Source organism: Stegostoma tigrinum, chromosome 2 (assembly GCF_030684315.1).
Source record: "Stegostoma tigrinum isolate sSteTig4 chromosome 2, sSteTig4.hap1, whole genome shotgun sequence".
NCBI classification, from domain to species: Eukaryota; Metazoa; Chordata; class Chondrichthyes; order Orectolobiformes; family Stegostomatidae; genus Stegostoma; species Stegostoma tigrinum.
In genome coordinates, this window is record NC_081355.1 from 36,469,254 (window position 1) to 36,541,342 (window position 72,089).

The following is a 72,089-nucleotide window of genomic DNA, read 5'->3' on the forward strand; positions in this document are numbered from 1 at the left end:
AACAAACAGGAACCACCATGTCATCACTGTTGCACCACTGCCTGGAGGTTTGGACCAGACCCACCAACGATGAAGTCTTGATAAAGCCATGGCCACTTTGGCCACGAGGAACGGACATCCAGATCCAAAACATTGCTACTGCTGCAGCAAACCCTCACAACTGCTTTCCTCCACCACAGCCACACAAAAGATGCAAAGGTGAACTTTGGTACAAAAGAGAAGTGAATCTGAACTGGAGGAATGGAGCACAGAAGGTAGATTCTTAATTCATAATCACCACTTTTACAGAGAACACAACGCCCTCAACATAATCAGACATTATGAAACTTAGCTGAATAGTTTCTGCCTCTTCAGCAGACAATGCAATACTGGTTTATGGCCTCTTACAGCATATAATAGAGTGTAATAAATACAGAAATTCCCACTGTGAATGTGCTAATGTTTACCATTTCCTCACACTCATACTGTCAGGATGTTGCAGGATTTCATGCATTTGGGTTCTTTGAAGTGATGAAGTCACTTGTCTCCACTCTAAACACCAATTTAAAGGACAGGTGCTGAATCCCGTAGTGCTATAAAGACAAGTTGTACTGATGGCTTTGAACCTTAACGATCTTTGAGCTACATGTGGTACATCAACCATGGCAGGCAGATGCTGTGAGAGAGAAAAACAGGACGCACCTGATTAGGCCTGAAAGCAGTCAGAACTCAACAGCTGTCACTCAGGGTCATTTCCTGTTCAGTTTTCACTTTCATGGTCAGCTTGCCATTAGAATTGAAGGGCTATCAGCTATCTGGAAGTATAGTTGTTTTGTTTCCTTCCTTTGAACTGCATTTGATACCTTTTCCTTTCATTAAGCACTCGAATGGGGCCTGCTCCTGTGGATTTGCTCCAAGGATCCTAATAAGAAAAGAAATCAATATTGCCATTGGAGGAAGCCTATTGCTTTAACAAAGGCAATAAGCACATACTCAATTACCATGCTATTTTGAAACAATCAACAACAACAACAAAAACCACCTGGATTTCAGACATTGCCTGCTGTGAGCAATTAAAGCTAGTCTGGTCTTCTGGGAATCATTCTAAGAATGACCTTCCCACGAAAGACTGAAAGTATGGCTGATGGCACTAGGAAAGCTACTTTACTACTCCATTACTTTTATTGACAAGAATGTCAGTGTTTGTACTATTTCCCCTGAAAGGAAATTGTGTAGGATGAAACAGCTGATTTAAGGTACTTCTCCACCAAGTTTTGGATTGGATTTGGCTGTATGCAAAATTTTGCACTTATCAAAAGTCTTGCCAAAAGTCACCACCACATTATCCAAATCATAAATTCTCGCAGTTCATTTCAAACTTGACTTTCCTGTGGTTAGATTAACTTTAAGGGGAGGTGGTGGTGTAGTTAGTGGTAATGTCACTTCGTCTGTGAATGAGAACTCCTGGCTCATGTTCTGGCTATGTGGATTCATCTCCCATGGTGCAGATAGTGAAATTTGAATTCAATGAAATCAGGAATTGAAAGCATGTAACTATTGCCATTTGTTGTAAAAACTTGCTTTTTGGGGGGGTAATCTGTCACTCTTGCATGTGGTTCCTGACCCACAATAATGTGACTGACTTTTAACCACCCTCAAGAATCTCTCAGCAAGCCAATCAGTTACAGAATAATTAAGAAAGAACAATAAATGAAGGCTTAGCCAGTGGCATCTATATTCCACAAACATTTTTTTTGACAAATTGTGACCCATTGCAATACTACTTTTTAAATAAAAGAACTACATCCTGATCTTAAAAGAACTTACACTGGGAGAAACCTTTCAGGCAGACAAAGTGCATTATGTCTGTTTTCTGTAGTTTGTCTTTCCTGAAAAAATAATTGCTGGCATAAGGACACATGTCTCTCACACAGAGTTGACCAAGATTCTTTCCACTCTTACCAACTTCCAAAAGCATATTGAAAAGATTTGCAGATTGACTATCAACCTGTTTGGCTGAGTCATGAACACACCCTTGTGCCCATCAAGTTGTGGAGTGGGACTAGCTGAGAATCCGAGACATAGAGTAACCAGAGCCAGACAGCACGGAAACAGACCCTTCGATCCAATTAGTTCACGCTGATCATGTTCCCAAACTAAACTACTCCCACTAGCCTGCATTTAGCCATATCCCTCCAATCCCTTCCTCTTCTTAGGGGAAAAGAAAACAAAAGTTGCTGGGAAAGCTCAGCAGGCCTGGAAGCATTGGTGAAGAAAAATTGGAGTTAACAGCTCGGGTCCGGTGACCCTTCAGAAGACCCTTCCTCCTCTTGTACTTATCCAAATGTCTTTAAACATGATCCACTGCATACAAGACCATGTTGATATGCAATATTTGAATTTTAACAAATTTTGCAAGGCACCAATTTGTTCTTGGTAAAATGGAGTATCCTCGCATCTGGGATGTCTAGTCTACTTGGATACATTCTTTCCTGGATGCTTCACCTCTATGGGGCAGACTTTGTTACACAACTACTAAGAATAGTAATGGTAACAGCACTCCTATATTGAGTAAATTAGATTAAAACACCTGCCTTCTGTGAACACATCAGCGAGATGCTCAAAGCTGATTGGATTTTATGCTCCCCTTCGTGACACTCCCTCACCTCCAACATTCTCCTGCCAGGTGTGTGTATTTTTTTTTGTGGGATGAGGGGGTGCATGTATAATTTGGTGACAGGATGAGAGGTTTTGAACAGATTGGTGGGAAGATGGGAATCACTTGAGGGCGTGTGGTAAATCAAAAGGAAACAATGAGGTAGAACAGTATATCAATGTGAATAATGACAACCAGAGAGTGGCAGAAAGGGAGAAAGAGTACAGACTTAAGAATGTGCCAACAGTTAAAGACAGGAAGGCAAATGGAATGTTGGTGTCTGTTGCAAAATGATTGGAATATTGAAGGAGGGAAGGTTCAAGACGTTTGTGCACACTTTTAGTAAGGCAACAACTGGAGTACCGTGAACAATTTTAGTCTTATTTGAAGAAGGATACAATTGTGTTAAAACCATTCAAAGAAGGTTCCCTCAAATTCTTCTTGGGATGAAGGGCTTAAGAAGAAAGGGTGAACAGGTTAGGTCCCTGTATATTGATTGGCTTTTAGAAGAATGAGAAGTGATCTTTTTGAAACATAAATTCCTGAATGGTCATCATAGAGTGGATGCCAGGGGGATGTATCTTTTTATTTGGAAAATAGAACTAGAAGCTACTTTTAAGAGGTCTCGCTTTGAAGAGGGTCATAAATATGTGGAATTATCTTCACCAGAGAGCGGGGGAGGTGTGCTTATTTGCATTTATTCAAGGCTGAGTTCGTTAGACTTTTTTCAATCGTCAAGGGTTATGGAAGTCAGGCAGACAGGAAAGTGAAGTTAAGACCACAATAGATCAGTTATGATCTTATCGAATGGTGGAGGAGGTTCAAAAGGATGAATGGCCTATTCCTGCTTTTAAGTCATATGTTCAGATATTCTGAATGTTCCAATGTTCCCATAGGTTTGCCGCCTGCCGCTGACCTGGTCGTCATGACTCAATCGATAGGTACCAAAAGCAGCACTCAGCTACTATTTCTTTAAAAAAAATTGAACGGGAAATGGAGCTTGTTGACGGCGAACTGACCCAAATATTACACCATAGTGCTGTTGGCATTGCAAGTGGGCAGCCCTCTTTCAGTGTCATGTCTTCTTCAATCCAGGTGGCAGTTGCAGTACCCAAATAATCCTAAAAACTCAGTTCTGACACTGTTGAAACTGCTAATTTGGCAGTTCTTGGGTGTGGGGCTTCCTGTCACTGATCAGAATCTGAACTGGACTAGTCCTACAAATATTATGCCTACAAAAGCAGCTCAGAGGATAGGACTTCCATGATGAGTAACTCCTCTCTGGTCTCCCCAATACCTGTCCAGCATCTACAAGGCATAAGTCAGATATGTGAGGGAATACTCTTCACTTGCTTGGATGAGTGCAGCTCCTATAATACTCAAGCTTGATATCATCCCAGGTAAAGCAGCCCAATTGATTGGCACCCTATCCACCACCTTCAACACAGTACATTGATTCTCCTCACCATCAATGTGTACCATCTATAAGATGCACTACAATATCTCACCAAGGCTCCACCAACAGCACTTCCAAATGCCAAACCTCTACCATTTCAATGGACAAAGCCTAAACAATATAACATCCTAACTATATCACTGTTCCTTCCCGGTCATTGGTCAAGTTCCTGGAACTCTCTTCCAAGCATCACTGTGCTGTACCTACATGCCAAGGACTACAGCACTTCAAAAAGGCCTGCGTAAGACTACCATCTCAGCAATGCTGATAGTAATGGGATTGATGATCAAAGGTCAGTGGTTACATTCTTTTATTGGACATGATACTTGCCTGATACTTGTAATTGTGACTTACCAGCCCAAGTGTATAAGTTATCAAGATTTTTCTGCTTTTGGATGCAGTCTGCACATCTGTAGCATCTTGGATAGTACTAAACATTGTACAATAATAAGTGTACATCCCCACTGCTGACCTTATTATAGTGAGCAGGTCATTCATGAAGCAGCTGAAGGTAGTTGGGCCTTGGATACTACTCTGAGGAACCTCAGAAACATCCTGAAGCTGGGATGATTGACCTACAATAACCGCAACTAACTTCTTTTGTGCAAGGTATAAATCCAACTAATCGAGAATTGCCCCTCATTTCCATTAACTCCAGTTTTGCTAGAATGCATTGATGCTGTAATTGGTAGAAAGCTGCTTTGATGTCCAGTACAGTCCTTCTCACCTCCCCTCTGGAATTCAACTCTTTTGCCAATGTTTGAGCAAAAGATATAATGAGTTCAGGAACTGAGTATCCCTGATAGAATGCAAACTGAGCATCAATAAGCAAGTTATTCCTTTGCAAGTGATTAAAGTGATGGAAGGGATCATGAATTAAGTAGACTGGCTAGGGAGACAATTAGTAGGTTGGATTTGTTCTGTACTCTGTGCAGAGGACATACTTAGACAATCTTTCCCACACTGTAGGGTTGATGCCAGTGCTGTAACTGTACCAAAAATAGTTTGGCTAGGGGAGCAGATAGTTCAGAAGCGTACGTTTTTGTACTACTGCCATAATGATGTTAGGTCACTTGGCCCTTGTAATATCCAGTATCTTCGACCTTTTCCTGATATCACTTGCACTAAGTTTCATTCATTAAAAACTCTCAGTTTATATACAGATTACACAATACTGTCTATGTTAGGTTGTCTCCAGACATAGGTTGTGCCTAGAATCATATAATGCAGAGACCTTATGGTTGTGTGAGAATATCCAGACCTCCAAATTTTTCTTTATGGCATGTTGTGCTCTAAGGAGACAAAAAACCAAAAGTAAAAACAGCATCCATTTCTTTCTAAAGATGGTTCTTGTCTGCATCCAATTAAAACAGATTTGGTAATAACAAAAATTAGTTATCCAGAGATGGGATCTGTAGAATTTACAACTACAGAATCCTCAGGATTCGTACCTCATTTTGACAGTTTGTCAATTCTTCCAGATCTTGTTATGGTGTAAGCTTCTGGAAATGTGGACATCTTCCCTTGGCTGACCTTGGTGTGCAGATGTGTCATCAGTGTGTTTGTTGTTGTTCTTGTGTGCCATCACATTGACGTCACCTGGGTGTGTTCTTTCATGTTTGCTGAGTACAATTGGTATATTGTAGACTTTCCATAGCTGGCTTCTGTTCCTCATCAGCATTGCTCTCAGATATCATGACCTGGACTCACCGAACATTTGAAATCTCCTTCAGATAACCACATTCATATTCTGGAGAGGTATGACACTGACCTTTTTTGGCCTATATGTGGCACCACAACTACATGACAGCCATGCACCATCTTCATCCTCCCTGTCCTATCAAGAAGTGTGTCCTATGTTCGGGAAATTGGACAGGCAATAGTTTGGCAAGCTCATTTTCACTTGTTTTATGAACACAGCATTTCCAGGAGAAACTAAATTCATGTCCAGAACTGGTGGCACAGTAGTAATGTTCCTGGACTGGTAATCCAGAGCCCCCAGACTAATCTTCTGGGGATGTAGATTTGAATCTCACCACTGCAGATGGTGAAATTTTAATTCTATAAAAGTCTGCAATTTAAAACTGGCCTAATGGTAACCATGTAATAATTTCACATTGTCATTTAAACCTATCTATTTCACTAATGTCCTTTCTCAGGAAGGAAATTGGCTATCTTTACCTCGTCTGGCGTACATAAAACTCCAGACCCATGGCAATATGGTTGGCTCTTAACTGCCCTCTGAAAAGGCCCAGCAAGCCACTCAGTTCAAAATCAATTAGTGATGAGCAATAAATCCTGACTGCACCAAATCCTTTGAGCAAATTTTTAAAAGTTTGAACACACGTACCAACTGCTTCAAGTACAGCTCCTTCCCTCCTGTTATCAGATTTTTGAATGGACTTCTCAAAATTAAAGTTGATCTCTGTCTCTGTACATTCTCTGTAGCAGCGCTATAATCAGCATTCTGTTCTATTATCCTGATGTGCCTAATGTATGGTGTAATCTGCTTGGATATCATGCAAAACGATATTTTTCACTGTATCTCAGTACGTGTCAATAATAAATTAGATCAAAAATAGCTCTCCAGTGTAACATGGTGACAGAAAAATCTTCTTTCATTGTCGTGCATTTCAGGATGTGTCATTTTGATGTGGGGTAATGTGATGTGGCCCATTTTGCACACACATCCCTGGAAGGCCTGTTCCTGTCCTGGAGCCCATTGTCAGAAATCATTTCTTCTGACGCACCAAGCAGACTGAATATGGGACACAATGTGTTCAAAGTATTGTTCACCTATTTGTGGGCAGCACGATGACTCAACGGTTAGCACTGCTGCCTCACAGCACCAGGAACCCAGGTTCAATTCCAGCCTTGGGTGACTGTCTGTGTGGAGTTTGAATGTTCTCCCCAAGTCTGCGTGGGTTTCCTCAGGGTGGTCTAGTTTCTTCCCACAGTCCAAAGATGTGCAGGTTAGGTCAATAGCCCATAGTGTGCAGGAGCTGTCATGGGAAATGCAGGTTTACAAGGATAGGGTAAGGGGTGGTGGATGTGGGTGGGATGCTTTTTGGAGAGTCAGTATGGCCTCAATGGGTGAGTGACCTGCATGGTGCACTTTTTCATTAGTTTGCAGCAAGTCATTTCCAATGGCTTGTGATCAGTTTCTACAGTGAACTACTTACTGTACTGACACATAAGGAATCTTGTGATACCAAATACTAGAACAAGCGTTTCACTCTTTTGATTAATTGGATTATGCTAATTTGCTCCAAAGGTAACTTATTTGCTCTCTTGAGTTTTTTACCCTTTTTCTGTAATTCTGTTCATATTTTGACTGACAGTTAAAGGAAAAAAGCATTAGAAGTATTATCTTCTAAATGATGTTCTGAAGGAGTTGACCCTAAGATTTCCTGGCTCTGTGTACCAACTAACATCCATATTTTGCATCCAGCTTGAAGATGGATCTAGCTCAAGCGCTTGGGATTTAACTCCTCTTGTTGGGTATCTCTTTAGAGAGATGTTTTGGAACCTCCAATCTAGAAAATCCTACTAGTGCCATGTTCCTTTAGCATATACATAATTGTACTGCACCAGTTTTGATCCACACAATGGATGATGGTATTTGTGGTCCATGTCATTTAGCTCAGAATTAAGTTTGTCTTTTATGTGAATGCTGCACTTTCAGGGAAGATTGATTTGACTTGCATCGTGAGAAGTAAAATACTCAGTAACTTCCCACGGCATTGAAACTGCCATGGAATAATCATTGTAAATCTTAGATGTATACAGTGCCTGTATTCTTGTCTCTTATGCAGCCACAGGTAACATTTTTGTGATTTCTTGGATAATCAGCATGTTGACAGCTGTACATTTTGGTAATCTTGCCACTAATTATCCACTCATGCTTACCAGGTAAAATATTTGTGGTTCCCATGCAGAATGTCCACAGCTGCACTGCATTGTTAGTTTACTAATGCAAGGAAGTGGCAGCCCATTGAATGCAGATAATTTGCCAGTCATGAGTCCTACCATCTGAGTCCCAACCATCCTGATACATGTCCTTCAGAGTTCAGACTGATTAGGATACTTTCAAGAGCCAATTTTAGCAATGAATATGCATTTCTATGGGCAAAAAAAAGGTTCTGGTTGACTGTGAATGTATTATGTTGTGCATAAAAAACATGTAAAAAGCCTGCTCATCTTCTGGTTGTGAGTTTTTCCACTCTTGGTGTTAACTCTGATCTGTCTTGCTGTGAACTTTGTGTATCAGCTTGTGTTCACACATAGCTGTGGCCATGCTGCTGGTCTGTTTCCTATTTTGTAATGACTGTATCTTTGGAGACAGATTTCTTACCCAATGCCCTTTTCTGACATGCCTTTCATGGACCTTGAAATGCATTACAGACTGCACTTCTTGTCACATGCCCTGCGATGTGTTTTTGCTGTGGCAGTGTCTTCCATTGACGAAATGCTATTCACTGGCACACACCAATCAGTGTGCACCGGATTTCCTATGGCTGTACAGCCATGGAGCTTAAAATCAATGTTCCCTGCACTATTGTTTGCTTACTTTATGTCATGACTACAGTATTAGTACTATTTGCTGCACCCAACACTTACAAGAGCTGTTCTCTAGCTACAATGATTTTGTATGTTCTGTCATCTGCCAGCAGTGATTAAGTGTGGTGACTCCTCTTATTCCAAGAGGTCTTCTTAGAACACTTCAGTTGGTGTTAAATCAACCATCATTTCCACTATCCTCTCTGATGATTGCATCTGTTACCTTTGTTACTACATCTATTGACAAATTTTGATTGCTGATTCCTATGCATTTTGCCTGTATAAAACATCAATTCTAAGCAATGAATTCTAAAGTTGACTCTTATTGGCAGCTGATCTTCTAGCACTTTCCCTTGCATTTTCCTTCCTGCCAACTGAACTTACATGTTAACCTTAAGAGAATCCTGAACTCTCTTCTTCCTGCCAAAGTGCCTAACCTCACATTTTACCACATTTGTATTCCAAATACCACTTCCTCACCCACTGTCCTAGCCTGTCCAAGCCGTTCCACAGACTCACCTCTTCCTCAACATTACCTGTCCTTCCACACATCATTGACACCTGCAAACCTAGCAACAATGCCCATAGTTCCTTCATCCAGTCTATTAAAATATAACGTGAATAGCTGTGTTCCCAACACCGATGCCTGCAAAACTCAACCAGTGACCAGCTGACAAACTGAAATAGAACCTTTATCCCTACTCTCTGCTTTCTGCTAATCAACTATCCTCGATCCATGCCAGTAACTTGCTCTGTCATCATGGGCTGTAATCTTATTTAGCAGCCATCTGTGCAGCACCTGGTCAAAGAACTTCTGGAATTCCAACTAGCACACATTCATTGGCTCTCCTTTGTTTAACCTGCTCATTACCTCCTCAAAGAGTTCTAACAGATTTAACAGGCGTGACCTCCCCTTGCTGAGTCAGCGTGGCTTCGTCCCTATTTTATGATGAACTAGCGAGTTTTGAGAAGATTTGTAGCTCAGGTTGAGCTTCTGAGGTTCTTACGATGAACTTCCAAGTACTCAGGAAACCCATCCTTAATAATGGAGTCCAAAATCTTAACAACAACTGACTTCTGGCACCTAGTTTCCTGTCTTCTGCCTCCCTCCCTTCTTAAGCATAGGCATTACATTAGCCATTTTCCAGTCCTCCAGAAATCACCCTGACTCCAGCGATTCCTGAAGGATCACCACCACTGCCTCCACAATATACTCAGCTATTTTGTTCAGAAATCTAGGGTGTAGTCCATTTGGTCAGGCCTTTTCAGCTTCCCCAGTACCTTCTACTTTAGTGATGGCCACTGCAGCCAGCTCTCCCTTTGATGATCTTGAAATTCTAACATGCTCTGATGTTTTCCGCTATGGAAATTGATGCAAAGTGCCTATTCAGTTCCTCCGCCATTTCTTTGTTCCCTAAATTACTTCTCCAACCATATTTTCTAGAGATTCAATGTCCATTCTAGCCTCTCTCTCTTATCTTTTATATATCTAACAGAAACTCCTGCAATCTTCTTTTATATTACTAATCAGCTTACTCTCAAATTTCATCTTCTACCCCCTCATCCCCACCAGCTCCACGGTTTTTTTATCATTTATCCTCTGTTAGTTTTTAAAGGCTTTACAATCCTCTGGCTTCCCATTAATCTTCACCACATTGTATGCTTTTACTTTGGCTTTTATGCATTCCCTGACTTCCCTTCTCAGCCATGGTTGCCTCATCCACTCCTTACTGTGTTCCTTCTTGCTTTGAATTTCTGCTGTGCCTCCCAAATTGTCCTCTAGAAACCCCTGCCATTGCTGCTCCACCATCTTCCCTACCAAGCTCCACTTGCAGTCAATTCTGGCCAGCTCCTCCATGCCCTTGTAGCTACCTTTTACTCAATTGCCCTATTACTGGTTCTGGAAACTTTAATAACATTTGAACCTTCCCAAAACCCCTACCCTTTTTAAAGATTTTCCCCTACTTTTCCGTGCAACTGAACCCGTGCACCCACTACTTAGTTCAAAACACTATCCACAATTCTAGTTCTACAATTTGGCAGGACTTTAGCCCCAGAATGATTCAGATGACGCCCATCTCATTGTAACAGCTTCTTCCTTCCCAGTACTGATGCCAATGTCCCAGGAATTCGAACACATTTCTCCCACATTGATCTTTGAGCCAGCTTTTTACCTCTTTAATCTTGCTGACCATGCGCCAATTTACTAGTGGCTCAGGTAGTAATCTGGAGATTTTTCTTCAGTCATTGCTGGGCTTACTCTTGAAAGTCATTCATCTGGCTTATCTAAAAGCAATGTTCATATTTGAATCAGCACTCAGTCTGCACAGTCTGGGAAACCCTAAGATCCTCAGTTCGCAAAGAAATCATATTATTTTTTGTTTTCTGTAGTGTGGGAATTTCTGGATTGTTGTTTTATTTTGCAGGTCAAGAGAAGCAAGTTTGTAAGGCCGGTTTCTGTTTTTGACTTCGGAGAAAAGACCCCAGTTGTGCACAGTGTAATAATGCTTGTGTTATCTAAATATACCACAAATGTGATACGTGGATTCTGTTCACTTGAATGTATCTGTTGAGTTCCTTTATGACTAAATGAAGATACACAATATAGAACTTATGGCCATGATATAACAACCAGGCACTTTGCTTATCTGTGTTTGACACTCGTAAAGGGTTATCCCTCCAAAGGTGATTGCATGACAGCCTTTTCCTAAGGATGCCATCCACATTTCACCACCATTTGAATGTTTTAAGTAGAGTGATATTGAGGTATTTATCTCATGGCTATGAAACTAAATACACTAAAATATGTTGGCTTGTTAATTCTATTCTAAATACTTTATATCAGCAAAGTAAACTTTTAATGTCTCTCAGAAAAACCCATCAGTATTAAAAATCTTTGACTAATTATTGTTGGAGATTAGTTTAAAAGAAGTATTGCCAAAAATATTGCATTTTTAACCCAATCCAAAGGTTGCCCTATAAGCCCTTTAAACAAAATGGTATTTCTGTTGTTCTTGTCTATGTCAGAATTGGCAATGTAATCTTCCTCAAGTCTATTTATCACTTGAAAGAACTTTCATTTATATAGCACTTGCATGACCTTGGCCCAACCAATTGCTTCACAATTTTGTAATCAATGTTGTTCAAGTGCAGCTAAAAGACTTTGTTGCTGTTCATGGATGCTTATTGTCAAAAAGTGGTTTGACAAATACTATAAAATATATAAAGCGTGCCTTGAAAGTGAAATACATTATAGCATTTTTATTGCAAAACTAAGATGCAAGTTTCCTTCCTCCATTGGCTGCATGGTTCCTTATTTGTTCCTACTTCCATATTTTCACGTGAATGGAAAATTTCATGGGCAGACAGACCCAAAGTGAACACCGTCTCTTACAGGTATGCGCATGAGCATCCTTTTTGGTACATCAGAAATGTTTATGGCTTTCATGTCCCCCTCAATAAACGTGATGAGGAATGAGGGACATTCAAACCCAGCAGACCTGAACCTCCGGCTGGATAGCAATAAGAATTGAGAGCCAGAGCTCTGGCCTATGTCACCATGATTATTGTGGAATAGGGTTTGGAACTTGCAGTTTCTAACTTAGAGGCAGGAGTTCTAACACTGTACTTGGCCTTACATAAATCTGAAAATAATTCAGCCAGAATATACACGTTACAAAAACTAAAAGGCAGCATAATTAGCAACAGGGAGTTGAAAATTTATATCCACTTTTTTTCGTAGGTAAACTTCAACCCCAGTAGATTTTTCAGCTGAAGAACAAAATAACTTTGAAATCTGATTGTAATTTGATAGAGAGATTATGGTGCATTGAATATGGTGATGGAAGCAGGATCTATAATCTGTTTTGAAAATGAGGAAATAAATATTTGAAAAGACAGATTCAAAAGAATATGGGAAGGGAAAATAAATGTGAATAAATCTTTCTGAAAGCTTACAAAGGGTAATGGGATGGATAACCTGCTTCTTACTGTAAAACATGATAAAATGATGTAATTTATATGTATTTCAGTGCCTGTACTGCAGGAATGATGCATTGGTTTGTAATTTTAATATAATTTTAATTTAATAATACCTTTCTTTAATATCCTGTCAACCACTTCCTTGTTATCTGCTGAATTTGTTTCCCGTTTGTTACTATGTGAATGTTACAATGTGTTTCTGTGTTTTTTAATCTGGTTATTTAGTCTATATATAAATTCCTCAGTATAAGTTAAACCAAAATTGTGTTTGTAATGTGAACATTTTTTTTCAATAAAGTACCTTTATTAATATTATTATTCAAACAGGATGAAATTGAGCATGTTTGCAGTGAAGTAACAAAGAGACAACTGCACTAACAGAGGGATTGAATTTCTGATGAAACATTAATGCTAGGATCCACCTGCAACCTTAGACAAATGTTAAATCCATATCATGTAGCGAAGTCCCCCTTAGTAATGTGATCTATATTGGTCCTTCGCTAAAACAGATTAACTGATCATTATCACAATGTTGACTGCGGCACCTTCAAAGAGTGTAAACTAGTTTCCAATCGTTGCCCTACAATTCTAGATATCTTTGATCAACCTGTTCAGAGATGTTATTACACACCCTTGGAGCAAGTGGGACTGCAAATGTCAGTGCAGGATATTACTGGGACTGGAGGGTTTGAGTTATAGTTGAGTTATAGGGAGAGGCTGAATAGGCTGAGGCTATTTTTTCTGCTGCATCTGAGGTTGAGGGATAACCCTGTAGACGCTTATAAAATCATGAGGGGCATGGATAGGGTGAAGAGCCAAGATGTTTGCCTAGGCTGGGATAGTCCAAAACTAGAGGGAATAGGTTTAAGGTAAAAGGAGAAAGATTTAAAAAGGACCTGAGGGGTAACATTTTCACACAGAGGCTGATGCATGTATGGCACGTGCTGCAGAGGAAATGGTAGAATTGGGTACAATTACAACATTTAAGAGACATCTGGAGATGGGTGTATGAATAGAAGGGCTTTACAGGCATAATGCCCAAATACTGGCAAATGGGACCACATCAGACTGGGCTGTCTAGTCAGTGCAGATGAGTTTGACCAAAGAGTATGTTTCCGTGCTGTACATCTCTATGACTCTGTTAAAGTATTGTGACTATGATTTAGGAGATTTCTACAGCCTCTGCCATGAGGGTGTTCACTTCCTACGTTGGCTAGGCTTTGCTGTTTTGGGGTACCAACTATCTAGAGAATTCCACTTGCACTAACATTGACCTTAATCCGCCAAAAGGCTCAACTTAATTGACTCAATAGGCTATCCACCACTTCTGAGGGATTTTTGTGCTGCAGGCGTAGTGTCCCTGCCTTGTGGACCAGGAGACCCAGATTCAAGTGCCACTTGCCTCAGAAATGTGTGATAACATGTCTGAACAGATTGATAGATTAGAAAATAAAATTTGTGGATGGCCGTCAGCTCCCCCCAAACTGCTCTCAGTTAACACTCAGAGCACAGCATGCTGACTCCTGCGAAAGGATGTGTGGTTTGATTTTTCCCCTGCTTCTCATGGTCTATGGAGAGACGTGTGTTTAATTTAGGTACACTTTGCATTTCTAAAGGAGACAGAATCGGAATTCCTAGCTAGAAATGCAGAGCTTAGCCCCAGCATAAAATACTCTCAGCAGAACCTCAGGCCATTGAATTACAACGATAAAGAAATCTGCCTTAATATTGTACCTTATATTGTCTGAAAACACTTCATGACCATTGAACTGTTTTTGAAGTTCAACTGTAATATTAAGAAACAAAACCAGAAGGAGAAAATTAATACACACTGGGTGGGTGGGTGGAGGGGTGCTTCTTAAACTAGCAAAAATGCTCAAAAAATAAATAAAACTCAATGAGGATGATTAACTATCATGGTGTAAATTGTAGTATAGATGAAAAATGTTTAGGTGTTTTAAGCCTAGACCCTTCATCAGAGGGTCTAGGCCCGAAATGTCAGCTTTTGTGTTCCTGAGATGCTGCTCGGCCTGCTGTGTTCATCCAGCCTCACATTTTATTATCTTGTTATTCTCCAGCATCTGCAGTTCCCATTATCTCTAGGTGTTTTAAGCCTCAGTTAATAATTTCCAGCATAGGTTTAGAGACATTTAATGAAGAAATTTAGTTGACTAATGTCAGTGGCTACAGCTACAACAGTGTCGATTGGGACTCCTGGTGCAGTGCCTGAAGCCTGGACTCCTGGCAGTGGTGGTAGGCCTGCAGCCTGGATTTTTGGTGGTGGTGATGACTGGAACGGAGATTCCTAGCAGTAGTAAGCCCGGAGACTGAACTCTTGCCATCCTTAAGACCGCAATTTGAACAGAAAATGAGCTCTTATTTATTCTTTTTATTTTAACTCAAAACGGTGCTAGATTGTGGCAACATAATACCTTACACAGTATCTCCAAGATATATGTGACAATAAATCCTTCATTCATTCATTCATTCATTTCTTTGGTACTTCTTCTCTTCCACTTTGCTGCCATCAGAGACAACTCTTCTGTATACATTTCCACTCCAGAAAAATAAATGCAATATCTATGCTGGCATTGTGGTGCAGTGCTGAAGGCATTCTGCACTATGGAGATTGTATCTTTCCACATCTCTTGTATTTTCCAAACCTCTGCCCTCACATTCCCTCCCCGCAAAAAAACAAAGGCAGAAACCCCCTTGTTCTTATGTATCACACCACTAACCTCCAGGTTCAAAGCATCATACTCCGCCACTTCCACCACCTACAATCCAAACCTGCAACCAAAGATATATTTCCCTCTCTACCTCTATCTGCATTCCGTAGGGATCGCTCTCTCCGCGAATCCCTCGTCCACTCCACACTCCCCACTAAGCCCACTAACCCCACTGCCCCAGCACCTTTCCCTGCAACTACAGGAAGTGCTACACCTGCCCTTACGCCTCCATCCACACCCCCATCCAAGGAACCAAAAGAAACCTTCCACATCAGATCAGTTATCCATGATGCTTGAATGGTTTGTTGAGGCATATATTCAAAGATTGACTGTGGATGTTGGATCTTCTTGCATAATTGCAACATGGATTTTCTTTCTTTTCAGGTACCTCCTGAACCCATTAGTTACAGGCAATCCCTAGGCTGTGTATGATTCCTGGGTCCATTCACAAGTCAATATGTGCACGAGTCAGAATACAATGCAGGCCAATATAAAATAGCTATTTATAAGTACAGGAACATCGGGTCTTTAAAATTACACATTGTATGGATTGCTGTTGTGAGTACGAACATTCATAAGGCAATCTTTTGGAAACTGGAGGCCCCCATATATTAGGATCTGAACATACCCCATGCTAATAAATTGCATTCTTTGCATGGTCTGCCATGAGTTGCATTTCATAAGTGAACAAAAATGGAGTGAACCTGTGGATCATTCATTCAATCATCACCATGGGGATATACAAAATCCACTGCAGCAAATGTTATTCTCAGCATGGTTTTCTGCTTGAAAATTATCATAGGCTTTAATTTAGATGTTTTATCCATGTTTGCCAAAATGCGGTATACCAGTAGTCATGTCTTTGCTACTGTCTGATGATAAATTGTTGCGAAGTGGTCATTTTAGCATTGCAGTCTTTTGCTAATCTCTGAGAAATCATGGTACTCTACTGCAAACCTGGGCATTTTTTGTTCCATTAGGCAGCTACACCAATTAACTCGAGCTCACACCATGTCTCAATTACCTATTACCACTGTGCTTGCTAACTTACAATGGCCTCCAGTTAAGCAAACCTCCAGTTTGGGGCAGCACAGTGGCTCAGTGGTTAGCACTGCTGCCTCAGAGCACCAGGGACCCGGATTTGATCCCACCCTCAGATGACTGTCTGCGTGGAATTTGCACATTCTCCCTGTGTCTGCGTGGGTTTCCTCCCACAGTCCGAAGATGTGCAGGTTAGGTGAATTGGCCATGCTAAATTGCCCACAGGGATGTGTAGATTATGGGGCATGGGTCTGGATGGGATGCTCTGAGGTTTGGTGCGGACGTGTTGGGCCAAAGGGGCCTGTTTCCACACTGTAGGGATTCTATGATTCTCAATAGCTTAAAATTCCAATCCTTGTTTTTAAATCTCTCAATAGCATCCCCTTCCCCCATCTTTACAACATCCTCTAGCCTTATAACTCCCTAAAATACCTGTGCTCCTGTAATTCTGGCTCTTGAGCATCCCTGATTTTAAGTGCTTCAATAATGGAGATATTCCTTCAGCTGCCAGGGCCCTAAGCTCTAGAATTTCCTTCCTACAACTTCAAGAGACAATACAGGCCTGTGTTGATTCCCCAGAATCAGGTGACACTGCAATCCATTACTTGTATGGCCTGCAGGAGTTTACTTGTTGATACAAGAAACTCAAGTGGATGTTATAGGTAGTGGCCTGTAGCTCTGGCTACCCTTGAGATTCAATCTATTCTGCAAAATGCCACATCAACTCTGCCGCGACAAACTAATTTTATACCCATCATACCCATTAAAGCCGCTCATGCCAGGCTGTTCAAGTATATGCTAAAAAGCCCCAAAGCACAATTTTAGAGGAAAGGGGACCAATACTCCTTCTTCAATTAAAACCAGTAAAAATAGATAGCCTAATGAGTGCGCACATATGGATAGTGATGATACCTCAAAAGTACTGCACTGGTCGTAAAATCCTGAAGCATTTCTTGAGGTTTCAGTGGAATGACAGCTGGTACTGTAACAGGCCTCAATTCCCTTGAATTTAGCATTCCCCTATACTAAATAATTTCTCTGCGTTACCCAGAGATATAACAATAGCAACTAACCAGGATGCCATGTCCTTCACTTGCACCCTTATGAGAAAACAAGTTCCATCTCTACCAAATGCTGTGTTTCACCTCATTTTGTACAAAGGGGAAAACTGAAGGTTAGAGTGAAGATTCTGATTACGGCCATGAAACCAATCAATGTGACTGAGGGACCCTCTAAAGCAATGATCTGATAAGAGACTTCATTGGAAGTAAACAACATAAGCAATGTGTATACTTCACAACCTTTGACCTTAATTAACTTTATTGACAGAAGCCATGGGGGCGGGGAGGCAGATAATTTCTCCTTACAGTCCCTTTGCTCTCAGACAGATCTGCTTTGAAGCAAATGTAAACTCTGTGATATTGTTTTACTCGTCTGTTTAAGATTAGTCTTATTCATTAAAATGATGCATTATTTCATCCCATTCTTTTCATCTTTTGAAAGGTTTATTTTGATGTGGTGAGGCTAATGAGCTCTCTTCTTAAAGTCAGGACAACTTACCCATTCGCTGAAAACTCCACTGCAAAACTGGCAGTTTGGCAGCTGTGTGGATCTTGTGCAGATGCACTTTTCCAATCAGGTCCTTTCAACTGTAATATCACAAAAAAAGACAAAGTTTCTATTATAAGAAATATGAAGTTAACATTAAATCAACACACTCAACCCCATTCATATTGTTCTGTTGAAGGAAGAAGAGGGTCGATGCTGCCAAGGCATTGTTATTGACCCATTGTATTCCCTCTTTATAAACAGGTAACTAATCTTATAGAATACATTACATCAATGTTTCGAGTTAGATGTAGATCAGTCCATAATCAGGAAAATTAATAGTATAATGGAAATAAAAATAAATAGTCGACTCTGCTATACTAATAATTTATTCATCTAATTAGGTAATTAATTTAGATAATAATTGGGTTTATAAAAAAATCACTGTGCAATCACTATGATGTATTAGTCCATAACCGAGTTTCTTTGTAATGAAAGCACTACTGAAATCTGAGACGTAACGCTACTTTGACCCATGTCTGTCTGCAGCACTGTGACATGACTCTATCAGACCCGCTGAGCAGCCTTACGTTCACAATTACTACTACAACCAATCACCAATTAAATATACAGTCGATTTGTTACCTATGAAGTAACTGAACGTGACCCCATTAATATGCAGATTCGTCACTGCTCCCAACTCAGTGCACAATGGAAATCTGAGCAGATTCAACTCAATTTTGCTTGAATGCAGAATCCTGAGGCAGTGCTTCATTATTTTTTGACAAAATTTAATCAGTTATGGAAGTCCAAAAGCATCATTTCCCATTATGGGTGGCAGATGAAAAAGGGGACAGTCTCCATGACTTAGGACATTCAAACTATCGCAAACAGCAACATATGGTGGGCAAATATTGCTAACTATCTTATGACAAGTAAAATGTGCCAATTAGCTCAGGCAGTTCACTTCAATGAGTTCTTTGTACATTGTTATGTTTCTGCCTAAACTCCTCCATAGATCATTCTGTGCCTATCTTGGTCCCACAATATCTCAGATTAATAACCATCATTTGTTCCAACAAGATGCCCATGCCTCTTTGTTACAAGATGTAAAAAATCCTACTCCTCCTTATCAACCTATTTCATATCTGTGCTCAACTTTTTCACTTAGACTTAGAAGACTTCCTTCATGAAGAGACAGATGAAGGAGATAAAACATATGTTTATATCTCTTTTCAGTAGTTTCTCTGCCTGCAACAGGTCACTGAAACTAGAGCTTAAAGCTTGAGGGACAATGTAGTGTTCAAAGTTATATTTGCAATCATTTCAGATCAAAAGATTTCCACTCTTATTGCTTGCCATGAGTGTGTTAGAAGGATTTGCATGACCAAATTTTGAATGAGCATTCCATGGGCCTCTTGTTCAGGAATGGGTTTCAACAGAGAATAAGTGTCTCAAATATTGGCTGCATCACAAGACCTCCTCTCAGTTTTGAAACATCAGAAAACCTTTTGTTGGAATTGCAGACACATCATGAATGGATTCCTTCGCAAGTTAGATATTTGTTAACAAGACTTGGTGACAGATTTGGAATCCAGTCAACTTTTTCTTTCTTTCTGTTTAGAATCATGGAGTCACACAGGTCTGCAGCAAAGAAAAAGGCCCTTCAGCTCATCAAGTCTGCACCGGTGACAAACAGTTGCTTCACTATTCTAACCCCATTTTCCAGCACTTGGTCCATTGTTTTGTATGCCTTGGCATTGCAAGTGCACATTTAAATACGTCTTGAATGTTACGAGGATTTATTTTTCTACCACCCTTACAAACAGTGAATTCCAGATTCCCATTAGCCTTTGGAATGAAAAAGTTTTTCTTCACACCTTCTCTAAATCCTCCCCCCCAACCCCCATCTTAAATCTATGCCCCTGGTCATTGTTATCAAAGGGACAAGTTTCTTCCTGTCTATGCCTATCATAGTTTATAGGTGTCAATCATAGGCCCTCTCAATCTCCTTTTTATGCTCTTTCTTGGTATATTTGATGGATGATACATCTTGCCGTGTTAATTAATTGGTAAGTGTCTTGATATCAACCAATCTGCTGTAAGCAGTGGAATCAAAAGGACCAGAAACCCTTCTAAAGTCACCTAATAAATAGCTGAGTCTCACAGTACAGTTCTAGCGTTCAGAGCTGTAGGGTCCTAAATTTCATTTTACGTTGTTAAATCTCAGTCAGGTTGCATTAAGGTAATGTTTCTTAAAGAGTTAATGTTGCAGTTGAGTTCAGCTTCATCCAATCTGACAATGTCACATTGCCACTTTCCCTTACAAAGACAGTCTAGTATGTGTCCCAGTGGAGATAAATACATCATCTCAGTCTCCTGATTGACTAGTTAAGATAAATTACAAAGTCTATGGAACTTGTACCTATTTCTACAATGCGATAAACTGCAATTGTTGTGTAAGAACGTGCTTCTTCTCATAAAGACTCAGAAGTGCTTTATCCTCTAACAGGGTCAATGTTATGGGCCTTTAGAACCAGTTTAGAAAGAAGAATCAGTAGTGGCATTCTACCGAGATCACAAACCACCAGTGGTTGGTACCACAACACACAGCATGGTAAGCAACAGTGGGATTTTTGCACAAATGACAACTCAACAATAGTGGGGGGAAAATCATTTAATTCACAGGAGGGAAAAAAGAAAAGTGAGTTTATTGCATTTAGAACATTACTCTTTAAGATGGCATAGTCAGGCAGAAGTTTAAGCAGATAAATGGACAGTCAGTCAACAAAGCTTGTCAAAGAGGCTGCAGGAAAAAAAACGCAGTATCCAGAAGAATATCTTCAGCTCAGAGTTGATAACAGGCACAGAAAAAACACTGGCTTATGTAGAGTGTAAAAACCAATCTGTGAAGTTACAGAGAGATCTTACTTTTTTTTTGGCGAAGTTTGAGTTGCATTGGGTATCTTGAAGGGATTTTTGCTGTGAGGCCTTGGGGTGTCTCACTGTGTCTTACCAAATTCACCTCATAAAATACAACCCTGGCCCTATGGCATTAGTCTTGTCCAATTCTAGCCTCATTGTACAATGAACTATTACTGAAACAACCTGCCTCTCTGGTAATATCTCAGAATTGACTGGTATTCCTGGTGCTTGCACCATCTTTAAAAGTCTGTTGTGCATCTGGACAAGCGTTGTTGGTCTGGAGCTACCCCACACAGGTTCGTGATACTTTCTCCAGACATGGTAGGCAAGGGTATTCGCACTCTGTTTGGTGGGCAGGGACCTGGATGTCATGCTGATTGTGGTGGTTTGATGACGAGCCAAAGGGCAGGCAGCCCACTACATGTGTCAGCTCATTGTGTCCTATTGTGGGTTATTTTTCTCTTTGAGTGAGAAAGCCAGGTTAATAAGAGAGATGAAAGCGGATGGCCCTGCTGTTATTTTTAGTATAGATGGAGTGAAATCCCAAGTGAGTGAGTTGACAGTGCAGATGACATGGCATGTTAGGGGGCGGCACGGTGGCTCAGTGGTTAGCACTGCTGCCTCACAGCACCAGGGATCCGGATTCAGTTCGACCCTCTGTGTGGAGTTTGCACATTTTCCCCGTGTCTGTGTGGGTTTCCTCCGGGTGCTCTGGTTTCCTCCCACAGTCCAACGATGTGCAGTTTAGGTGGATTGTCCATGGTAAATTGCCCATGGTGTCCAGGGGTGTGTAAGTTAGGTGGATTAGATGTGGGAAATGCCAGGTTACAGGGGAATGGGTCTGGGTGGGATGCTGTATTGACAGCATCCTGCCTCTGACTTTCCAAGCGGTTCACTGATCTTGGCCAAACCCCTGAACTGATATTGGAGGCTGGCCTTGACTTCCCAGGCCTGGACCTACTAAGAGAAGGCTATTTCCTTTGACTTGACCGAAGCCTGCTGTCAATGACAAGCTTCCTCACCCTGTGTCTGCACTAAATGATAGCGCAATGTAATAGTGCTATGAGCATGGTATCCTGGTTGAGGGAGCAAAGCACATGAAGAATGGGTAAGGTAATACAAAGCATGGATGCTGTAAGTGTTTCGTTGGCTAAGAATGAGTGCACGTTCTGAGATCAAATGAACAGTTGATGAGAAGATCTGTTTAGCACCTATACAGACCAACTGTCAACGACACATGAAAGATAACATCAGAAACATACAAGTCTTTTTTCCTTTTGTCTCCTAAGTCCCTCAATATGTTTTCTTCCTTCACCCCCAGAATGGCAAGCCTTGTGGAATTCTCTGCAATGAAAGTTGTTGAGGACAAAACATTGAATGTTTTCAAGAGAGAGTTAGATATAGTTCAACAAGAAAAGGAAATCTCTCCACACCTGGTGAAATGATATCACCTGTGAGTCAAAGAGGAGATGTCATCAAACAGAAAAGGGGGAGTTACAAAAGAAGAACCAGAAGAAGTCAAGAACCAATTGTGAACAGAAAAAGCTGCAACGCCCTGGTGACACCATCAGAACACCTTAGGTTTCTTCAGAGCCACCAAGGCAATATACAGTTCCAATATATACCATTGGCCTCAAACCAGTGCAGAGAAAGGAAGGAACCCTTTTGACAGACAGCGAAGACATCAGCCTCCGATGAGCACTTCAAAGAATTCCTAAAGCATGATGCAATCATAGATGAGGATGTGTTTGAGGAAATCCTTCAACTCCCCAGGAGAGACAATCTTGGACACTTACCTAGAAGCTAAAACCACCATTACACACATTACGAATGGAAAAGGCATGGGAATAGACTGAATTCCAGCAGACAGTTTCAAACTTGGAGGAGCAGAGCTTACCAATATGACTATCAACTGTTCCTGAAAATCTGGGACATGGAAGAAATCCCTGCCAATCTCCAGGACACTGCCACCACCACCGTCTTCAAGAATAGAGACAAAGTTAGCTATGGGAATTACTAAGGAAACTCGCCATTTTCCATCACTGGGATGATCATCACACAAATCCTCGCTAGAGTTCCACTCTCTGAGGAAATCCTTCCTGAAACCCGTTATGACTTCCGACTAAACCGCGTACATGACTTTCACTGTTTGGAAACTTCAAGAGAAATGCCAGGAACAACATCAGCTACTCTACATGGCTTTCATTGGCCTGACCAAGGCTTTTAAATCAGTCAATCAGGATGTTCAATGGAAGATCCTGTAAAAGGCTGGCTGCACAGTGAAATTCATCAACCTCCTCCATCTCTTCCATAACAAGATGTTGGTGATGGCTCCTCCCTGACAATGATATGTCTGAATCCTTTGTGTCAAGATGGGTAAGGAAGGAATGTGACATTGTTTCCACTCATTCTCATCTTCATTGCCACCATACTATATCTTGCCAAGAACAAACATCCAGGTGGTGTGGATAGAGATAATGGGAACTGCAAATGCTGGAGAATCCGAGGTACAAAGTGTGGAGCTGGATGAACACAGCAGGCCAAGCAGCATCTTAGGAGCACAAAAGATGACATTTCCGGCTTATACCCTTCATCAGAAGGGCTTAGGCCCAATACGTCAGCTTTTATGCTCCTAAGATGCTGCTTGGCCTGCTGTGTTCATCCAGCTCCACACTTTGTTATCCAGGTGGTGTGGACATTGTTTACAGGGTGGATGGAAAACTATTCACCTTCAACCAGTTGAAATCCCAGAAGAAAATAACACCGATCTCACTAATTGAACTGCAACACACAGATAATTTCATCTCCACTCACTTGGAAGAGAATCTTCAAACCTTGTTTAACACCTTTGCAAAAGGATACCGAAGAATTGGTCTCAGCTCCAAGTTCAACATAACTCAAATCCTTTCCAAACCTCTCCCAGGTCCCGTTCCGGTCCATCCCTCCATTAGGATTAATGAAGAAACCCTCACAAATGTGGGACGTTTCCCTTTCCTAGGAAGCTTCCTCTCATCTAAGGCTGACATTGGTGTGGACAATCAACATTGCATTTGATCTGCAAGCACCACCCTCACACGCCTAAAATTGACAATCTTTGATGACTATGAAAGCTGTGCTGATACTAAGATCCTTGAGTATAAGGCAGTCATCCTTCTGACTCTTCTAAATGGCTCTGAAATTTGGTCTACATGGATGAGTTGGACCAAAGGGTCTGTTTCCATGCTGTACATCTCTATGACCATCCATACTTTGCCTTGTTTTGCCACATTGGGCCATGTCTGTTTACATGTTGGCACTCCTGCCAGAGCCAAGGACTCAACTTACTGTCAGTTTAAGAGACTCTTGAGCACAGAGAGAGAGAATTTCCCATCATGCTTGTCAGTGATGAGCAGTGCTGGGCAACAGGGATATCTTTCTGAATGGCACATCCTGACAGTAATGTAACACCTACAAGAAGTGCCATCTACCTGAATATTCAGTTAATTAAAAGGCCATGTTGGAAACCTGATGAGTGCCAGTTCTCGTTACAGCCAAGAGGGATGGTGGCCTCGGTGCCATTAGTAACAGGCACAGTCTGCACACAGTTCAGGGGGCCAAGATCAGTTGTCCTTTTGTGAGGCTTACAGTCAGGGGTTCTTTCCCCACACAGTCCAGGAAGTGTTTTGTCGTCAATCCTGTAGGGACAACACAAGCAGACAGGGGATTTGTTTCTTATTAGCCAGTGAGTTATGGCATTTCTAGACTATTAATTCACAAGCTCAGCTAATGCTCTGGGGACTTGTGTTCAAAGCCTGCCACAAGAAGTGGTGGAATCTGCATTCAATTTTCAAGGGGCCATCTTGTGGCACAGTGGTAGTATCCCTATCCTGTGACTGGGAGGCTGAGATTCAAGTCCTATCTGCTCAAGAGGTGTGTAATAACATCTCTGAACAGGCTGATTAGAAAAATAATTAAGGAGTTGCCAGGGCGGTGGTCAGAGACTTGGTCAGTCATGTCTAGGGGCTGTTCATTGAAATCGATCAGAGTTCTGGGGCGAATAGTGCCCTGGGCTCACACTTCTAAAAATGTATTAAAAGATTCTGACTACCCATTCTTGCACACCTCTCCATAGCAAATATATTATGGCACAGGCAGGAGAATATCGAGGTCAATAGAGCCATAATTATTTATCCAACCCCTCCCTCCATGTTATGGGAGTCAGTTTTGGTATGCGCCCCTGATCTATTTCATCTGCCGCAAATCCCACTGAAAATATGCCCAGATGGAGCATGTAAAATCTAGCTTGTTTATTATGGGTTACTGCCTTTTAATATTACATCAACAGTTACATTACAACAGCATTTACAAATCCAAAAACTACACATTGGCCATACTGTTTTTTGGGATGCTCTGCAGTAACAGCATCTTATAAATAAATACAAAAGTTATTTATTCAATATGACTTGTCAACCTATAAATTAATAGTTTCACTAAAGCACAAATGTACTCCGTGCTTTTAGAAAATAAGAGGAGCAGCTCAGATCATTTGCAAACAGGTAGATGAAAAACTATTGCACTTCCAGAAACCTCCAAGGTGTTTTCACTGGTGGAGGTTTGCTGTATCAGCCACATAAAGAAGTTGAAAGAAATATTTAAACCTGTTGTAAGTAGCACTCAAAATGTAACCCGGTCAAAGAAAATGAGCTTCATTGGCAATTATGGTCCAACGTTCACAAAATGACTCGTATAATGTGACAAAGGTTACCATGTTTTCTGTGTTAACCTCTGTCTGAATGGCTGATTCATCTTTTATATAACTAATTCTGCTGCAAATGACAGGGAATGTAAGTGATGTTTGATGGAGCCTCCTGGAGACTTTGTGGATCAATTGAGTTATTTTTACTCATTATTATTGCTAGAGGTACTAACTATTATTGACAGTGCTGAGACAAAGCTGACTGCATTTGATATTTTCTCCTTCAATTCATTGCTCAATTCTTACTCAGGCTCATCAGACTGTCCATACAACCCATCACTCCCAGAAAAAGGCAAAATAAAGGGACTTGTGATTCCCAGCCAGTAGTCAGCAAAGAGGTACTTAAAATGGCAGTCAGACAAATTCTGTGATGTTGCTGGCATGGTTTGGTCTGCTGCCATTTTATCTCAACATTTTCTGGCAGCATTAGACAAGCATGGGCCTCATTGAAATCTGCACATCTGAAAAGTCAGCATCTCAAAATATGTCAATCAGACCCCAACGTGACCTTAAACATACAAAAACAGAAACTTCTGGAGAACCTCAGCTGATCTGGCAGCACCTGTGAAGAGAAAACAGAGTTAACATGTAGAGTCATAGAATCATAGAATCCCTCCAGAGGCCATTCGACCCTCTGAGTGTGCACAGACCCTCCAAAGGACATCCCAACCAGGCCAACACCCCCAACCTATCTCCATACACCATATTTTCCATGGCTAATCCACCTAGCCTCCACATCCCTGGACACAATGGAACAATTTAGCATGGCCAACCCACCTAACCTGCACACCCTTGGAATGCAGAAGGAACCCACACAGACACAGATAGAACATGTAAACTCCACACAGACAGCCACCCAAGGCTGGAATCGAACCAGGGTACCTGGCACTGAGCACTAAGCCACCCTATGTCCTGTGACCCTTCTTCAGAACATTTAATGCTCAATATGACATTGACACACAGTGTTTATACTATATTATACTATACTAGGATTAAATTGTTATGTGATGTACATTGAGGATGTCAGATTTAATGCTACACTGCAGACAGGTACTGACAAACCGTGCATCTGGCTGCCAACCGCTGGACGAGCTCCAAGAAATATTCCTGATGAAGTTCCACCACTTTTGAGTGCATAAATGTGTTATTTTGAGTTCTGGAAATGAGCCTACACAATGGGGTGCTTATGAGCAAGAACTCAACTTGGAGAAATGTAATTGGATTCTTACTGAACTGACTTGCAGACCACAGTCCTTCAATCTCTATCTCTACTGCAAATGACATTATGGGCAATTTGTATCGGGCATTACAACACACTAACTAAAGGCTGGAAAGCAGTCCACTCCAAAGATTAATGTCATGCTGTATTTATACTACTCTTACAATTGGGGAAAAATTACTACTGAACCCAGAATAATGTTTTGGCCTCAACCTTTTTCTGTGATAATGAATTCCACAGGCTCACCATTCTGGGTGAAGACATGTTTACTCATCTCCATCCTAAAAAGTTTATTTCTTCTCCTTAAACTATAGCTCTTGGTTCTGGACTGCCCCAAATCCTTCCTGTATCAAACCTATCTAGTCCTGTTCGAATTTTATAGATTTCTAATGACATCCTCCCTCATTCTACTAAACTCCAGTGTACATAATCTTAACTGACTCAATCTTTTGAAATGGCAAGCAACTAGGATGGGGTCATTCCAAAGATGGAATAAAGGTGTTCTGACAAAAGGTTACCTTATCTGTTTCAGAGATAGTAGGAACTGCAGATGCTGGAGAGTCTGAGATAACACAGCGTAGAGCTAGATGAACACAGCAGGCCAAGCAGCATCAGAGGAGCAGGAAGGCTGACATTTTGGGCCTAAGCCCTTCTTCAGAAATGAAAAATTTCTGAAGAAGGGTCTACACCGTGTTATGTCAGGTCACCCTATTGGAGTTTGGTCTTGCCAATGTAAAAGAGGTTGCAATGTAAGCAGTGAATGCTATAGACTATATTGAAAGAAGCACAAAATGAATAGCTGCTTCACCTGGAAGGTGTGTTGGAGCTTTGGACAGTCAGGAGGGAGGAAGTAAATGGGCAAGTGTTACACCCTCTGGGATTGAATAGCAGGGTGTTACAGAGGAGTGATGGAAGTGTTAGGAGTAATGGAAGACTGGATAAGGGTGCCTCAGAAGGAATGGTCCCTGCAGAATGCCGACAGTAGAGGGAAGGGTGTGTTTGGTGGTGGCATCCTGCTGGAGATGGCAGAAATGGTTGGGTATGGTCCTCTCAAAGTGTTCACCAGTGGGGTGGAAATTAAAGGCAATTGTAATCCAATCACTGTTCTAGGAAGGAGGGGAAAGGGGCAAGAGAGAGAAGTGTGGGAGATGGATCAGACAAACCCAGGTAGGGGGAATACCTGGTTGAGGAAATTAACCCTCATGTCAGACGTCATCCAATGGTAGGTGGCATCATCTGAACATGTGTGATGCAGACCGAGAACCTGGGTGAATGGAATAGAATACTTTCCGGAAGCAGGGTGTGAGGAGGTGCAGTCAAGGAGTTGGAAGTGTTGTAATGAATATTGGGGTCACTAATCTATTGTAACACATAAAGGAATAACAGCAACTCTAGCAGCAGGCAAGTTTTTGAATGAGCTTGATGCCTGAAAAGATTACTAAAATGTAAAGTCTGACAAGGAATCTTTGCTGTTAACAGCATTCAACATGCTTTTTAGTTAGAACAAATTGTTGCAATTATCTTCTGCCTTATAGTAAGCCAGAAATTATTCCAATGGAAAGTAGACAAGACATACCTAGAATGTAAAAAATCAGTCAACATAGCTGATGATAACCTGATCTATGGTGTAGACGAAGAAAAGCATTACCCACATCCACACGAAACCATGGGCAGAGTGAAGAAAGCCAGAATCATTTTAAAGGTGTGTCATTCACAAATCATTGTGAAGATGACAGAATACCACTTCAGAATTGTATGCACACTTAGTGAAGCCAAGCCAAGTTCTGAAAAAGTCACAACTTTCTCTGAGATGGATGTTTCTCGAGACAAAGGAGTTGGCATGTTTTCTTGGTTTGACCGAGTATATATACTTCACATGTCACAACACACTGCAAACCTATAAGGACTGATCATGTAAGAAGTGGAGTGTCTGTACTCAGACTCACACATGAAGAATTTCAACAAATACAAAAAGGTAGCATGCAAGGAGGAAAGTCTATCACACTAAACAGAAAGAAATTTATCACAGTAGAAGTGAGTACTTCTCCAAAGGGACTGGAAGCATAATGGTACAATGGGAGAAAATGAATACTGTTCACATCCAAAGTTCTGATATTAGCTGAGATAAGATATGCCAACTTAGAAAGAGAGCTTACATGAATAAAAGAAATCCAAACCTGAATGGGAGATATTTCATACTGGCAAGTCATCATCATCCATTGGAGAAGATCTATAAGAAAAGTTAGTGCAGAGCTCCAGCGAGACGACAGACTTCATTCTTGAGGCTTCAAAGTTACAATTTCAATCTAAGAATCAACTAGGAAGAGAAGTGGTGCGAGCAGATGGAAGCCACGCACTTTACACAAAGCCAATCTCTCAGCCACAGTGTGAAGAACCTCAGTAGTTGACCCTGCTGTCTACACAGCTGATCTATATTGAGCAATTCCCACTTGATAATAATAATAAAATAGAGGTTAACCTCCTTTTTGGAAAATTATAAAGCAAGTTTACTGTTCAGGGTGACTAAAGAAAGTATCAAGCTTGAAAATTCCCCTCTAAATACATTGTGGCCTCTTTAACAAGCAGACATCTCTCCCTGTGATCATCTTTCACATGTCAGCATAACTAGTCCTAAAATCCAATATTCTTGGCTACTGGTCATAAAAGTACAATGCTGCATTGGAGGGCCACATCAATGAAATTGTCTGTGCCAAATTTAATGTTATTTATGTGGTCACAAGAAATTGAAATCCTTATTGGAAATTGGAAATTAAAGTTAATTGCTGGTTACAATGACAGCTGTTTAGGCTGGGCACATGAAAGCTTACAATTCTTTTCCAATATATTTCAGTATTTAAATTAAATTTCAGAATGTGACCCTTGCCTTTTTCTCAAATATGTTTTCTTAATCAAGACATGGGCCGATGGAGACGGCAGTCAGAATTCATAACATACAAAATAGACAACAATGGATTTTCATAAAGCCTTCAATACGGGGGTGTTGTTTTTATTAGTTTGTCAATGGGATTTGAATGTCACTGGCAAGACCATCAAGATACCAAATAGTAGGTTCACATTTTAAGATCAAAGCCAATGGAGTCCAGAAAATTGAAGGAGAACGGACAGCAAGCTGGTTGGAAAACTGAAAGCAGAATGCAGGGGTTAAATGTAACAGATTGGCAGAAGGTTAAAGTGGTATTCCAGGGAGATCAGTATAACATTCACTGCTGTTGAGCATTCAAATAAACAATTTTGACATAGGAATCAGAGGTGCAATCTCAAAATGGGTGACAGGCATTAAGATTTGATTTGATTCCATTCCCTACAGTGTGGAAACAGGCCCTTTGGCCCAACAAGTCCACATTGTCCCTTGCAGCATTCCACCCAGACCCATTCCCCTACAACACACACACACCTGAACACTACGGGCCATTTAGCATGGCTAATCCACCTAGCCTGCACATCTTTGGACTGTGGGAGGAAACTGGAGCACCTGGAGAAAACCCACGCAGGCACGGGGAGAATGTGCAAACTCCACACAGACAGTTGCCCAAGGCTGGAATTGAGCCCAGGTCCCCGGTGCTGTGAGGCTGCAGTGCTAACCACTGAGCCACTGTGCCACCCATCAGTAAATCAGTTAAAACATTTAACAGTGAAGAAGACTGCAGCAAAAAGAAGAGATGCACAAACATCTACAATGGATAAATACCAACAAAATTAATTAATGAAAATGAGAAATGTGGACCATTTAGGTAGGTATAAGAAGAAAGCTGGACACTCCTTGAAAAACCAGAATCTAAATGGGGTGGAGGAGCAAAGGAATTCATGAGTACAAATACAAAATCATGAAAGGTAGCAACATTATCTGGAGAGATTGAATAGTAACAGAACTTTCTTCCAAAAGGAAACCGAAGGCTGAAAAGGTGACATGGCAGAGTTAATTATAATTAAGAAAGGATGTGGAGAAAATGTCTCCAAAAGGGGAGACCAGAGCTCGGGGGTCTACATTAGAAGAAATTTAAGAATAAATCTAATAGGTCATTCATGCACCTGTAAAGTATACTGAAGTCACTGGTAAACCTAATAGGTAATTTTTCCCTCAAAGTGAGTGGAATGTGGAATTTGCTATGAGAAGGAGTAGTTGAGGTGAATAACATTGACAGAAAGTTATATAAACAGAAGAAGGAGAAAGGAATAGATGAATATGTTGACACAGTTAGATGAAGTATTAGAATCCCTTTGGCCCAACAAGTCCATACCAAACCTTGGTGCATCCCACCCAGACCCATTCCCCCTATAACCCACCTAAGCTACACATTCTGAACACTACAAGCAATTTAGCATGGCCAATCCACCTAACCTGCACATCTTTGGACTATGGGAGGAAACCCACGCAGACATGGGGAGAATGTGCAAACTGCACACAGACAGACACCCAAGGCTGGAATCAAAACTGGGTCCCTGGTGCTGTGAGGCAGCAGTGCTAACCACTGTCCCATGCTGTATGGGCAATGGAGGTCTATGAATGTTAAAACCACAAAGAAAAGAAAAATGCATTCATTCATTTGCTGACCACACTGTATTTATTACCCATCCCCATTTGCCCAAAGGCCAGTTTAGAGTCAACCACATTGAGTGGGTCTAGAGTTACATGTAGGCCAAACCAGATAAAGTTGGCAGTTTCCTTCCCTCAAGGACATGAGTGAACCAGACATGTTTTTCTGATAATCGACAAATGGGTTCTTGATCATCATTAGATTCTTAATTCCAGATATTTTATTGAATTAAAATTCGACCATCTGCCGGGACGGGAACCTGGGTCCAAAGAATATTACCTGGTCTCTGGATTAACAGCCCAGTGATAATACCATTAGGTCATTACCTCCCCTTCTTTCTGAACAATGAACACCAATCCAATAAATAGTTTGGCCCTAATGCCATATTTCTGTGCTGCATTTTCTACTTAATTCCCTGTAATTATTTTTTAATGATTTACAAATTTAGCCAAAGTTGGCAGTACCAGCATTTATTGCCCATCTGTAAATGCTGTTGGGAAGATCGCAGTAAGATGCTTTTGTGACACTGAATAGCTTGCTAACAACTTCAGCTGTCAGTTAGCAGTCAGCCCAAATGAATTCAAACAATTCCCAGAACATGGAAGCTTGGGAGGAACGGGTCATATAGACACAGAGATAGAAGGAACTGCAGATGCTGGAGAATCTGAGATAACAAGATGTAGAGCTGGATGAACACAGCAGGCTGAGAAGTATCAGAGGAGCAGGAAAGCTGACGTTTCGGGCCTAGACCCTTCTTCAGAATTCTGACGTTGGTTGCATTGGTGAAGAGACCAGGCATGCAGAGTTTTGGACAGAAACTGGAGTGCCCAAGTATTCCAGCATTTTGTGATGTTCTGACACCACATGTTTTGCCTAGATGAGTTACTTTTAGTTTGGAGGCTTGACTCCAAGTCAGCATTATGGTCCAGGCCACAGAGTTAGCTAGGTCCACAACCTTCCTGGATGAGGGGTCAAATCCAGGATCCGAGGACAGAGTCCAGTTCTGAAAAAGATCAGATCCATTAACTGAGATGGGGAGTTAGTCTGATTTGTGATCCCAGGGTCCTTTATATCGAAGAGGGCATTGATAGTAGGAATCTTCTCCTCCTGATGCACAAGATAGCTTCCAGATGCATTTACCATCTTGCCAAAGTTGTCATTGCCTCACTTCAGCTGTTGAGTTTGAAACCCAACTAGATCATATAAACCCTACAAAACTGGTGAAATTAAAGACTGACAGTATCTTGTGCCACAGTGACAAGAGAAACTTCAAAGTACTTCCAGAGATATTAGGCAGAATCTTTCAAGGCCTGAGCAATGTGGGCTATGGCAATAAATTTTAGAAAATCAGATGCGATGTTGAGAGACCCTTCTCAATAGCAAAACCTAAAAGTTACACTTTCTAACTAAATGCCAAACATTGAGATGAGATCCTTGCTAGTGAGTGGTGAGAGATGTATTAACATGGATTATCACTCATTATCATTTTCATTACTATCAAATCTCAGCTGATTAAAATGCAGTTTCACATTCTCCTACCTGATAAAAACTGGACCCTTGGAATTTCCGGCATGAAAGCAGATACTTGGTAACTCCAGCTCAGTTGAAAACATAAAGGGTCACCGGGCCTGAAACATTAACTCTGATTTTTTTCTTCACAGATGCTGCCAGAACTACTGAGCTTTTCCAGCAACTTTGCTTTTGTTCTTGATTTACAGCACTCGGAGTTCTTTCAGTTTTTGTTCAGGGCATGGTGAGCCTCGCATCCACAATGCCCAGTGTGACTTACAATTGGAAAATAGCAGTGACCGTACTCAGAGTAGAAGGAGCCAATGTTTCACCAGAGCTATAACAATTCCATAACACGATGTTAAAATTATATTGCAAAACAACAGAAAAGTATGGGTATTAGCAAGGAAAGTCAAAGACCAGCAAGAAAATATTTCACAAAACCAAAGAAGCAGATTGCACAATTGTTCAAATAAGAGCCAGGACCAAGGCTTACTCCACATCAGAGTTTTCCTTTGTGTCTGGCAATGTCTTCAATTCCATTTTCTGTCATTTGTAATCATGCATAAATCATATGCAAGCAATGTTTATAAAACCTTTTCCAATTCACATACCAGCAATATATAGCAAAGTCTTGCAAATCCACAACCAAAGTAATTTTCATTTTTTGTTGTCCTCAAAGAAAATAAATCATTCAATCACTAACTCTAAGAACATATTCTTCAGTCACACAATCATGTTTTAAAGGTGCACATTCTCTCTTTATGAAATCACTTCCAATAAAACTTATATTTCTGTTCCCACATTATTGTCCATTCTATCACTGACAAGTATGCATACATGCATATGCTCATGCAAATTAGGAGCAGAAGCAGATGCTATGAGCCTGTTCAGCCATTGCATAAGACCATGGCTATTCCACATTCCTGCCTTGCCCTGATAATCCTTCATCCCCTTGTCTATGAAGAATCGAAATCTGCCGTAAAAATATTCAAGGGCTCTCTTCTAACAGAAAACAGAGTTCCAAAGGCTCTAGTGAGAAAAGAATTCTCTTTGTCTCAGTCTTAAATTGGGGATGCCCTATTTGGAACAATGACCCCTAATTTTTTGTTTCAGTTTACCTGGAGCCTTGACCTATGGGATCCTGGGGCCCCATGTTCTGCCATCCCCATCTCAGGTGTCAGTATCAGTCAACTTGGGGCCAGAACCTGTTCATTGATATCCAGCAATTGAGTGGGGTTGGGTTGGGGGAGGGTGGAGGTGTGGTGTTTCCCTGCAGCGCGACCATCTCCAGCTCTGAGGTGGTAGAAGCAAAAGGGATAGCACCCATGGTGGCAGGAAAGGAGCACATTGCCAGGTCCTCAGGGACATCATAGATCAGCGACTGAGGAACAGAGAGGATGAAGGCAAAGGAAAAGGAAAGATGAATTTTTAAAGCTATTTTAGTTTATAATATTAGTTTATTCAGTATTTTAACATTTACACGATTTATTTAATAATTTATTCTGTAATCCACGATGGGTGCGGAATGTGGTGTCATTAACCACTTTTCATCGAACCGGGATACAAGTGACAATATATCCAAGTAAACAAATAATTCTACATTCTCCCGTATGAGTAAGCAGTCTACACGCACCTGCTAAGATCCTTCATGACTGTAAATGCTGCCTCTTATTTTTCTAAACTTAAACAGCTACAGGGCAGGGCAGCACAGCAATTTCGATATTGGCTGATATTATAAAAAAGAGATAAAATTAATTCAACCACCTGCTACACAACTCTCCCATTTTCATTAATGCCTATAGTAGGGATCTATAATAATTAACTGAATAAATATTGCCCATGTTGGACAATAACCCAAATTCAGAATTGTTTCCGGTTTATTTTTGGTCTCATCCTTTTTTTTAACCATTGCTATAAAACAACCCCAGAAGTCTTCCTTTAAGTAGGCATCCCAGTGAACCAACCACCAGCACTGTCAGTAAAGATGGTGATGTATTGGAACGTTATGAATCATAGAAGCCCTACAATGCAGATAGAGGCCATTCAGCCCATTTAATCTGCATTAACCCTCCAAAGAGCATTGGATTCAGATCCACCCCATATCTGTAACTCTGCATTAACCATGGCTAATTGACTGTAGCCTACATATCCTTGGACACTACACAACAATTTAGCATGGCCAATCCACCCAACCTGTACATCTTTGGAATGTAGGACGAAACTGGAGCACCTGGAGAAACCCAAGCATACATAGGAAAGAATGTGCAAATTCCACACAAACTTGAATCCAACTCGTCCATATTCTAAACTGGACTAGTCTTATTTGCCAGCATTCGCCCCATATCCCTCTAAACCCTTCCTATTCGTGACGCCATCCAGATGCCTTTTAAATGTTGGAATTGTACCAGCCTCTGCCACTTCCTCTGGCAGGTCATTCCATACATCACCCTCTGCATGAAAATGTGAAAACATGAAAACACTGTAAAGCAAAATTTCAACCTGTTTTCCACCCCTATCCATTCCAGAGATTCAGATCCAGAGAAAGTACATTTCTAATTAATTGATTTTTCTGATTGTTTATTTGTTATGAATTGTGGAGACAATTTGATTAATCTTTTGCAAAACCACCAACATAAGCTCTTCCATAACTCTGTGAGCCTAAGCTTTCTCCGCTTTAATTACCTACAGATTTCTAATCAATCTCTCTTGGTTTGGAAATTTCACAATCTAAACTTTTCGACTGAGGTGACTGTGTCTTCCCTGAACTGTTCTCTATTCCTCAAAAAAAACTAAATTTGGTTCTGAACTCTGTCAGGTCTCCTTTGCACTGCCATAAATAACTTTCAATCTCTGGATTTTGTAAATTAAAATCAACTCTTGATTGTTCTAAACTGAAAACAAGCTTCTGATCTACAGTGTTTACTGCATCTGTTGTAAACTTATAGTACAAACATCTTATTCTGTTAATATGCCAAAGATTTTCAATCACTGTTCTCTGACACATGCTGGATTAGGTCACTGTTATGGATGGTCTCTCTAATCTTTCTGAGAACTCTTCTTAAAAGTAACCAATACCTATATACCATTATTTTGAAATCCCAGATCTAATTTGATTTGATTTATTATTGTCACATGTACCTAGGTACATTAAAAAGTTTTGTTTTGTGTGTATAGGCAGATCATTACATATAAAGATCATAGGGTGATTGAACACCGCCTAGTATACAAAGTTACTGATGCAAGGAATGTGTAGAAAAGCAAGATGAATATTAGATCTGAAATTTGAGAGGTCCATTCAGAAATCTAATAACAGCAGGGAAGAAGCTGTTCTTGAATCTGTAGGTATGCGCGTTTAAGCTTTTGTATCTTCTGCTGTTTGGAAGAGATTATAACAGTGGGAAGTGTCTTGTGTGATGTTGGCAGCCTTTCCGAGGCAACAAGTATAGATGGAGTCAATGGATAGAACATTGGCTTGCAAATGGACTGGGCTGTATTTCAAATTCTCTGTAGTTTATTACAGTCCTGGGCAGAGCACATATCTTTCATCACATTGAATAGGATAAAGATACAGGTCCACATTGTACATGACTTAGAATAAACATGTATGATTGCTTGTAGAGCAACTATACATCTTGCTTTTGGTGGGACATTTACAGAAATCCTTTCTGGAGATTGCCATGTAAGGAAGCACTTCATTTAGTTAATAAGCACTGAAACTTCAGCAAAAATGCCACAACTCTTACTCAAAGAACCCTAAGTGTGAGTCATCTTGTGCAAAATAGTGAGTGTGAATCAACTGCCTAGTTTACATTGCTTGTCACTTCTATTTTGGGTAAACAGAACTGATTTGGTGTCACTTATTTTGCAGCAGGGTATGAAATCAAAATTTCCCATAAAAGTCTTTGTGAAGCTGTGGAAAGCGTCCATTCGACTGCAACATCTTGATACACTTAAATAAACAATGACAACACCAACACAAAACATAATGTGAGGAATAGCGGAGCTCCTTCTCATAGGCCCAAGATGTTGCTGTTTTGAGCACCCTTGGGTTTTCTAAAGACCATTTTTTTGTGGGTTTGAGGTCAATGCTGAATATTTGTCCTTGGCATTCTGATTAGCATTTTCTTCTCTGAAGGAAACCACATACAGCAGGATCCTTTAAACATGTCTTTCCATGACTCACCAAGAATGTGGGCCACATAACTGGCACCACCGACATAACGATGCATTCAACAAGGCCGGTGCTAAACAGATAGTTTCTACTGTTCACACTTTTTTACAGACATCAAAAAAATCATATCAGGTATTGGACAGGTTCTACTTTCCAAACTCAGAAAAGCTGTACTGTTAGGAGTTTTCCTTCCTTACAGAATTGCTTTCTTAAATGATGTGTGCAGGTTAGCATCTTAAAAATAAGTTAATTCTTTGTTGCATTGGCAACAGTTTTTCAGCAAGTGAGAATCCCACCTGTTGCTTATTTGGGTCTCTTAACTGGTTAAGATGCCAGTCTTAGCTCAATTGCAGCACCATTACCAGTTATTCCAATGGTCGTGTCTAATTCACGTTACAAAACTTTAAGATTGTAAACCAGCCACCTCCAAAATGTACAACCACTATGATCTATAAAGATAAATACAGAAGTATTGGGCACACCATCCTGTTCAAGCTCCTGTCAAGTTCATGCACCATGTTGGATTGGGGCTATATTGTTATTGTTGTGTCAAAATTTTGCAGGACCCTAACTGACTGCACTGTACATGTCTTTACACAACACAGCCTTGGCAGTTCAAGAAGGCAGCTCACTTCCACCTTCCCAAGGCAACTAAGGGTGAGCAAAACATGCTGGCATGGCCACCAACATTCCATGAACAAGTGTAACAAAAATCTCTAGGAATATTTCTAGAGGGAGCAACTCAATACTGTTGTCTGAACTTTCCATCTTTTGGCATCAATTTTAATGGATGGAAAGAAAATCCATTTTGCTTGCAATTTCCTGAAATGTGCTGCCAGGATGTAAGGCTCCCATTGGAAATGCTAACCCAAATACTTTGAACTATATTTTTGTAGCCCTATCTCAGACCTGTACACAATTCAAATGGAGGTGAAACCTTTGAAATTGTCTTTATAATCTCAATGTGCAGAAGATTTTTGTGTCTCTTTTTGCAATGCTTTGGCATTGTGGCAGAGGACAATTAAGAAGGGCATTGTCTCATCTCACTACAGTCTGTTGCAATCCCTTTAAAGACCAATAACTTGTAAGTAAAGATTTTAATGGCCAGTGAACATCTTAAAGGAATTAAATTGCAAGAAACAAAAGTAATGCTTAACTTTTTGACTTTAATTTCTCTTGCTACTTTGTACCCAAGTTTTTTTGTACCCGGATACCTTGATATCAAAGATTGCGCCATGTGTGATGACATTACACACTTTTCACTTTACTCCCATACTTCTGTACTTGAGTGCAAGTGACCATAAAAATATAAATAATAATCAAAAGTTGAAATTGAAAATGCAGGACTTTAGTTTATTTGTGTCTTCTACTACCTTTTTCTGGTAAGTGGCATACAAGACCAGCCTTGGAGAAGCAGGACATTTTATTATACATTTAAGTTGAGCTTGCACAGTGCAACTGAGATGCTGAAATCCATTACCAAATCTACTACAGTGGAGGGACGGCTCCGCAAGTTAACTACTTTTTATTGTTCTACTTCTGAGCAAGAGAGAAGCAGAAGAATTCCCTCAGTTCATCAAGGATGGCTCTTGCCCCCTGTGTGCTGAATGCAAACTTATTGTTGTAAAGAATAACATACCACTCTACGCACTCTCCCCATCCTCCATTCTATTAATCTAAATCCTTTTCCCCGCATGCTTGCTAGGAACTATCCCCAAGATTCATCAGCAGTGATCTTTGTTGTTGGTCCTCACACCCATTACTCCACCAATTTATAGAAGTAAACACATCTTGCCAGAAGACCCTCTCAAGATAGTTCTTGAATAAAACAACAGTTGTGATTTCCAATCAAGTATTGTGATTTGGAACAAATTGGCAGATAATCAGAGAAATACTCTGCAAATTCCAGGATTGTTTGTTTCTATAGGATGTGAAATTCCAGCTGTTTCATTGTTCTGTCTAAATTTGCCTTATCAATAAACTCATTAGCTACTACCCAGTGAAGTTATATCAGTGATCTCAATACTGCAGTGATAATGGGAACTGCAGATGCTAGAGAATCCAAGATAACAAAGTGTGAAGCTGGATGAACACAGTGGGCCAAGCAGCATCTCAGGAGCACAAAAGCTGACGTTTCAGGCCTAGACCCTAGCTTTTATGCTCCTGAGCTGCTGCTTGGCCTGCTGTGTTCATCCAGCTTCACACTTTGTTGTCTGAATACTGCATGCTGGTTGTCTTTAACCAAGAGCTCCTTTTCTTTTTCTTTCAGTTGGTAACTACCTTTCCTTCTGACTCCTTCCCATGAAAGTTGTATGACCAGCAACATATCGGCCAAACTTTGTGCGTGAAATCAGACCACAAGCTATTAAACTGTGTCAAGGATTGCAACAATGCTTAGCGCTGTCTCACTTAGCATACGCACACTTATCTTCTGACAGGAGTTACAGACTGAAAATCAAGACTGGAAGTCTAGTTAATTTCCCTTTCAACTATCCTACCCAGGGAACCGAAGTATATCTTTAAGTGACTTGCTTACAGTATCATCACTGTATCAAAGCATTTGACCTGAGGGCATAAAGGTCTTATAAACCATCTTCACTTGGATCATGAGAAGACTAGAAGCATGCTACTTTAGCTTACTAGCTTAATACTTGTTCAAGTATTTGCATGCCTGCAGAATACAGTGTTTGTCCTACATTTGTCATAAATGTCAACTGAATTCTTCAATAACACAATATTACAGGAGATAACATATGCCAGCCATATTGTATTAAGCAGTCTGTTGAAGGCAAACTCACCACAGTAGCAACTATTGTTATGTGTAATAGACTCCACTATCTTGGTGACAGGTATTTTGAAAACTAATTGAAGAACAACTGGACTACTATTTTGCATAACAAAGAAGTTGGGTTAAAAAGTAAGTTTCTAACCATTCCATAGCATGGGTTTCTGGGAGTACAGGCAATTACGTAGATCTGTAGAGACAGCTTTAATCACCAAGAAAACAGGGCTGATTTCTTTTTAAATAGGACGTGAGTTATTTCAAAGTGAAAGAAGTCTTCCAGTTTGCCTTAGCTTTATAGAAAAAGCTGGCTGCAGTGAAGTATTGAGTTGGAACACAAAGCCAGTGCAGTGCAGGTCAGAAAGGCCAGAAGGCAAGAATGTCTGCTCCTGACGGGCGATACATAAGTAATTGTCTCTCATAGCAACAGCTGTAAATACTTTGCTTTTAAGGAAGGAGTAGTTTTAAATTTACACTGGCCTGACTTAAGGTGGTACAGTAAAATAACTTTTTTAAGTCAGAATGTTGGGTAACAGAAGCCCCATTATGACTTGGCCATCCAGTGACACCCCTACTAAACTACAACTGTTCAAACAAAGTACGGAATTATATTTTACAGATCATGCGGTGGACCATCCCGAGAAAACAGCTCTCAAAATGTTAAAGTCATTATGTCATATAGCACGGAAACTGACCCTTCAGTCCAATTCATCTATGCTAACCAGGTTTCCAGAACTAACCTAGTCCTACTTGCCTGTGTTTGGCCCATATCCCTCTAAACCTTTCCAATTCATGTATCTGTCCAAATGTTTTTTAAATGCTGTAATCATACCAGCATCCATCACTTCCTCTGGCAGTTTGTACCAAATAAGAACCACCCTCTGTGTAAAAGGTCCCTTTTTAATCTTTTCCCCCCTCATTTAAATCTATGCCCTCTAGTTTTAAACTCTCCTACCCCAGGGAAGAGACCTTGGCTATTCACCTTATTAATGCCTCTCGTGACTTTTTAAACCTTTATAAGGTTATCCCTTAACCTCCTATGCTGCAAGGAAAAAAGTCCCAGTTTATCCAGCCTCTCCTTATAACTCAAACCCTCCATTCCCTGTAACATCCTTGTAAATCTTTTAACATTCTTCCTGTAGCTCCACCCTCCACAACCAAAAATCACTGTGTCATGTCCTTCCACCCTCTTGGCTCAGAGAGCTTTCTCCCTCTCCACTGCTGGGCAGGGTTAGTCGGGGGAGACAGAGGATACTAGTTTGTTACTGGTAAGGAGGGACTTCAAAGAAATAACACATCCAAGCTTTCTATAGACGATCAGAAAGATCCAGAAAAGATTTGTACTGTTCTTGAAGACCAGGAAAGTTAAGAATTAACTTCAGAATTTAAAAAACCCAACTCATTCTATATAGGCAGCACTCCGACAGAACAACCATCCAGTTTGTCCAAAGATGCTGCAGAAAAGTGCATATTTGACTTTTCTGAAGAGGAACTCAGAGAGGCTTATTGAGTTCGTCACTGGCTATAAGTTAATTAAAATTGATGAAGGGTCTTTTGGGCATGAGAAAAGGGCCATGGAATTGTACATTACTTTTGGATGAACGCAAGTATGAAGCCACAATGGCTGGCCAACAATAATTAGATTTAGGTACGGCCAATGCTCTTGCTACAGTCAGCCAAACTAACAAAATCTGTAACATATGCAGTTTGTTACACGTACCTAAAGGCTATCCAGTTTTTATCTATCCAGATAATGTCCAGTGTTAGAAATACATTTTAATACATAAGCACAATCTGGTAAATAGTGAAAGATTTTTGACCTTTTGGATATTATTTGAATTAGGAAAGGTTTTATTATGTGATTCCTCAAAAAGTAAAGTCAACAGTTTAATGTGTGCTGCAAGCCATCTACATTTTACAGAAAGTCAAATGTCTTTGGAGAAAATGGCTAAACAGAGCTCTCAAGGAGAAAGGGGATGGGATTTATTTTCTTAATGACTGGGAATCCTGGCTTTGAAAGGATAAGGGCCTCTATTGTAGTAATTACTTTGCAACCCTCGGTGGATTTACTTGCTGTTCTTTAGATCCAGAAGTCAATGCAAAGAAGACACCGCTGATGCTATGAGATTCCTTCCTGAAATCCTGTTCTCAGTAGTCAGCCCTGGGAACTAGGTAGAGTTTCTAAACACCAGTATTTCAATGTTTCTGAACTAAAGACTCAAGTCTAAATTGGTGGGATTCAGAACCAGACATCTAGCATCAATTTACAGCGGTCAGCAATGTGGCTTCATCAACAGGAAAACATTGCCACAAGTAGTCACTATATTCTATCTTTTGTTTCTAGACCCTTGGCTTTTTTACCTTTGTTAAAAAGCCATCATCTCTGCAGAGATTTATTTTGTTTATGATCAGAGATAATGGAAACTGCAGATGCTGGAGAATCCAAGATAACAAAGTGTGTAGCTGGCTGAACACAGCTGGCCAAGCAGCATCTCAGGAGCAAAAAAGCTCATGTTTCGGGCCTAGACCTCTGATGAAGGGTTTAGGCCCGAAATGTCAGCTTTTGTGCTCCTGAGATGCTACTTGGCCTGCTGTGTTCATCCAGCTACACACTTTGTTATCTTTATTTTGTTTGTGTTGTGTATATAGATATGTGTGAGTATGGGGGATTTGGAAATAAGGTGATACAGTTTTAATTCTGATCATAGCTCAGTTGTTAACTAGAGTTTGGCACTTGCTTTAAGAACAAATTTTGTTCATAATAAATGGATTGTTTTGAAGGTCAATAAAGAAGCCTGGTGAATGGTTCTATCATTTTTGAGACTAATATTAAAGAGAAGTAATTGATTATCTTAGTAAATGAACTGAGACATTCACGCTAATGGTGTGACCATTGGAGTGGTGGGATTAATCATCAGTGTATTCCACCTGTTGTGGCTGTAACATTGTTTGAAGACTTAGCATGTCATCTTGGATATAAGCAAGATGACACTGAAGACTGAATACCATAAATCGGTAAAACATAAAAGGACAGATATCAGGTTTCTCTTAATACAAAACCAAATTAGCAGTGGAAGCAACTAAAACTTTCTGATAAATGGACCAAGTACCCCTGACTGGTTTATAAGATTTAACTAAGGTGAAGCTTGTGGATTTGGCAAAGGAGTTAAAAATGGAGATGCAAAAACCTGCTCTATCAAAATTGAATTCAAGAAGGTAGCAAAACAAATCAGTGGCCAAAGACAAACTGAGCAGGTTGACAGGAAAATCAGATGAGATTAATGCATCATTTTCAGAATATTGTGATACGGTGGATGTGGGGGGTGGGGGGGGGGGAGGGAAGGTATTCTAGGAGACTATAAATTAGTTATTGAGGCATACTGACCAATTTGAAACATTAGAAAACAACCTGGGCAAACCTAAAATGAATATGGAGGGTAAAGCAAAGTAATTTTGACCTTTGGACATGGAAATTAGTGTAAATACCAAATAACAAGCACTCAAAAAAAAATTCTCCTGGGAAAATTTTAAAATTTTAAATTAAGAATAAGTTAGGAATGCCTCAAGTATTCTGAGAATTCTCACACCAGGAAGGAAGGTGCTGAGAGTAGAAGCGAAAATCAAAGGCCTGAGTGTCTCCATTGTAATCAAGTGAAATACTTTTCTTCAGAATCCTGGAAGTTGATGGGAAACCCATGGGATCGGCTGGCATATGTAAGAGTGATTCTGAAAAAGGAGCAAAGATGAAAGCACGTGTATCAAAATACAGTTTTAAATAGCAATATGGGACATAAGGTAGATTAGATTACCTACAGTGTAGAAACAGGCCCTTCAGCCCAACAAGTCACTCTGCCCCTTGAAACATCCCACCCAGACCCATCCCCCTATAACCCACACACCCCTAAACACTGTGGGCAATTTAGCATGGCCAATCCACCTAGCCTGCACATCTTTGGACTATGGGAGGAAACCAGAGCACCCGGAGGAAACCCATGCAGACACGGGGAGAATGTGCAAACTCCACACAGTCTCCCAAGGCTGGAATTGAACCCAGGTCCCTGGTGCTGTGAGGCTACAGTGCTAGCCACTGAGCCACCATGTCACCCCAATCGACAATACTGTCATTGCAAAAGGGGTGAATAAAGTAGATAAGAGATATATGAAGGATTTATGTCAAGAGGAAAAGTAATCTTTTAGTCTGCAAATAATACATACAAACTCACAACTATATTAAAGACAAAGTTTTAATAAAATGAATCAGTGAACAGTATTTACTTGTTCCTTTGTCTTAGAATGCAATTTAATGTCCAGAACAATGGCAGTGGCGGTTGTTCATAAATTACCCTCAAATGTGATGGATTTACCCTAAGTAATAATGCGGGAAGAGCAAAAGTTAAATCTTTGACTATAATTACAGGGAGTCCAAGTGATGTTAAAGAGGTGGAACAGTCAAAAATACATTTCTAGGAATTTACGCTTTCAATATGGTGACCAGAGCAATGCCAAAACGAAGTCCATCATCACAGTCAAAGTGACACCACAAGCAGATATTAGGGTAGACTAAACTTTCTTTAAATTAAATTCAAGTTAAATGTTTAGTGAGAGATAGTAACAACTGCCGATGCTGGAGCCAGGGATAATATAATGTGGAGCTGGAGGTACACAGCAGGCCAGGCAGCATCAGAGGAGGAGCAGGACTTTCCTGCTCCTCCTCTGATGCTGCCTGGCCTGCTGTGCTCCTCCAGCTCCATTAAATGTTCAGTGAGTCTTCTTTAATTGAGGCTCAGAAAGCAGATCTGGAATTAAACTAATTAGTACAATTAGCCCACATGGAAGATGAGGCTGATGGATTTCCAAGGTGATATTGTACTAAAGATGAAATTCTAACGAGGATGTAGAGACCACCACACAGACCTGCAGTGTATTGTTCATCTGGTATTGTCCAGATATCATAAAGAGATATAGCAGGTACACATGAAATTCCTTGGCAGGACATGCAGGAATATGTCAAACAGGCATTTTTATTGCTCTGGTCTTCATGAACATAGTATAATTCTGTAAAACATGTCATACCTGCCAAGTAGTGGGAAAACTCAAACACACAATCAAACCAGCATCATTAATACCCATTAATAAGGGGGTGGCCATGGGCACCCGCATGGGCCCCAGCTACGCCTGCCTCTTTGTAGGTTACGTGGAACAGTCCCTCTTCCGCACCTACACAGGCCCCAAACCCCACCTCTTCCTCCGGTACATTGATGACTGTATCAGCGCCGCCTCTTGCTCCCCAGAGGAGCTCGAACAGTTCATCCACTTCACCAACACCTTCCACCCCAACCTTCAGTTCACCTGGGCCATCTCCAGCACATCCCTCACCTTCCTGGACCTCTCAGTCTCCATCTCAGGCAACCAGCTTGTAACTGATGTCCATTTCAAGCCCACCGACTCCCACAGCTACCTAGAATACACCTCCTCCCACCCAACATCCTGCAAAAATTCCATCCCCTATTCCCAATTCCTCCGCCTCCGCCGCATCTGCTCCCACGATAAGACATTCCACTCCCGCACATCCCAGATGTCCAAGTTCTTCAAGGACCGCAACTTTCCCCCCACAGTGATCGAGAACGCCCTTGACCGCGTCTCCCGTATTTCCCGCAACACATCCCTCACACCCCGCCCCCGCCACAACCGCCCAAAGAGGATCCCCCTCGTTCTCACACACCACCCTACCAACCTCCGGATACAACGCATCATCCTCCGACACTTCCACCATTTACAATCCGACCCCACCACCCAAGACATTTTTCCATCCCCACCCCTGTCTGCTTTCCGGAGAGACCACTCTCTCCGTGACTCCCTTGTTCGCTCCACACTGCCCTCCAACCCCACCACACCCAGCACCTTCCCCTGCAACCGCAGGAAATGCTACACTTGCCCCCACACCTCCTCCCTCACCCCTATCCCAGGCCCCAAGATGACATTCCACATTGAGCAGAGGTTCACCTGCACATCTGCCAATGTGGTATACTGCATCCACTGTACCCGGTGTGGCTTCCTTTACATTGGGGAAACCAAGCGGAGGCTTGGAGACCACTTTGCAGAACACCTCCGCTCAGTTCGCAACAAACAACTGCACCTCCCAGTCGCAAACCATTTCCACTGCCCCTCCCATTCTCTAGATGACATGTCCGTCATGGGCCTCCTGCAGTGCCACAATGATGCCACCCGAAGGTTGCAGGAACAGCAACTCATATTCCACCTGGGAACCCTGCAGCCTAATGGTATCAATGTGGACTTCACCAGTTTCAAAATCTCCCCTTCCCCCACTGCATCCCTAAACCAGCCCAGTTCGTCCCCTCCCCCCACTGCACCACACAACCAGCCCAGCTCTTCCCCCCCCACCCACTGCATCCCAAAACCAGTCCAACCTGTCTCTGCCTCCCTAACCGGTTCTTCCTCTCACCCATCCCTTCCTCCCACCCCAAGCCGCACCCCCATCTACCTACTAACCTCATCCCACCTGTCTGTCTTCCCTGGACTGACCTATCCCCTCCCTACCTCCCCACCTATACTCTCTCCACCTATCTTCTTTTCTCTCCATCTTCGGTCCGCCTCCCCCTCTCTCCCTATTTATTCCAGTTCCCTCTCCCCATCCCCCTCTCTGATGAAGGGTCTAGGCCCGAAACGTCAGCTTTTGTGCTCCTGAGATGCTGCTTGGCCTGCTGTGTTCATCCAGCGTCACATTTTATTATCATTAATACCCATAGTAGTTTTTGAGGAACCGTTCAGGAGGGTGTTCATAGATGAAAGCAAAGCACCAGTATATCCGTACTATTAGGGATATGATAATTTAGTTCCTAGAGACTATTTCTTTGAGGAAAATTACACCTAAGATATTGGTGGAAAAATTAACTCAACTTTTTAGTCGTTATGGAATAACTATAGAAATACAGTTGGACCAAGATTCCAACTTTGCTTCCATAATTTTTCAAAACATAAATGCATAACTTGCATGTTAAACAATTGATGTCTACACATATCATTCACAAACATAGAACGTTTTAAAGAGATAACATCAGACTTTCAAGTCAATGATTAAAGCATATTGTCACAATTTTTCTTCTACAAAGGTATACATTTCCTGCTATTTTCTACAACAAATTTGCTAAATGAACCTACTAAGTTGAATGCATTTGAATTAAATAATGATCATGGGATAAGAGGTCTGTTAAAATTGATCATAAAAAGGTTTTTAGGACTTGAGGATGAATCCTTTATGTTAGTCAATGGATCCATGTTTCTGCAGCAGTCCTCAGGAGCATGCAAATTACCATGCCAGAATTTCTAAATCCAAGTACATTATGGTAATACTTTGGAAGGGATCCTGAGGGACAGGATTTACATATATTTGGAAAGGCAAGGACTGATTAGGATTAGTTAACAATAGCTTTTCCTTACCATCTTTCTTAAATAGTGGTACCATGTTAGCCAACCTCTAGTCTTCCAACACCTCACCTGTGGCTATTGATGGTAAAAAATATCTCCTCCCTAGCTTTTCAGAGAGTTCTAGAGTACACCTGATCAGGTCCCAGAGATTTATCCACCTTTGCGCATTTTGAGACGTTCAGCACCTCCTCCTCTGTAATATGGACATTTTGTCAAGATGTTGCTATTTATTTTTCCATCTTCCATATCTTTCTCCACAGTAAGCATCAATACAAAATACTCATTTAGTATGTCCCATATACTCCTGCGGTTCCACACGTAGGTGGCCTTGCTAATCTTTAAGAGGCCCTATTGTCTCCCTAGTTGCCCTTTTGTCCTTAATGATAAGGTACTGGGGAGTGTTGCCAAACATAGAGGCCTTGGAGTGCAGGTTCATAGCTCCTTGAAAGTGGAGTTGCAGGTAGATAGGGTAGTGAAGAAGGCATTTGGTATGCTTGTCTGTATTGGGCAGTACATGGACTATAGGAGTTGGGAGGCCATGTTGCAGCTGTACAGGACACTGCTTCAGCCACTTTTGGAGTACTGAGTGCAATTCTGGTCTCCCTCCTATCGGAAAGATGTTGTGAAACTAGAAACGGTTCAGAAAATATTTACGAGGATGTTGCCAGATTTGGAAGGTTTGAGCTATTGGGAGAGGCTGAATATGTTGAGGCTATTTTCCCTGGAGCATCGGAGGCTGAGGGGTGACTTCATAAAGGTTTATAAAATTATGAGGGAAATGGATAGGGTAACTAGAAAAGGTCTTTTCCCCAGAGTGAGGGAGTTGAAAACTCAAGGGCAGAAGTTTAAGCTGAGAAGGGAAAGATATAAAAGGGAGCTAAGGGGCAACTTTTTCACACAGGGGTTGGCATGTATATGAAATGAGCTGCCAGAGGAAGTGGTGGAGGCTGGTATGATTACAAGTTTAAAAGACATCTGGATGGGTACATGAATAGAAAGGATTTGGAGGGATATAGGTCAAATGCTGGCAAATGGGATTAGATTTATACAGGTCAGCATGGGTAAGTTGGACCGAAGGGTCTCTTTCTGTGTTGTATATCTCTAAGTATTTCTGTCAACCTGGTAAAACCAGAAAAGCTGGACTGTGGCCATGTTCTGCAGATTTACTCCAAGCTGATTGGAATCAGAATGATTGAATTACCAACCTATGGTTGTTAGCACTTCAACTACAAGGAAAACTGGATGCACAAAGTCATAACACTCTATTCTTAGTTTCCAGACCTTTGGCCTGCTGGGGTTGCTTTTCCCTTTGGCTATGAATCATGTAAACACCACAAGGTGTGCATATGCACAACTAGGTCAAAAAACCAAGAGACACCTTTAACATGACAAAGAAAATGGGGTTTCAGATGTCTGTATTCCTGTAAGAATCACGGTCATGATAGTAGCACAGTACAATAGCATGTGACAGAGGATAAAATGATTTCATTTTCCATTTTACATCAGACCATTGGCACTCTATTGGAAGCATACCGAACTGTTGTAACTTAATGTTTTATAATGTCTTAGAGTCTTCAATACCACGATTTTCACAGCCAGTTTCTCATATTACAGAACTTAACACAAGCTTCACCATTACCCTGTTTGAGGCAAACTCACAACACAGTTAAAATCTATTATTGCCTTAACTGATAACATGGCTGGAGGGTGACACATATGGCATCTAAATTCAAGGTTTGTGGGGAACAGAAGGCAAACTCACAACAGTGTGTGACAGATCACTTCTTATTTTATGAAACCAATTTTTTTTTAGGTATTCTCAGCTGGCATCTTGAGCTCAGAAATCTTGCCCATTCAATATTCTTCAGCAGTTCTCTCAGTTACTAACAAAGCTAAATATTAATTATTTTAAGAAATAAATGCCAGACTATGAAGCCAAAGGAACAGGAGTTTGAGGAGATGTTGCCAGGAAGGCAAAGAGCCATAGGTATGTGTGCTGAGCTGCCTGTAGAGATACAACAGGAGAAAGTAGCCCACCTCAAATAATGTAGATAAAGTCCCAGCCATAGTTCCAGGCCTGTTTTGAACTGTTCTGTTCAGAATTGTAGGCTAGTCTAATTCCCCCTCAGCAAATTAAACCTGGTGACTTCAGAGCTAGTTACTTGTTGAAGTCATTCTCAAACGTAGGCAGCTCTGACATGATCACATTTATTGTTTATCTTTCCCATGGTGATTACAAGTGGAGGGTTCAAGGATATGGACACATTCTAGTCTGTATAAATCAGATCCACAACGGACAATATATTTCAGGAACTGAACCTTTGGAGAAGTTTATATACTAAGATCTTTGTTGAATCCCAACCATCTCATTCACAAAACACTGCACAGATGTGATATTTTATTGCTCAGATTGTTCATTTGGACAGAAATGTCATGTGGAGTTTGTTTTAAAGAAACTATAGTTTTGCAACATGTTGAAATCTGAAACTGAGAGGAAAGCAATTTTGCAGATGTCATTTTGGGAATTTAGCGTTCTTTAAAGAATGTGGATTATTAATGCCATTCATCAAGTTCTTATGGTCTCTTTTAAGTAGAAGGTAATAGCTCAAAAGGGTTCAGTTGATTACTCTTGCTGCCAGCATTAGTGTCTCATCATCTACAACCTTAATGAACATAAAGAATACCAAAATAATAACCTCATTCCTTTGGTCAAGCCTAATTTTTATATTTCTACTGCACAGTGTGATAGTATTAATTAATAGACTGTTTAACAGTAATGTTTATGGACTGATTTTTTTTTATAAGCTATATAATCCTGTGCCACATAGTGAGTCAGTTAAAACCAGTGTAGCCCATGCATTGAGTTATTTATTTCATTCAAAATAAACAGAAGCTCTATGCATTAAGATGAACAACTGTCAAGTATAAAATTGCTTGGAAAACAAACACTCCTTTGTCTCCAAGCTGAAGACTACGTGACAGGTTGCTTATTCCAGTTTTGGGGTGCTGCTTGACAACAAAAATACACAGTTATATTCAATCCCATCTTTAAAAAGCTTTAAAATATCGTTATCCTTCACAGATGAAATTTGTCTTAAAAAAGTAAATAGTGTGCTTCATCATTGCAGAACCAATGGGAGCAATTAACACTGGTGATATAAACCATACAATGTATGTCTCCTGTTGGGAACATAGAGAAACCATTGTAAAAACCATAGAGTTCACACTCTGTATGACCAATTTTTATGAATAACAAGGGGTTGCAGACACTCCCAATTAAGAAGAACAGTCAGGAAGCTCTGTCAGGCAAAGGGGACAATGACAGGTCTCCCTCCGGTAAAGACAGTAAATAGGCTCCCCTTCAGGTAGGTAATAGTTCTCTAAGGAAGAAAACCTGCTAACCTTAGCTCGTCTGGCCTATATGTAACTCCAGACCCTCTGCAATAATAATTCTTGACATACTACCAGTTTTGACCTAGACACTGGAAACAACAAAAGTAACACAGTCATGTTGACCCTACAAAGAGCTCCTTACCAAGAACAGAGGAGTTGTGCTGAAATTCAGAGAGCTATCTCACTGCTAAGCCAAGCCCCAGCCGACCACTCAGTGAATCAGACCCTACTGACAATGTCCTACCATTATCAGCCCTGTGAATGTCCTGTTCCACCAGCAGACCAAACTCACCTGAGGTGCTGGAAGAGTGGTATTTGCACAAAGTTACTTGTTACAAATGCATCTGCTCATGATTGTGTGGAGCCCAGCTCAGGGTAGGGACGGGCACTAGGCTCAGTTGGACAGGGGCCAAGTGTTGAAGACAGGACTATCACTGGGGTCTGTAGTTTCTGTTTCTTGTCCCTGCACAAAACCCTATGTAAGCAGTAGCACATACAATCCTTTAGCCCACTGTCATGCTAAGTCAGTCATTACAGATTATGAACTTTTCGTCTACACTTTTGAAAAATTGATCACAACCTAACTGTTAAGATGGCTGCTGCAAATCATTTGATTATTGGCATTTGGACTGCAGACAGTATCAAGTCTCCATCAAATCCTAATTAACATGGACATTGGTGAGCTATTTGTGGAGTTCACCCACCTCATTGTTTAATAAGGAGTCAATACTGAAGGCCACAAGGGTTTCCAGTTTGTCCCTTTCACTAAACAAAAAGGAAGACTGAAAACTCAATTTTTGACCAATGAATGAATGGTCACTGTCAATTTCCCAATCTATCATGATGGTCTCCCTATTCTGACGAGGCCTCAAAAGTGTTAACCCACAACACATAATTAATATGAACACAGCACCTTACTAGAAAAATACCTTGAAATTGTTAAAAGCTATGTGAAGAAACAGCATTTTCTTTTCTCTGTTCAGAAGATCAGCTTAGAGCTGTTTGCAGGCAAATCCATTGGATCAACCAGAACCATTTGTCATCAGTGAGTCTGTGAGGCTGAAATGAGTTGCAAAGTCATCATGCAGCTAAAATACTTAACCTTTTCCAGTTTCAAAATTCACCTGAGAACTAATCTCCTAGATACTCCAATATAAGAAATTTCACAACCTGCTGTGCACTCTCTGCTTTACAAGGCTCCTGTTTCAACTTTAAATTACCAAATCAATTCAAGAAAACACAGGCCTGCCTTAGGAGACAGTGAAATCATAAATCGGAGCAAGCACGAGACTAAGCGTGTGTTAATTTGGGTTGTGTGAGAGAAAAAATAACTTGCTTTATGTTAAACTTCAAGCTATCCACTGAATTTAATGAAATAATTGAATTTATTTAATTGAAATGCACTCCCAAAGGGTAAGAAAGAATATACATAATATTTTCGTACAAAACATTCTGATTATAGATAGTAAGAAAACATACTTTTTTTTGGTGATGTATAAAGTAATAGCCAGTAATTTGAGCTAAAATCACAATGAAGGCTAAATTAGACAGCACAAAACCAGACACAGAAATCATGATAACAAAGTGTGGAGCTGGATGAACACAGCAGGCCAAGCAGCATCTTAGGAGTACAAAAGCTGACGTTTCGGGTCTAGACCCTTCATCAGAAAAGGGGGATGGGGAGAGGGTTCTGAAATAAATAGGGAGAGAGGCGCAGGTGGACCAAAGATGGATAGACAAGATAGGTGGAGAGGAGAGTATAGGTGGGGAGATAGGGAGGGGATAGATCAGTCCAGGGAGGACGGACAGATCATGGGGGCGGGATGAGGTTAGTAGGTAGGAAATGGAGGTCCAGCTTGAGGTGGGAAGAGGGGATAGGTGAGAGAAAGAACTGGTTAGGGAGGCGGGGATGAGTTGGGCTGGTTTTGGGATGCAGTGGGGGGACGGGAGATTTTGAAGCTTGTGAAGTCCACATTGATACCATTGGGCTGCAGGGTTCCCAAGTGGAATATGAGTTGCTATTCCTGCAACCTTCAGGTGGCATCATTATGGCACTGCAGGAGGCCCAGGATGGACATGTCATCTAAGGGGGGAGTTAAACTGGTTCGCGACTGGGAGGTGCAGTTGTTTATTGCAAACCGAGCGGAGGTGTTCTGCAAAGCAGTCCCCAAGCCTCCGCTTGGTTTCCCCAATGTAGAGGAAGCCACAACAGGTACAGCGGATGCAGTATACCACATTGGCAGATGTGCAGGTGAACATCTGCTTGATATGGGAAGTCCTAACAGATGAGCACACCGTCACCCTTCTAACCTTGCTCTCTCAACTCACCTATTTGTATTGGAACATTTCTTTTCCTGACACACACACTATATAGTACTGACCTAGGTTTTGGTGTGCAGGGAAAAATTTCAAAGTTTGTAGATGACACAAAACTTGGAAACACTGTAAACTGTGAAGAAGACAATGTAGAACTTCAAAATAATGGACCATTGGAGAAATTTCAATCTGCTGAAGTGTGAAGTCATTCATTTTGGCAGGAAGAACAGGCAGAGTCAACATAAATTAAAGGCAGGGGATGAGCAGAGGCATTTTGTGTATATATATAATTAAAACAGTAAAGGTGACAGGACAGATAAAGATACAGCATTCTTCAGTATCTTGGGCTTTATTACTAGAGGCATAGAGTATAACGGTAGGGCTGTATGCTGAACATGCAGAAAAACACGAGTTAGACCCCAGCTGGAGTATTTGTACAATTTTGGGTGCCACATTTTAGGAAGGCTGTGAATATTCTAGGAAGAGTGCAGAATATGTTTTTCAAGAACGGTTTCAGGAATGAGAAACTTCAGTTATGAGGATGGGGCTGTTTTCCTTGAAGAGAAGACTAAAAGGAGATTTGATAGTGATTTTCAAAATCAGGAGTTGTCTGGACAAACTAGGTAGGCAGAAAATTTTCCTGCTAATAAAAGGGTCCAGGACGAGAAGGTACTGATTTAGAATAATTTGCAAAAGAAGCAAATGCAATGCGCAGAAAGAATTTTCACACAGCGAGTGGTTCGAGCGCGTTGCCTGGAGGTATGATGCAGGCAGTTCAATCTAGTCGCTTGATGATTAATTGGGCAGAAACAATGTGAAGGGGTTTAGGGAAAAGGCACACAATTGGCACTTGGTCATAATAGTCATTCGGAAAATCTCCTTCTGTACCATTAACAATTTCTGTTAATCTGAAAAATTATTTTTGTTTTAAACACACCTTAACTATGTGCACCAGTACGTTTTTTTCTCCCTTGGCATGAAATTTTCATTTCTACCCACACTCTAGCAAAACAGAGATATCTCACATAAGTATGCTTTCAATTTGCAAGTACTTCATTCGTGAAGCATGCCTTTTTTTCTAAAAAAAAGCATACCTTTTCTAAATATGGTAGTGGTCATAACTTTATTTTCTCTTGGTGCAACAGACAGTAATGCAATTGAAATTGTCTCTTTTGTAAATTTACTCATGAAAATACAAAATCGTACGTGTACAATATTTATATAAATGAAGTTTACTACTGTTGTATATTTTATATTATATGATGAGATGACACACCAACTTACATGTATGACAGGAATTTACTCACAGTACTTTAAAATGTTTATTCTGTGTTTATAACTCTGGTCCCTTGCAAATTTTCCAGCAAGTTTATCAATACCAAGGCTCAACTATTCAAGCACAATGAGCATGAATGGTGAGCAGACTCTCATAAACAAGCACAAAACAATTGAACACTACAATACGACTCAGTTGCATAGCAATTGTGACAAATCTTCTCTTAGCCTGTATGTTTCTAGTCGAGTAACAAATGCAAAATAATTATTGATTTTTATGCAATGATTGTCACCATCAACACCTGCCCAACTCTTACCAGTTGCTACGTTGTGGGCAAAAACAAATTCAAATGGCAACAAAATTTTTTAAAGTTACTTTTTTGACAATACACCACCAAAGGTATGGATTGGAATTAGAAAACTTTTTTTTTATATATCTAATGAGCAGCTATATAAAAGATTGAAACAGCATATTCTAATCTACAGACAGACTAGTGATTGCCAAATGGGACAAGATAAAGTGCTAGCTGGGAGCAGGTATGGTAAGTGAGCTGTGAAAAATATGTTGTTGTGTTGGGAACCTAATGTCACCCCACACATTTCTGGGTTTCACGCAAGCATGTTTCAAGGCAACTGTTAGGTCTGTGATATTGCATGTTCACATAAGAAATTAATTGTGGATTCAACTCAAGATTCAGACTTTAACAGTCAGTGGATGAGGTTCCCAACTATATGGCATTCATTAGGTGTGAAGACAGTGCAGAGTTGCTTTCAATGAAACTGAAAGGCTAGCAAGTCTTTAAAGAATGAAATTGCACAGCTGCTTCCCTACCTCCGTGAAAGGTTTGTGCTCACAGGACTTGCACTGAGGGTATGGTCCCATTGTTCCATTGGTATTTTCCAAATTTTTAGAAGTTAGATCACCTGTTTAGGGTGACTTTACTCAAATAAAAGCAAAATACTGTGGATGGAGATCTGAAAAAAAAAATAGGAAATGCTGGAGAAATGTAAGAGACAGAAACAAAGATAGAAACAGAGCTGTTTTTTTCAAGCCTAATGCGACTCTTCTTCAGAACACAATATGCAGCTCACCTGCACTTTCTCAAGGGCAATAAATGCTGGTCCAGCCAGTGATGCCAAAATCCCATGAATCAATTTTTTAAAAATGCAGCCACAGCAATAGTATCATCAAAAGTAGGAGCACAAGAAGCTGCTTTGCCAACAGTCATATGCTGCATCATATACTCCCAACACAGGCAGAGGACCAGCTTCTCAGTTTAACTGAACAAAGTACCTCCAGAGACTCGGGCTTATAGATGTTACTGGAACAAGTCCTCCTTTCAGTAAGCATGTGGACAAGTATTGCCAGTGACCATCAGGATCACTGTGGCTCTGAATTTCTAACCTCTGGCTTCTTCGCAGGAGTGATTAGTGACATTCACAACTGCCCACATGTATACCTCCAAGGGCTACTATTTTACAACCCAGTTTACACTGATGAGGACAGTCAGACACAGAGGAATCTCTCACATGCTGCAGTGGCTGGATCCTTACAGGTACAGGGAACAGTCAACTGACCATGTGTGACAATCAAGGCCCCTGCAAATCACCCCAGAATATTCTATCACTTGGAAGAGAATTACTCTCTCAATGTTCTGGTGTACGTGACCACTGGAACTTGCACCTCTGTGCAAGATAACCAGAAAGTTGCCATCAACCTCAAAGCTGCTTTTTTTTCATTTTGTGACAATCCTTTCTCCCAAATGTTTCTGCACCTCCAATATGAGGAGTGGCTTCTTGGAGATGAGGCCTAATCTCCGGGTTTTGGTGGATGACCACTGTGAGAACGCCAGTGTTGATACTGAGTAAATGTACAACAAAAACTCACTGAACAAATCAATGGCTTCCCGATGCTATGGTTCAGGTGCCTGCACAGATCTGGAGTGCTCTTCAGGTTGCTTTTGCTTTGTTACACCCAGAATTTATGGTTACACTACCACACAGCCTCACACACTCAGATTCACTCAGTGCTTGAGAATGGCAAGGGCTTCCTGGGCAGTTAGGTGGGTTGCATGGCACTAAGTAGCATGGCAAACACCACAGCCACATTTGGCTTCTCTTCCTCTTGATGGTGTCAAATAGTCTGCAGTTTCCTGATCCTGCATTTCCATTCCTCAAAGTAGTGTCATTCAAGGATCCTGAGCCCATGACCAGAATTCTGGAGACCTCAACCACATGTTTTTCCTAATCCAGTGTGAATCATTCCCACAATTAAAATCCAGCCTGCAAATTCACACCCCTTCCTTGTCTTCATTTCTGCTCATACCATTCTCCTGCTGCCCATCTAGAATTATGGACAGAACAAAGTAGATGTCATGAGAATTCAAAGTTCAGAGAAAGCTTTTGAAAAAATAACATATACAAGTGCACATACAACATTGTGGTCACAGCTGGACACATCCAAGTGAATCTCCTGATGTAACTAATAAGCCTTCCTGATCTACTTCCTACACAGTGCAGCTCTGTGGCTTTAATGTAGCTAAAAGCAATTGCCCTGGCCTGAGGCAAAAATGTCTATAGCAGTTTTCCATTAGGTTTTGGAATCCGCCAGGGTCCAGTCAAGGTCTGCCCACCATGTCTGTGCAAATGCCAGCTCACTTAGAGGGAAAGGAGCAGCATTCCGGCTTTTGTATATGGCAGTGGGGATAGATGGTTAGGGACAAGGACTGATAAGTGGGAGTGTTTTGAGGGCAGTATTGTGCCCTTTCTTTATGCTGTCTTTCAGTATTCACGTGCACTTCTGAACTAGCTTTGACATAGAACTTGTTTGCTTTTCTCTGAACTGTCACAAGTGACGCTGTACTTTAACAGTAGCAGACAGCACGCAGGTGTGGATCAGCATCAACTCAGCAGCCTTTTGTGCCTGATTCATTGGGCAGTTGGTAGTGCTTTCCATGGAAGTAAACATCAGCTTAAATACCTGAGACATATGGCATTCATGGTAGAGATGAACTCATCTCCCACCTCTTCCTCCAAAGTTGTGTACAGCCTTTGGAGATGCTGGCAGTAGTGTACACATTTCCCATTGTTGCGCCTCAGTATCTATGTCTACATGAGCAGAACTCAAAGATTCTTGCATCTTCCAACAGGAGCTTCTACAGCTGTCCCTGTCTCAGGCAAATTCCACTGTTTTCAGGTGATGTGCTCCTTAATGTGGCACATCCTAGCTATCACTCACTGGAGGTGCCACCAAACTGTGCATATCTGCTGTGGTGGACGGTACACATGCACTGTGAAATAATGCATCCTCAAAGTGTTCACCATACTCTGAAAATTTCTTAACCTCTATCCACTAGTACTCTTCTGACAGCCTTGGAAAATGTGTGGGAGATGAAAAACATAAATTTGAACTAACATGGGAGAACAGTTCAAACTCTACATTGTGTTTATTATTACAGTTCAGTTAGTGATGGCAGCAATTCAGCACAAGTGCCTGTTATTTGCCAAGCAGCTATGTTAACTAATGTTATTATCAGACATTCAGGAGACCCCCATCTCTTCATTGTCTACATCCATGGAATATTCCACCTTGCCAATATGTAGAACCAATTCCTCCTTAGTGGTCAATGTAGTTATGACTGAATGGTCATCCCTAGCTCTCCGCGTTTTCCAGTAATTGCTTGCTTCTATTTCCTAAAATGAGAGAAAGCAGTGAGTTATAAATGCAAGAAGTGAGATGTTATGGAGAGTGGAATGGCAATATTTGGATTTGGTGACTGTGAGGGAGCTTTTGGTGAGTGAGTGTGGTGTTATATGTTCAGATGGTGATGCTAGAAAGTGCTTGGAGACAATGTGTGAAGTTTCAAGGTGTTTTGATTTGAGGAGTGTTTCACAAGAGAATGTTATCTGAAAGTTGAATATCACACACCTCATTCCAAATAGTAGCATTGTCTCCCATCCTAGTCCGTGCAATGGTTCATGGCTGACAATACTATGGGGATGTACAAGGTGAATAGTTGACTTTTGTGCGCAATATGACAAGATTTCATTTATGAATTTAATTTGGACTCTTAATTTTGTGATAGCTTTCACTTTTGCATTCTGGCTAAGTGGGCACTGTGACAGTAAAAGAGGAAAGATGGAGTGTGGAAATATTACTGAATGGGGAATTACTGGTTTTTAATTTACAATTGCTATCAGTATTTCTGGCTCTTCATGGTCAGTACTTCCAGAAAGGGATCAATTATGCTGTATTTCCTAGGTTGTCCCTTTCTGTCCATCCTGTTCCTATTCTTGCTCATGTGCCTGTTCCTGCTCTTCACCTGTTCACCTTATAACTAATGGTAAGGGTTGTCCCTCGTGATGATGAGATTATGCAGCAGGCTACCTTGAATCCTGATAGCTACAATGTGGAATACTACCATGTTCCTGCAGAGAAGTCCAGGCAGTACATTGGCATGTTTCAGCATGCCAATGGTCTATGCTATCACATATACATTGACAGCATGTCTGCCAGCATGGTGTACATGTGTAGGATTGCACGTGTGTAGGACTGCACGTCAGATTCATTAGTCAAGTTGTTAGCAGGTGGCCGTTGTCACCCAGTAACCATCATTTGATTTGCTGTGGTGGCTAAAATGCAACTGGCACTCTGGACTGCTGCAGAATAAAGGCATCATGACTGCAGCCAAAATGTCCAACATTGACCTACATGATTTGTTGTGTATGGTCATACACCAGTTGGATATTAAGGGAATGCAAACTCTCTCAGTTCTAGTATACAGCAGAGTTGACACAATGTGCCAGCATTAAATGAACAACATGGGGATACCATTAATCCCAGAAAAGCACTGTGATTGCTTGGGCTTCTTACCTCTGTGATGAAAGAATGCAACGTATCACAGAGTCATAGAATCCTTACAGTGTGAAAGCAGGTCATTGTGTCCACATCAACTCTCTGAAGGGTATCCCATACAGACTTAGAATAAACCAGAATTTTTCACTTGATCAGAAATGATATGAAAGTAAAATCATTTACAGAAGTAAAAACAGGGAGTGCTGGAGAAATTCAACAGGTCTGGCAGCATCTATAGAGAGAGAAAAACACAGTTATAGTTTCAAGTCCAACAATTATTATTCAGATGTTGACTGACAAGCAACATACTTTATAATTATTACTTTCATGTTCAAGTATCTCCATTGCCTTGTCCATCTCTTGAATCTCCTCCAGTCCTATATCTGAGCAGATCTCTGCATTCTTCCAACTCTCACCTTTTGTGACAAGACCAGAAATTGCAGGAAAAACCAACATGTCTGGCAGCAGCTGTGGAGAGAAATCAGAGTTAACGTTTCAAGTCCAGTGACTCTTCCCCAGAATCAATAGTCGTTAAGAAAAGGATGGTTTTTGTACAGAAATTATGGTAGGGGAGAGGGTAGAGTAAGTGATAGGTAGAGATCGAACCCGAAGAGAGAGAGTAAAACAGTTGGACAAACAAAGGAGGGGTGAAAAGTTAGTCGAGGGGAACGAATGGCTGTCACTGGGGCCAATTAGTGGCTGACAATGGGCACTTTGTGGTAGCAGCCCATGTAATGACAAGGCCTGGTGTGTGAGGCTGGGGGAAAGCAACAGGAGATGTGCTCAAGCCCTGAAATTGTCGAATTCAAAGAATGCTGCAGAGTACCCAAGCGGAAAATGAAGTTTTGTTCTTCCAGATTGTGCTGAGCTTCAGTGGAGCACTGAAACAATCCTGAGTCAAAGGTGTTGGCTGGAAAACATAGTGGTATCTTGAAGTGGCAGACAACTGGCAGCTCAGGATCTTTTTTCAGGCAGAATGTAGGTGTCTGTAAAGCAGTCATCTAGTCTACTATTCATTTCCCATGATAGAGGAGACTGCATTTAGAGCAGCGAGTGAAGTGCAGATAAAGCGCTGCTTCATCTCAGAAGGTGTGCTTCGGCCCTTGGATATTTAGGAGAGAGGAAGTAAATGGGAAAGTCTTACACCTTCTGTGGTTGCGGGGAAGGTGCCATGGGGCTGTGGGGACATTTTGGGAGTGAATGAGGAGTGAACCAGGGAGTCCTGGAGCGAAAAGTCCTTGTGGAAGGCGGACAAGGGAGGGGAGGGGAATATATGTCACGTATTAGCATCCCATTGGAGGTCGCAGAAATGGCAGCTAATGATCCTCTGGATGTGGATGCTAATGGGGTGCTAGATGAGGACAAGGGGGACCCTGTTATTGTTGTGGGAGGGAAGAGATGGGGTAAGGGATGAAGTGCGGGAGATGGGTTAGATCCAGCTGAGGGTCCTGTCAACTACAGTGGTGGGGAATCATCAGCTGAGGAAAAAGGTGAAATTTTGGAGGCCCTCTTATCAAAGTTGGCCTTATCAGAACAGATGCAACTGGGAGAATGAAATAGAGTCTGTACAGGAAGCAGGGTGTGGGGGTTTTTAGTCCAGATAATTGCAGAAGTCGATGGCTTTGCAGTGAATATTGGTGGCCAGCCTATCCCCAGAAATGGAAGCGAAAATGTTGAGGAAGTGAAGGCAGGAGTCAGAAGTGGACTAAGTGAAGGTGGAAATTGTAAGCTAAGTTGATAAATGTTTCCAAATCCGTACAAGAGAGGCAAGCAGCACAGATGATATCATCAATACACTGAAGAAAGAGCTGTGGTTTGGGGCCAGAATAGGACTGAAGCAAGGAATGCTCCACGTACCCTACAAAGAGACAGATATAACCAGGGTCCATGTGGGTACCAATGGGCACCCCTTTCACCTGATGAATGTGAGAGGAATTAAAAGAGAAGTTTTTCAGTGTGAAGACAAGCTCAGCCAGGTGGAGGAAGGTCGTGGTTGATGGACACTCTTCAGGCTTTTTCTCCAGGAAGAAGTAGAGAGCAATGAGACCATTCTGATGAGAGATGGACAAGTAAAAGGATTGAGCACCCGTGGTAAAGAAAAAATGGTAGGACCCTGCAAACTGGAAATTTTGAGACTGATGTAAGGTGTCGGAGGAATTACGGACGTAAGTTAGAGCGGACCAGACAATGGGAGAAAAAATCCAGTCGACGTAAGAAGAGATGAGTTCTGTGTGGCAGGAACAGACAGAAACAATGAATCTACCTGGGCAGTCCTGTTTGTGAATTTTGGGAAGGAGGTAGAAATGAGCTGTGCAGGGTCAGGAGACTGAGATTGGAGGCAATGGAGGGGGGAGATCGTTAGTATTGGTGGCCATATTTGACACAATGGCCTGATGCTCCATGTTGGGGTCATGGTCCAGGGGGAACTAGGAGGTGGTACCTGAGAACCTGGCACTCAGCCTCTGCAATTTAGAGGTCAGTCCAACAGACAATGACAGCAGCACCCTTGTTGGCAGGCTTGATTACAAAGTCAGGATTGGATCTGAGAGCATAGAGTGTAGTCAGTTCGGAGGGAGATAGGTTGGAAATGGATAATGGGGATCGAGAAATTGAGGCTACAGTTCTCAATGAACAGATTGAGGCACAGGGAAAAGACCTGAGGGACAGGTCCAGGTGGAGGGAGATTGTTGGAGTTGCATGAAAGGGTCTGTAGGACAGGAAGAGGATTCTTGGAGAAAGAAATGTGTATGGAAGCAAAGCAAACAGAAGAAGAGTTCAATGTCATTGTCATCCCAAAATTCACTGAAATGAGGATGCAGTGGAATAAAACTGAGACCTTTGCTGAATACAGAACATTCAGCATTGGCGAGGGGAAGGTCAGAAGGGTTAAAAAAAATATGACAGGAGGTGGGTTGGGAGAGGGGATGGATTCAGAGGGAAAGATGGGGTAGGAAGGTTCCAGAGGTGCGTGGGTATCTCTGTGTTGTTTATGTTCCTTAATGCTAGATCTTTTGTACTTTCTTCAAAGTGCAATGGTCACCTGCACCAACAGCAATCTCTACTGTTCAAATTAGATCCAGCACTCCTGAATACCCTTTCCAAATGATATGGCCTTGACATCTATCTTTTCACCTTAAAAGCTGCCTTTATGACAATTCCCAATTCTATTCCCAATTCCTCTGTTTCCGCTGCATCTGCTCCCAGGATGAGTCATTCCACTCCCGCACATCCCAGATGTCCATGTTCTTCAAAGACCGCAACTTTCCCCCCGCAGTGGTCGAGAATGCCCCGACCACGTCTCCCGCATTTCCCGCAACACATCCCTCACACCCCGCCCCCACCACAACTGCCCCAAGAGGATTCCCCTTGTTCTCACATACCGCCCCACTGACCTCCGGATACAACACATCATCCTCCAACACTTCCACCATCTACAATCCGACCCCACCACCCAAGACATTTTTCCACGCCACCCTTGTCTGCCTTCCGGAGAGACCACTCTCTCTGTGTCCGTCCCTTGTCCGCTCCATACTCCCCTCTAACCCCACCACACCCGGCACCTTCTCCTGCAACCGCAGGAAGTACTACACTTGGCCCCACACCTCCTCCCTCACCCCTATCCCAGGCCCCAAGATAACTTTCCATATCAAGCAGATGTTCACCTGCACATCTGCCAATGTGGTATATTGTATCCATTGTACCCGGTGTGGCTCACTCTACATTGGGGAAACCAAGCGGAGGCTTGGGGACCGCTTTGCAAAACACCTCCGCTCGGTTCGCAATAAACAACTGCACCTCCCAGTCGCGAACCATTTTAACTCCCCCTCCCATTCCTCAGACGAGACGTCGGTCATGGGCCTCCTGCAGTGCCACAATGATGCCACCTGAAGGTTGCAGGAACAGCAACTCATATTCCGCTTGGGAACCCTGCAGCCCAATGGTATCAATGTGGACTTCACAAGCTTCAAAATTTCCCCTTCCCCCACCGCATCCCAAAACCAGCCCAGTTCTTCCCCTTCCCCCACCGCATCACAAAACCTGCCCAGTTCGTCCCCTCCCCCCACTGCATCCCAAAACCAGCCCAGCCTGTGTCCGCTTCCCTAACCTGCTCTTCCTCACACCTATCCCTTCCTCCCACCTCAAGCCGCACCTCCATTTCCTACCTACTACCTCATCCCGCCTCCTTGACCTGTCTGTCTTCCCTGCTCTGACTTATCCCCTCCCTACCTCCCCACCTATACTCTCCTCTCCACCTATCTTCTTTTCTCTCCATCTTCGGTCCGCCTCCCCGTCTCTCCCTTTTTATTCCAGAACCCTCTCCCCATCCCCCTCTCCGATGAAGGGCCTCGGCCCAAAATGTCAGCTTTTGTGCTCCTGAGATGTTGCTTGGCCTGCTGTGTTCATCCAGTTTCACACTTTGTTATCTTTATGACAAAGACTTTGGTTACTTGTCACGTTGTTTCTTTTGGCTCAGTGTCAAGTTTGTGTTTGTTTACACTTTTACGAAGGACCTCAGAACATATAGTTATGCTAAAGATGTCGCAGTCAATTGGGGAACATGAAACATTTTCATCACAAATATTATTAATCCAGATAAATAGTGCAAATGAGTGTCAAGTTGCACAAATAACCTTCCATCTCTGTACTTTTTCATGACAGCAATGAAATATATATTTAAAAAAAGCATGTTTTTTACCATAAAACTTGCTTGGGAAAAATTGGGATTCTATTTCAGTAATTTACTTGTTCCAGGCTCTTCTCGGACAGAGATCGGGAGACAGCCAGCTTCAAATTTATTAAGTTGATTCCTGGCATCAAGGAATGCACAAGAGCTGGAATCAGATTGTTCTTCTAAAGCAGAAGTGAGAAGTCCAAATGGTTCCCTTAGTGGGCATAATCTCAATCTGTTTGCGAATTCTCCAGTATCTTCTTCCATTAGTAACTGCCTCAGAGTATTGGAGTGCCAATGTTATAGTCGAAGTTGCCCTTTTCTGTTGCTGTTTAATATCACGATGATCCATTAATCCACCGAAAACCTCATATTTAGTCAGGTAACATGATTTTAAAATAAAGTACATTTCATTTTTGAACTGATTCATCTCACACAGCAGAACAAAAACTAATCTTAACATCGGTCTATGGGTGACCGAGCTGATAGTGAAGAAAACATGATTTCACTTAAAGAGACTTGCCTCCGGAACTACCTCCGTGGAAATGTATTGTTTGATTTTATTTCTGTATTTAGTATTAACATTTTATATCCCATGGTCGTATAAATTACATTTTTTTGTATTATTTCCCTGAAATGTGCTCCTGAGTGGCCTATTTATAACAGATATATGCACTTCTCATTGAACACAACTAGTATTACTGACGTTTGTAGTGCGAAAGAAGGAAATCTGACCCATTATGTTTATGCTGGCTGTCTGCTACAGTGGCTTGTAACTGACCTACACCCTTTCCACAGTCTCGCAATTTTTCTATTCTTTCAAAACACTTTGGTCTCTGCATTTGCTACACTCTTGGGAAATTGTGAGATGTTCTTATTACCTGTCTAAATTGATTCGTCCCAACCTCTCACCTCATTGTCTTGTTTATAATTTTAAATAGATGTCTGCTATCCAGAAGGTATTCAATTACACTTTGCAGGCATTTGGTGGGGGGGTGGTGGTGGCGGTGGCAGTGGCGGTGGGAGTTCAGTTAGCTCCGTTTGGCTGGACAGCTGGTTGACAATACAGAGTGATGCCAGCAGTGTGGGTTCAATTCCCATACCAGCTGAGGCAACCATGAACGATTCTCCATCTCAACCCCTTCCCTCACCCAAAGTCTGCTGACCCTCAGGTTAAACCACTATCGGCTGGCTCTCTCTAATGAGAGAGCAGCCCTATGGCCTGGTAAGAAAATGACAATGACACCTCTTATATCACCTTACCAAAACCCTTGACAAATTTCTTTTTTGTCTTCTCATAATTATAGCTTCCCACCCCTGATATCACCCTGGTGAATTCATGCTGCTTTTCATGGCATTAATTTTTCTTTACATTGTGCTCTCCAAAATGTCTTACCTAAAAGATCAAGATGGAAGTGCTTTAACTGCTGTTCCTGAACGAAAATAACAAGGAGAGTTCAAAAACAGAAATTAAAGTGGGCGTCAAGCATTTGCTTTATGTGCCAGTCTTCAAGTTCAATCAAGTTGTTGGCTCACTTAAAACACTAACTTCCATTATGAGGTAAAACTGCATTGTCCACCAACTTACAAAATGGGGAAAGGGCAGAAAAGTGGACATGAGGAATGTCGGATCAGCTATTGAATGGTGGCTTAGGTTTGAAGGTCAAACAGCCTACTTCTGTTCCTATTTCTTATGGTCTTATGGAGTTTCAAACTATTAATTCATATAGAAAGGGAATACACTGATGCACAGGTAAATGGGAGGTGGAATGGGGCTAGAATAATTAATTGCATAGAAATCTGGAATTATTTGAGCCACATGGAGTAGGGCTAGTCCAAAGTATGCTGTGAGGAAAGGAACAGAAATGAACTCCTGGGACTTGATGGTAGGAAGGCAAAAAATGAACCTGTACATGGAGCATTAATGAGGGCATGAAGGGGAGCAGGAGGAAGGTGCAGACCTCAACAAGAGACAAATGGTGTTAAAGCTGTTCCATTTGGGGGAAACTGTGAGGGACTGCAAAAGAGCTAATACACTAGAGTCAAGCATGGGGAACAGCAGAGTAAATGTATAGTCCAAGAACAGAGTAAGACTCTAAGGAACAGATCAAAGACACTAGGAGGGACTTGGGAGTGAACAAAAACCTGCCTGAATGAGTACTTAATTAACAGAGAAGTGAAGCAGCTGAAAAAACAGGTTCAAAGTTATGTTCCTACAATCTCTTAATCTGTTATATCAAGCGTTTAGAATGACAAATTTTACAGGTTCACAGTAATGTTCCAATAATTTTATTGCAGGCAGGTTTTGGTCTCTACTTCAAAGAGAATTTGTTATAAATTTAAGGAGGTCTTGCTGGAGCTATGCAAGGTACTAATCAGATGACAGCTTGAATACCATGAACAGTTTGGTCCTCACTGTTTTTTATTCATTCACAGGATGAGGGCATCACTGGCATATGGCAGCATTTACTGTACATCCCTAATTGCCCAGAGGGCAGTTCAGAGTCAAAAACATTTCTGTAGGCCTAGAGTGACACATAGGAAAGACCAGGTAAGGATGGTAGTTGTCTTTCCTAGAGTATATTGGTGGATTTTTCCAATAATCAACAATGGATTCATGAATATCATTAAGACTCTTAATTGTAGATTGTAACCTGCCATGGCAAGATTCAAACCCATGCCCCCAGAACATTTCTCTGGTCTCTGGATTAATCATCCAGCAATAATACAACTCGACCATCACCTCGTCTCAGGAAAGATGTAATGTTATTGAAGAAAGTTCAGAGAGGGTTCACTAATTTGATCCCACGTAAGGAAGGATTTCTTATGAAGATGGGTTGAGTAGGTCAGGGTTGTACTCATTGGCTTTTCAGAGAATGGAAGGAGACCTATTTAAACTCTAAGATTTTTAAGGGACTTAGAAGAAGAGGTCATAGAACTCCTACAGTGTGGAAGCAGGCCATTTTGCCCTTTGAGTCCACAGTCCACCTCAATGACCCTCTGCAGGTCATTCACTACCACCACCCCCCCGCCCCCCCCCCCCCCCCCCTCCGACCCTATAACCCTGCTTTTCCTATGGCTAATCCACCTAACCTGCACATCCCTGGACACTATGGGCAACTTAGCATGACCAATCCACCTAACCTGCACATCATTGAACTGCGGGAAGAAACCAGAACACTTGGTTAAAGCTCACACAGACACGGGGAGAATGTGCAAACTCCATACAGACAGAAACCCAAGGATGGAATCAAACTTGAGTCCCTGGTGCTGTGAGGCAGCAATGCTAACAAGTGAGCCACCACGACAGCTTGACATAGTAGATGAGGTAAGGTTAAGTGAGAGGGAGGACTAGAGGATAAAATTCAGAATAAGGAGTTTCCATTTAAGACAGGGATGAGCAAGAATTTCTTCTCAGAATTTAGTGAATCTATGGACAAGTTTACCACAGAATTATTTTAAGTCTGAGTCAATAAATATATTCAGGGCTAAGATAGACAGATTTTTAATCAGTAAGGGAATCAAGGGTTATGGGGAAAAGGCAAGAAAGTGGAATTGACGATTACCAATTCAACCATAACGTCATTGAATGGTGGAGTGGACCTGATGGGCTAAAGGGTCTACTTCTGCTCCTGCATCTTATAGTCAACTTAATATCTTCATTCATATAGCTCCATTGATGTCGTAAAACTTCCCAAAATGTTTTACAAGAGCACTATCAAAACTGACACAAGCCAAATAAATAGTTGTTAGGATAGCTTGACTAAAAGCCTCATCGAAGAGGGAAGTTTAATGCAGCATCTAGGAGAAGTAGAGAGCCAGCAACGCTGGTAAAACCACAGAGAGTTAGATCAACTATGGAGAATATTCATACGCAGACACTGCCCAACATCCTTTCTGAACATTTCTTGAGCAGAGAACTCTGGGTAGATAAAGTTCAATGTGTGTAGTATAATTTCCAGCAAGGTGAAGCACCTCAATGGCGCCACGGAATCAAAAATAATTTCTAGCGAATGAGTATCTTAACAAAAGGAAAGTCTCTCAATGTTACTTTGGTGTTTGCTAATATTGAGCAAGTTCATTTTCAAGATCAAAAAGATTCTTAAGTTTCATTTCATTCCATCTATGTAATGGATGAAGGTTTTCACTATGGAGGTGTGTTTAAGCTGCATTAGGCAATACATGAAGCTCTCTGGTAGCTGTTTGAAATTCCATTACCAATGTCAAATTTTGAAGGAACTCTCTGTAAAAATACATAAATTTCAGTCAGAAAATCACACTATGTTTCCAGTTTCAGCAGTGCAGGGATAACTCAGTGAAAGATAAGCCAGTTGTAATATTCTATGGTTTTTTGAACATGCATTCAGCTACCTTTGTTCTGTTTTTGCTTTGTGTGAAATGGCTTATTATGAATGCCTGGCAAGCAATATATTCTTTACCTAAGAGGTATCAAGTTAAAGGATCAGGAGGTAAGTCTAGTCTCTATCAAGTTATATGCCAGTGAATTCTTAACTCATTAAGAGTGATCTTCATCTGAGGCCATGTTGATAAGTCAGGACATTTTTAATCTGTTGACTGAGGGTTGGGTTGCTCATTCCTGCTACATGTGAGAAGCTTTGCACTCAAATCACAGGATAGAAAGGTTTAATTGATTTAAACTAAACAAGATTGTGTTCTGATTTAATTCCTTGTCATGTGAATGAAATGAATGAAAAAACTGAAGTATATTAATGGCCTCTGAAAGAAATGGGCCTTGATTTATATTGCTAATGAACACAGAGAATACTGCAAATAATATCACTCTTGGTTAACTCGAAAGGATCAACCTGAATAAGTCAAAAAATGTTATGGTGTCTTTATTTGTCAGAAAGGAAGTATTACTTGATTGCTTCAAAACCAATTATTTTGAAGTAATTGAGTTAATTGGTGCTAAATGGGATAGACTGAGAACAGATCTAACTGCACAAAACCAGGCAACTACTAGACGCTGTGATTCAATATTAACATCCACAGTCAAATTCTATTCCATCATGACCTGTATGTGCTGGGCCTAGCATTTTCCCCACTCTACTATCAAGCTAGGAACCAAATCTCTTTCATCTGGGATACAAAAGAGTGAAAATTACATGCTGTAGACAGAGCTAAACCAGCACAACTGGATCATCCCACCAGATCTGAACTCTGTAGTTCAGTAACATCTCATCATGCCTAGCAGTGGACAATTAATAAGCTAGTAGAAGGAGGAGGAAGAGAAGTCTCCCTCAACACCTCCAGTCTTCATTGGAGCACATATCCTTTGGATCAATGAAGGGGCTCAATCACAACAGGATGGAGGATGTAGTGACACAGCAAAAAGTGAACTAGACTGGTGGCAAAGAAGCAGATTCCACCAGCAATACATTCCAGGCATTTACCATCCTTCATGCAAGAAAACTTGCCTTTCACATCTCCTTTTAAAAAAAACTTACCTCCTTCTACTTTAACCCTATGTACCCTGGTAACTGACATTCCTACTTTAGGGAAAAAGACTACAACTAATCCTTCTATCCATGCCTTTCATAGTTTTGTAAACATCTATCAGGTCACCCCTCATCCTTTGACATTCAAGTGAAAACAAACCAAGTTTGTCCAATCACTCCTCATAGCTAATATCCTCCATAATAGGCAATGTCCTGGTAAACAATTCTATACCCTCCCCAAAGCCTCCATGTCTTTCTGGTAGTGTGGCAACCAGAAATGTACACAATATTCCAAATGCATCAGGAGTAAAGTCTATACAGCTGCAACGTGACTTGCCAATTTTATACTCAAGCTCCAGCTGATGAGGGCAAGCATGCTTGTGCCTTTGTGACCACCTTATCTACTTGTCACTTTCAGGGAACTGGACCTATACACATAGATCCCTCTGTTTGTTGATACTATTAAGTTATCCTTCCTTCCTACATTAGATATTCCAAAATGTGAGAGATGCATTTGTCCAGATGGACCTCTAGCTGCCATTTCTCCAGCCTATCTGTATCCTGCTGTATCCTCTGGCAATCTTCCTCACTATCCACAGCTCCCCCAAATATTTGAGTCATTCACAAACTTACTAATCAAACCACCTACATTCTCCTCCAAATAATTTATAAATATATTACAAGTAAGAGTTCCAGAATTGACCCCTGTGGAACACCACTGCTCACGGATCTCTAGCCAGAAATGTACCCTTCTACCACTATTCTCTGTCTTCTACGACTAAGCCATTTCCATATCTATCTTACCAACTCACACAGCTCCCACGTGACTTCACCATTTATATCAGCATAGTAAGATGATTATTTTTGGCCAGAGTGAATGTGATGGGCTGAAGAGTTTTCTTTCTGGGCAGTAGGTCTCCATGATTCCAAGATTCATGTTTCCAGACCTGAGAAGGTCGTTGAAACAGTTTCAGTACAGCACCCAGTTTATCCTCACCACTCTGTGTTGCTGACCTTATGTGTCACCTCCAGCCACTCCCTATTGCTGATCCTTGCAGGATTTCTGTTGCCACTGATAGGCAGCAGAATATTTCTGTGATCAGAAATGATCTCCAGAAGCACTTCCAGTGAGGCAGCAGGAAATTAGAGAGGGCCTGCTCTAGTGTGAGTACCCTCCCTACCCATTATGCTCGACACCTCCTTCCATCCATCACCAGATGAACAACAATCTTAAATGTGGTTTCCATCTTCCCTTTAAATTGCTACCTATATCCCATGTTTTTCCTAAATGCATCATCCCTGACTAGGCAGCAAATATTACTGTGGGCCAATTATCTGGCCATAGCAGTGCGGGATTGGAATCTTGAAGTGAATATGACCTTTGAACAGCACTCTGACTAAACAAAACAGCAAATCCTGCAAGATCCCCCTCCAACCATGCACCACGTTAAATTATACACGTAACTCCCATTTCTTCACTGTCACTAGATCAAAACCCTGGAAAACTCCCTAACAGTATTGTGGAAGGATGTACAGTGGTTTACGAAGTCCACTCACTTCTCAAGGACAATTTAAAATTGGCAATAAGCACTGGTCTTGCTGATTAGATCAGGAAAATGAATTTTAAAATTTCAATCCTTGCCTTAGTCTGTTTAACAAAAATTTCTTTGAGGTCGACAGGAAAACATCGAGACAAATTTCTGCTTGTGAACTTGTCATTGATTGAGGATTTCAGGAAGAAAAGTTACAACAGCAAAATAAATTTAGAGGAAGAAAAATAAGCACGTTTTTGTGAAAGTGTGTTGGATATAAATGCAACCCAACTAATAATGTAAAAGTGAGTGCCACATACATACTTACGCATTTGTGTAAACATTTATGCAAGTGATTTGTCCACGACTGTAATATTAAGCAATCTCACAAATTCTACCTAATGTGAAACTGAGCTCCAGTTCATTGGCCACAGCAGTACACATTGGTGTGTAAGTGTGCTGCACCATTTGATTGTCCCACTAATTCTTGAAAATATAAAAATGACACCACCCCACAATACACAAAGTCACATGAACTTGTGTGAACGTACCCTGCACAATAATTCAGCCTTTGCCGTGCATTCTCGCAGTAGGTACCAATCTCAAGTCTCCTGAATCAGGAGCAAGAGCTTGTCATCAACAGTCTCACTATTTAGCTGCTCTCCTAAACACCTTTCCCACAGGAAACGAAGGTCAGACAAACTGGGATTAAGGCAACAGCCATTGACAATACCAGCATGCATACACAGAAACATATGCGTAATGTTTTGGGGGGGGGTTCTAATAATGTCTCATAGGAAGACTACTGAACATTTCCCTATAGTAAAATTATAAGCCAATTTTCCAAGACTCAAAAACTGTTATGCATTGATTGCAGCAGCATCCATTCAGACAACTGTGCATGTCTTTCATTCCTGAATATCCAACAATACACAGAGTAGACTTTACTGCCTCAAGTAATTAGTGATAATTCGTTTTTTGTTTTATTGTTGGTGTTCCTAAGGGAAAATACTCATCAAGCAACATGAGCTCTTTAATTTCCTTTATTCATCCTTACATTTCGTTGGGATGCTAAATGGGTAGTTGGGAGTCAAGAGTACATTTTCGCTCAGATTCTGAATGTCCTCACTGATTGGAAGACTAGAATGTTATAATAGGACTGTTCAAAAGAAAGATGGCTTAAAGTCTTCCAATTTTGAAGGCCTTTGTCAACTTTCAAAAAGTAAATCTGGATAATTTGACAATATGAAAATTTAGTCATGCAATAGTACATAAGTTGAGTATTGCTTAGAAA